This window comes from Haliotis rubra, unplaced genomic scaffold, assembly GCF_003918875.1.
Source record: "Haliotis rubra isolate DU_JTF1 unplaced genomic scaffold, ASM391887v1 Scf602, whole genome shotgun sequence".
NCBI classification, from domain to species: Eukaryota; Metazoa; Mollusca; class Gastropoda; order Lepetellida; family Haliotidae; genus Haliotis; species Haliotis rubra.
The window spans coordinates 411,849-477,725 of NW_025767305.1; the positions used below are offsets into that span (position 1 = coordinate 411,849).

At 41.1% G+C, this 65,877-nt stretch overlaps 2 protein-coding genes across 5 annotated transcripts; both read right to left on the minus strand.

The window, feature by feature from the left end:
- Window positions 1-436: 436 nt before the first annotated feature.
- Window positions 437-11,420, minus strand: LOC124255545 (insulin-like growth factor-binding protein-related protein 1). Its single transcript, XM_046689482.1, has 4 exons — window positions 10,897-11,420; window positions 7,256-7,399; window positions 3,841-4,019; window positions 437-1,394 (listed from the first exon to the last, which is right to left on the minus strand). The coding sequence occupies exons 1-4, from the start codon at window positions 11,285-11,287 to the stop codon at window positions 1,389-1,391; spliced, it is 720 nt and encodes a 239-aa protein (XP_046545438.1). The 5' UTR covers window positions 11,288-11,420; the 3' UTR covers window positions 437-1,388.
- Window positions 11,421-17,539: 6,119 nt separating this feature from the next.
- On the minus strand, window positions 17,540-54,277 carry LOC124255542 (SH3 domain-binding protein 2-like). 4 transcript variants are annotated; one of them, XM_046689478.1, is made up of 14 exons: window positions 53,929-54,277; window positions 37,452-37,556; window positions 35,031-35,156; window positions 32,460-32,562; window positions 30,950-31,061; window positions 29,332-29,390; window positions 26,670-26,770; window positions 26,036-26,134; window positions 22,969-23,111; window positions 22,350-22,390; window positions 22,167-22,319; window positions 21,058-21,124; window positions 20,441-20,497; window positions 17,540-19,200 (listed from the first exon to the last, which is right to left on the minus strand). In XM_046689478.1, the coding sequence occupies exons 2-14, from the start codon at window positions 37,507-37,509 to the stop codon at window positions 19,063-19,065; spliced, it is 1,257 nt and encodes a 418-aa protein (XP_046545434.1). In that variant the 5' UTR covers window positions 37,510-37,556; window positions 53,929-54,277; the 3' UTR covers window positions 17,540-19,062. The 4 variants fall into 4 exon arrangements, with proteins under 4 accessions (XP_046545434.1, XP_046545432.1, XP_046545433.1 ...); XM_046689476.1 differs by having other exon boundaries at window positions 22,167-22,390; XM_046689477.1 differs by lacking the exon at window positions 53,929-54,277 and adding an exon at window positions 45,928-46,017 and having other exon boundaries at window positions 22,167-22,390.
- Window positions 54,278-65,877: the final 11,600 nt, after the last annotated feature.

Sequence of the window (65,877 nt, forward strand, 5' to 3'; positions counted from 1 at the left end):
ACTCACTCACCCATACACACGTCCTCTCACTCATTGCTAAACGCAGTGTAAAACCATACTCACTCACTCACTCACCCATCACCCATACATCCTCTCACTCATTGCTAAACGCAGTGTGAAACCATACTCACTCACTCACTCACTCACCCATACACTCGTCCTCTCACTCATTGCTAAACGCAGTGTAAAACCATACTCACTCACCCATACACACGTCCTCTCACTCATTGCTAAACGCAGTGTAAAACCATACTCACTCACTCACTCACTCACACATACACGTCCTCTCACTCATTGCTAAACGCAGTGTAAAACCATACTCACTCACGCATTCACTCACTAACCCATACACTCATCCTCTCTCACTCACCCAGCGATACACTCACCCTGTCACTCACGATGTTTCCATCTCAACAGTGAGAATCTCAATGACTGATCTGATTAAAGATTTATTGCACGATTTAGAAATATCTTGTGACTAGATTAACAGGAGTCATTTTAATCTCGTTGAATTCCAAATTTGAATTTATATATAAATGATCAAAAGTTTCTTAATTGTACATCATGACAAATCAACAGATACAATGTTCACATTTCAAAGAAAGCTGGAACACCTGGTACAATGGCTGAAGCATGAAGAATAGATGGACAGTCAGTTTGGTTTTGAGCTTATGATTTCACAAAAATAATACTTGGAGGAGTGTACCAAAATAAACAGTATATCACAATTATGCATTCATGGAAATTATGAAAGGCCTAACATCAATGCTATAAGTGCATAGTTTACACATGGATCTGACATTTAATCTCTAGCACCATTTGAAATCAATTAAGTTAAATATCAATATGCATGCTATACAATCACTCAATAGTAATCGGCAACAGGGAATCAAGCAAGTTCAACTTTACATGCATCACCAAACGGAAACCAGTTTCTTCAGAGCCAATTCCAAACTGGAATCAGTATCAATACATTCGGCTTATATCGGCTATGTCCGTAAACAAACTCCGATCAAGTCTGAATGAGAAAACTGTCCGAGGATACTTGGCTTCCCTGATCTATTTTGCAGTTGTTTGCGAGTCTGCCTGGTGAGCCATTACTGGCATGTCACCTTGGAGAATGTCAACTGGTGCAAGAGACGGGATGTTGAAGAACTGGTATTTCTGCTTCAAGACGGAGTGGAGTGTTTTCGCTGCAGCTGTTCGACTGGCACCCCTCGTGCAAGTCGCGCAATCCGGAAATGAACGAAAAGTGACGAATCGTCGAAGGGCTCAACAACGACTTCTTTAAATGGTGCTTATTTCCCTGCTGCAATCATGTGACCGACAGACAAACATACAGACGGAAAAATTGTTTAGAGGTGAGCTTCAGCTAGTAGGTGGTTCTCTCACACCTGAAACAAAAAGAAACAGTATAAATCCATAGATTTTACTCCCGTTAACAAGAATCTATTATTGCAAAACAAAAATGAAATTTAATCGTTTTGTCGTATTAGAAATTAGAGGTTCAAAAGATTATATGGGTAAAAATAGTCCTGTAAAATCTCAAAAGACCTTACTGCAAATTAGTCAACCTTAATCTATTTTAAGCATTACAATTTCACGTAATACAGTACGGTATTGAATTCAGCTGGGATACCAATTATTGAATAAAATTCGAATGCATTAATTTTGTATACTTCACACATATGTAAATTTGCATACTACTTTATAATTCCCCACACAATATGAGAATAATACCCTTTGGGTTTGATTTCGGTAGTACGTGCGCGGACAATATCCAGTGAGTTTAATTGTACAGCAATATTCCAGCTATATGGCGGCGGTCTGTAAATAATCAGGTCTGGACCAGGTAATCCAGTGATCAACAGCATGAGCATCGATCTACGTAATTGGGATACAATGCCATATCAACCAAGTCAGCCAGTCTGACCACCCGTTAGTCGGCTCTTACGACAATCATGGGTTAGGGAAGCTCAATTCTAACCCGGATCTTCACGGGTTGTGAAGGAAATGCTTGTTAATACTCGATTACGATTACCCAGCCTGCAGACTTAGTAAACAAAAACCCCTAAGCATGAGCGAGATCATCTCACAATTTGTCGTAATAGTGAAATTTACATATATATAATTCACTTCAATTATCACAAGATCTCCATAAATACTTATCTATTCATACTGTTGTGCTGTTGTAGCAAAAACTGTAACCAATAATGAAATTACATTTCCAAAACTTGAGCCGTCCCCGATCAGTTGACCATGTGACCCAGGAACTGTATCTAACCGGTGAACCTGAATTTAGTTCCCTCAGTGTCTGCAGTTATTATAAAGTGTTCGAAAAGGCGTGTGTCGAAGAATGTTGAATAAACACGCACCTAGTTAGAAAAAAACTAAGCCTAGCAATTGGCGACTGAATTACAGAAATAGACTGTCTTCGTCTCACTTACTTCAGCTGAAAAGGTCGTTGTCGGTACGGGTACTATACAGATAGTACCCCGGATATGTACACAAGTGAACCCTAAACCAAATCTGGAGTACACATCTGTAGTACCCGCGGAGACAATGACGCCTTGAGCCATACTTCGGTACTTAAATGAACGAATTTTTTTACTGTATCGTGTCCGACCTTTGCACGGTGTCAACACACAAAATGAGCCATGTGCGCGAGTTCTTCTCGGCCAAGAATCGTATACACAACATTAGGACGCAAACACGATTTTTAAATACAAATATAGGGCGTGCTTCATTCAAGGTCGCGTTGTACATATATTATGGGTATTATTAGATTTGATTTTGAAAATTTGTACTGGGGTTACGGTACACAATCTGGATACATTCCCCTTCCCCACCCCACCAGTTTTAGGTCTCAGTGTAAGATCAAATAATTTTCATGACGACAGTGATAACATATCACTGGTAAGTGGTCCTTAGTTCGTGACGTCACTTATCTAGGAAGTTTATCATAATAATAATAATAGGCCTAAGCCCAGAATAATCCAGGATGAATGGTTCTTAGAGGACAGTTCGTTGGGCAGTAGTGTTTACACCCGTTTAGCTATTATCAGTAATCCATTGTAATAATCAACAGGATTTACAGGTTGTTCCCATCTGATGGTCGACCCGCTTAACACCCAGTTGCAGCATCAAATGATTGATTACGTGGGTTTTAGCAACATTCGAGCAAACAATATCCCCGCGAGACAAAGCATGTGTTTCACACTGGTTGCCATAAAGAACTAGAACCAGAGCCTTTCGTGTGAGTGAGTGAGTTTAGTTTTACGCCGCACTCAGCACTATTCCAGCTATATGGCGGCGGTTTGTAAATAATCGAGTCAGGACCAGACAATCCGGTGATCATCAGCATGAGCATCGATCTACGCAATTGGGAACCGATGACATGTGTCAACCAAGTCAGCGAGCATGGCCACCCGATCCCGTTAGTCGCCTATTATGACAAGCATGTGTTACTTAATATCAGTTCTAACCCGGATCTTCACGGGTCCTCTCGTGTGACGAGCGAGCGCTTAACAGGTCTGGCTACTAACATCATTTTGGTCAGTCCATCTTTTAAAAAAAAATCCAGTGAGTACTAGCTGCGATACTCAAACAAATTATACACAAAGCTACCAGTCGCCATTTTACGGTACTGTAATGATACGGAATTCTTTGGTTGTGTTGTGGTGTACTATCCCTATTTGTGATGGTTACACATGAAACTGATGTCACTATAAGCAGACCTTTGCCGTTTTGCAAAACATTCCTTCCTTGCATACAGGTCCCACCTCCTAACCATGCTATTCCACATTCAACGTCATCAAATAAGATGCGACCTTGACCTACCAAAGATCCATCAACGACCTTGATCCTAGCCTTGGCGTAGTCCTTGCTCTCGGTGTTCTTGGCTACGCACGTGTAGTCACCCTCGTGGACTTTCTTCAGACCCTCGATCTGCAGCCAGCCGGTGATCTGGAAGGCACCTGGTCCCCCACGGGTAGCGGTCAGCACGCACTTGTCATCGCCTGGGTTGTCACAGAAACAGATACTAACTGTAAACTTCACGAACGCCATTTACCCTCACTTAAAGGCACTATATCATACCACACTTCTCTAAAAATGAATAATTCATTTCTCTCAATAATACTAACTATCAGCCCTCAGGGCAGCTATCATATAATTTATTCAAAAAGAAAATTACATACTAGTATTTAGATTGCAATATTAAAAAAAAAGTTCGAACGAATGGAATGCAATGTTGCCTTAAATCGACTCCCGCGCCCTCTATCGGCCGAACATTTAATTTCACGCGAACCCCATAGAGTTATGTCCCTTGTAGCGCTGTTTACAAAATCCTACGCACAACTTGTGATTGAAACCAGTTCGGCAAACACCGACAATTCTGCTTGGAAGCTTTTCGCATCGAAGTTTGAATTATTGATTTCAGGCAAGTCGTAAGGGATAATTATAAGTCTTTTATTGTATCAATAGGAAGCTAAAGTGAGTGCATATGTCCCAATATATGTAATATAGGCCAACATATTGTCGAAAATGTGTGAAATTGTGCCTTTACTTTAAATTCCTCTTGACTATAAACTCAACATTAAACAACATGCTGCCACAGTGAACGAACAGTCTGTGTGGTAATGTGGGTGTCAATATTACTGTTAGATAAAATTGTGAGGTGAAATTGGGTTTTACGTCGTTCTTGAGAATATTTCGCTCATATGACGACGTGCATGCGTGTGTATGTGTATGTGCGGCTGCTTGTACTAGCCCAGACTGAAGCTGGTTTTATAGTGCTAGCCCACTGAGATACCATGCCGCAGTGAAGCATGAATATCCCACTCAGACACATTATACTGACTCCGAGCCGACCAGTCCTTGTTGTACCCATTAATGCCGAGCGCCAGGCAGGGACCAACAAGTCCATATTTTAGCGTCTTTTGGTTTGACGCGGTCGGGGATCGAACCCGCGACCTTCCGCTCTCCGGGCGGACGCTCTAACCACTACACCACGGAGGCGGTCAGATAAAATGGTAGAGAAGATAATAGATAACACCATTTATTTCTTACTGTTTCTTTGAATAAAGCTTCAATATCTTAAAACATAATTGTTTCCACATCATAGATCTGTCTGTATTCTCCTGTCCAAATTTATTCAGTCGGTGGCCATTTTAATGATCAAACGAAACCCTGACCTTTTTCATATACATCATAAGTTGGAGGCATATCTCGAGGGTACAACGGTTTCAGTACCCACTGCGTCGTCGTGTACCGAGCCAACATGTGTCGAAATGTTTATTATTTGTAATAATTTGAAAACAAAACAGATGCGAAGAGTTTGTTTAACGCCACATCGCAAGGTATGAGTCAGACATGTCTATATCACAGACTCTGTGCACCATGGGGCATCTGAAGTCAACTTTGTAGTCAAATTACAATGATTACTGATATCAAGTACATTGAAATTTATAAAAACATGACTAACTGTAAATTCAAATAGCTTTCATGTAAGATAAAGATAAGTGCTAATTGACAGATAAATAATTAACACCGTTATTCAGTTTTTCCAGTTGTCCCAGTTCCGACTGCCAGTGCCCCTCTACATATTATACTTATATAGTGTGAACCATAATATATTCTGGTGTTATTCACAGCAAATAAATGTTGTAACTGTAAAACATGGTTTCTGTTAAAATGTTGTAACTGTAAAACATGGTTTCTGTTAAAATGTTGTAACTGTAAAACATGGTTTCTGTTAAAATTACAATGATTCCTGAGATCAAGTACATTGAAATTTATAAAAACACGACTAACTGTAAATTCAAATAGCTTTCATGTAAGATAAAGATTAGTGCTAATTGACAGATAAATAATTAACACCGTTATTCAGTTTTTCCAGTTGTCCCAGTTCCGACTGCCAGTGCCCCTCTACATATTATACTTATATAGTGTGAACCATAATATATTCTGGTGTTATTCACAGCAAATAAATGTTGTAACTGTAAAACATGGTTTCTGTTAAAATGTTGTAACTGTAAAACATGGTTTCTGTTAAAATGTTGTAACTGTAAAACATGGTTTCTGTTAAAATTCCGTAGCGGACAGTGGTATGCTTGTTGCTATAAGTAACTACATGTATATTAATTTCAGTTCGTCATAACCGTAGTTCGGTACATGCATTGCGACTAAAATATGAGTGTCGCGGCTATAAAAACCAAGTAAGGATGTAGTTAAATGTATTTAGATTGGGTTCAATATATATTCATCCAGACATTTCAGAAAGTTTACTAACATATATGAATGTGCGTTTATCATCTCACGTTGCACCAGCGACTGAGTGAAGATCATTTTCACCCTCGATATTCAGCCTATTCCTATTTTGTGAACAGTAGTATTACATAATATTGTCATTATAATTGTACAGTCACTCCATTTTCTACTGTCATTGTAAATATTTTCAATGATTTGTATTGATTTGCGAATACATTTGTTTAGAGTACAAATGTAAATTATACCCCATTTTATTGGTGTCTTTTTGTTTTATACTAAATTCTTTTGCTTTACTGTTTTCTGGGTTAATTTATTGTTTCAACTTGGAAACGGAACAGAATCTTTATAACAGACCTATAGATAACTTTTTGGGTCATTGAGTTATGTACATTTGTACTGGCTTGTGTTCATCTCAATTGGGTATCCTAATTTTCCTTTGAGTAACCAAATAAATTGTACCCACCTCACTCAAACTCATTTGGGTACTTTGCCATTTTCCGTTAATTGTAAAAATATAATAAAGTTAGTTAACGTGTTTATTATTTATATTTGATCTGTAAAATGAGAAACGATAAGAAAGACTGCCAGTTGCCAAGTTTATGTGCTGAAATAGAACCTCTCAATATTACTTAGTTATTTTATCTATCCACCAGTGCGCGCTAAGATTTTATATTTTTGTGTGTACGCATGATCACATTTATTGAGTATTTACAAACAAAATCAAGCGTACTTGTATGCAATAGACTTAATAGGAACTGAGTTTTCACGTAAACATTTGCGTAATGTACGCAGATACGCAGCTTATCTGTACCTCTGTAAATATTAATTGATCCAATACAGTGTTTAACCTAAGGGTACTTCATGAAAAGTACTGTTTCGAGTGATGGATTTCACTATATGTATAATATATCACTACAGCATGATATGGCACAATATGTGTTGATGTTGCCTTGACAACAGCATTATTTGGTACAGCAATACAGACCTGGCACGGAGAAGGACTTGCCGTCCACTCTGGTGAAGAGCCAGGCGATGTTGGGGGTAGGGTTGCCAATAGCCTCGCAGGACAGAATCACAGACCCACCAGTGAAGTTGCGGCTGAACTCGGGGGGTGTCACGATCGTTGCACCTGCAGAATGAATGAATGAATGAATGATCTTTCCAGTGATATTCCTCAGATGAGCAACGCTGTCGGTCTCCATATTAGCGTTGTTACCATGGTGATACAGTAGCCCTGTTGAAACCCTAAGCACGAATAGGTATGAAGCACATTCCTGTCAATTGCCACGTTACAAGAATACGTATGAAGCACATTCCTGATAATTGCCACATTACAAAAAATAGGTATGAAACACATTCCTGCCAATTGCCACGTTACAAGAATACGTATGACACACATTCCTGATAATTGCCACAATTCAAGAATACGTATGAAGCACATTCCTGCCAACTGCCACGTTACAAGAATAGGTATGACACACATTCCTGATAATTGCCACATAACAAGAATAGGTATGAAACACATTCCTGATAATTGCCACGTTACAAGAATAGGTATAAAGCACATTCCTGCCAATTACAACATTACAAGATTCCACTTTGAACGGTCTCGTCCGGATTGGCTAGGTATCCCGTTATATAGCCATCTTGGCACCCCCGGCTCCAGTAGTCTGTCTCCAAGACCGTAGATAATACATTATATAAGAAGTCTACTTCAAGCATAAAATGAAATTATGAATTGTTCCCTTTATGGATTTTCCTTATGTGTTTTGCAGATATAAATGTTTACCTTAACTATATTTCTGGGAATAAGTGTCAATCTTTGGCTCTTGTAAATAGCCTTTGTCCAAGGTTGTACTAAGTGATAAATCCATGGATGTATAGTATTTCTATCCTTATAATACGTCAAAATCAGCGGACAGGCTAATGACGCCAGTCTTTCTTTGGGACAACGTGTTCTTATTTATTCAATCGAGAAATCATGATTTAATCAAATAACCACTTCCTGGGAGACTTGTGCCAGTCTATTTACTATACAACGCAGTCGCCCAGCCTCACCATCTGTGCATGATGTCCGCCGCCTCGCCTACTGTTATAAACTGTTGAGCATCAACCTGAATCACCCTGGCGTCCTAAACAAAACCATATTCCAACAGGCCAGGCCCATTGCTTACAAGCCTCCCACTGATGCCGAGAGGCAGTCAGTGACCCCAGCTTGATGCGCAAATAGCGCCTAGGCTTTCAGTTCCCACAACACGACATGACGTGAAACGTTACACTGAACAAACCACGTAGTTACATAATTTCCAGTTCACGGAGTTTGATGTGGAAGATTTTATATCGCCAGCATCACCATGGTAACAATGGGAACGGATGTTGGGGAACCCGCCTCATATCCAACGTGTTGGCCATCAGACCACGGGGGCTGTCTTGGAGGAATTAGGTCACGTAGTTCCACGGAGGAATGCCCGTAGGTCATACAAATAGGGTATCTTATCTCATGGTAACTCAACAGCGCAGGTTAGTTTCGGAGAGAGGTATTCCCCATTGTCGTAATGGTGCCTGTTTTGTTAAGTTCTATTTAATTTACTTGTAGCCTTTTTGTGATGTTGGTCAGGAGACGTTCGAATATCTGTGTCGTTATGGACAAAAGTAGACCGCGGTTAGAGAGGCAGGAGCAACACAAAAACCTGCTGTTGATCGCCACATTTAGTTACGTTACCACCCGTGAAGGTCCGGGTTAGAATATTGATCTTCAGTAACCCATGCTTGTAAAATGTCGAGCCTGGATCAGACAATCCAGTGATTGACGATGTGAACAGTGATCCACGACGTTGGGGTAAATCTGCCGGAGGCTAGGGGTTTACACAAGTCCTGTTTCCACAATGTACCTGGCCGCAGACTGCCACTTAGTCCCAGAAATAGTATAATTGTATGTGAAAATATATATCCAGATTTTTTTTCACAAAAGTTTCAAATGAACACTGAATAAGATCCAGAATGAGTCCAGAACAACTCTTAATTTTGAACTTAAAACGTCCCTTGCTTTCGAAAGATGACATCAAGCTTAACCAGCACAGGTTGTTGGGGATCTGTTCAAATTGTAGCAGTAGCAAAACTAGTGATAGCCTGATTCTTACTGCTTCCATTAATACTTGTATGTCAGTCATATAATGTCAGGGGCTTCCATACACTGAACCATGTTAGGAATCGAACCCAGGCCACTTGGTCCTGACGAACCCAGCACTAACAACTCAGCTACCCAAATGCCCAGAACAGTATTTATTAATGCAAACTGAGAGTTCCTCTTTCTACTGCGCGGTACGTAAACTCAAACATTCAGATTCACAATATCCTATTACAATATATATTCATATACCGATGCATACTTAACATGTACGGTCAATAACTCATACATGTGTCCAGTATTTTATAATCGCGTCAATCTTCTGACAATGGAAATGGAAGCCTAAACGTTCGTTACCTACAAACACCATAAAGAGCTGACCAGGGTAAACAGTATCCAAGCAAGTGATTCAATGGGACTTGTGTCACGCTGTACCGATGTCCAGTTGAAACGCTTTTTATCCACTTAGTGGAAAAATTCCAACAGCGCAACGCAATTTTAAAGTTTTTCCACCCCTGGGCTTTCACACCTACACGCCTTGTCAACAACGCAACTTAAGTTTACATAAGGCCTTGTGACTCAAGTTGCGTAAATATTCTGTTTGTCACCGCTCACACCCGCGTGTCGTTTTCTTGTCTTACAACAACAGACCAACACTCTTATCTACATGTGGCGATGTCGATGACGTAACCTCATGTGTGGTAGGTTGGCAAGATGGCGGCCATTGCATCAATTTGTTATCCTTCGGAAGATATAACCAAGTGTTTAATTTTTTTAAAAAGGTCATTACGTTTTCATCGTATTTTTTTTTAAAATCATGACATTATCGATAGAAATTTTCTGTATTAATAAAAACTTTAAAATACGACGTTATTACACATCTGCATGTGTTGCCTTTGTCTCATACTGTGACCGTTAGTTCACATATAATATAAATATACATAAAAATATATAATATAAAATAAAAAAACGACGCCTATAAAAAATATGCTGACGAATCAGTTTTGGGCGAGATGTTCCATGTATCTAACGGACTGTATATAATGTGATAGACGTTTTATAGAAACAGTCTACCTTAAACATATTCTTTACGAATATAGATGGAATACTTTGAGTAAAAACTTGAAGAAATGGCTATCGTGTATAAACAAATGTTTACCGGATGAAAGAACTGACCAATCAGAACCGAGGTCAAATGGCAAAAAGACAATGGTGAGAGGTACGGAATCTCATTCTGTTTCGACATTGCGAATTCGTTTGAAATTTCATTATCTATTACAATACTCAAATTTCAGCCATTTGTCTGATACAGATTCACTGATTATGTTGAACGTGAAATAATGAGAATCTCACCAGTTACGTTAATGGGTGCCCATGGTGCTTCGATTCTCCCATATATATAATTGGAGGAACATTTTGGACAATCTTTACGATATACCATCTTAGGATCATACTCTTGTATGGATCAGAATAATAAAAATTGTAAACAAATGCTGTACCTGGTTCGCAGGGTCCTGACTTCTCAATCATAATCTTTTTACCGCTCCTCGCCTCGGCAGCGTACATCTGACAGACGTTGTTGTATGTGACGCCATCTTTTCCGCATATGATTTCCTCAGTTTCGCAAAGGCAGTAGTGTCCGACGTCCACCTTGCTGCACATGAGTCCGGTGCCGCAGTCGCCGTACCCCTCGGGCTTCAACTTGTGGTCGCATTCCTCACCCTCCATCTTCAAACAAATTTCGCAGCATCCGCACTCATCTTGTATCTTCCCAGCCAGACATGAGACAGAGGGGCAAGCACTTCTGTCACACTCTCCACAACCTTTCAGCGTACCTGCATAGCAGACGACAACTAGCCCACACAGGGCGACCAGCCATAGAGTATTCATCTTGAAGATGGACCTCTGTTCCAACTTTCGTCAAAGATGAGCAAAACAAACACCCAGTAAACCTGTGTCTTAAAAATGGTGGCTCCAGAAACTGACGTGGCTGCACTGAAATAGATGTGTAATCCTATACTTCATCCCCCGCCTGTAGCCCTCCCTCTCTCTCGCTGATCCGTGGGCCAAACCATTACAGATGGCCGCCACAGGAAGTGCGGGGTAACAACTCACGCTGGTGGAATTTCCTCAGATGTCAGTAACGCCAACTGGAAATACTTGTTTCAATCATGTCCGATCTGTTTGTGGGAAAGGGTTAATGAATCGGACGTTATGTCACGTATTTCCTCCCGTGATGAAAATATACCTATTGTTCTATCGCCTTCCTCCCTTAGTGGTCATAATGGTACCGCCCGACCAACATATCGTGTGGGTTAATTTCGGTACCCCATTATCTCATGCAGGTAATCGGGTTATTGAGATAAGACGAAGGCAGATAATATACTCGAAGTCAAGAACAATGAAACCAGCTTCGTGAATGTGTTAAAACTTGAGATGGAGATGGGGATCATAATAGTTCCTGAGTCCAAAAGTTATCAAATTGTATATTATCTCATTGGACACTGGGATAATTCTACAGCTTTTTGTCGAATACAAAATAGTAATGTTCACCAGTACACATTTTATTTCTTAAAATAACCCCCATATTATTCAAAATCCCTAACGTTTTCGGTTAACTGAAAAACGGCATTATGTCACATCTAACTCGCTCAACTACATGTACATCCTGCATGTAACAATTCCACACAACAACTTTCGTCATAAATAGATTTGACTTTTACCACTAAATCCAGAGCGATTGTGCGTCATAAATGTTGATTTCTGGTGTCCACCGCCGTGATGTTGCTGGAATATTGCTAAAAGCGGCGTAAAACCAAACTCAGTCAGTCAGTCAGTCATAAATGTTGAACAACTTTTTGGGAGGTCCATTAGCGTCCACCTTGACCAGGCAATAAAACAATTTCAGTTTTCATCTGGAGGCCTGCTGGATAAGCCAGGCGTGACATTGCGAACCCCTCTACGCGTTGCCTGGCAACATGCAGGAACAGACTCATGTTGTGTTCAATGTCGTATAGACTAGTATCTTGTATCAACTGACGCTGACTACCATTTGACTCGTGTGGGGGATCGGATGGTCACAATGAGTGATCCGGTTGAAACCGTTGACATTACTTATTATATACGTCTCTGGTTTGCCTTGCCAAACTCGATTAGTGAGTGAGTGAATTTGGTTTTACGCTTTTAGCAATATTTCAGCAATATCACAGCGGGGGACACCAGAAATGGGCTTCACACATTGTGCCCATGTGGGGAATCGAATCGGGTCTACCCCACCGCCCAGCCAAACTCGATTATGTAAAGGCAGTGGTGGTATCCATACCTCTTCAATTGTTTAAACTCAAATACCCTTCATGTATATATTTCTGTATTTGGATCTACACCGAAACGCATCTATTGCAATAAGGAGTCTGTCCATAAAAGTGTCCCCCTTCATCACACCAATTTCTAAATGCCACTTACAGAAGTTACAGCCTCGATGTTATTGACCACATTCACTCTCTCTCGCAGTATCCTACAGATCAGATGTGGATACAGACTTCAATACCTGAGGATACCTCCATAGGTGATACCAGCTTCTGAAGAGGTATCCGTTACATCTTCAACGCGGAGGAGTTTCTATTTGATTAAGGGGCGGTGGGGTAGCCTAGTGGTTAAGGCGTTCGCTCGTCTCGCTGAAGACCCGGGTTCGATTCTCCAGATGTGTGAAGCTCATTTCTGGTGTTCTCCCGCCTTGATATTACTGGAATATTGCTAAAAGCGGCGTACAGCTAAGCTCACTGACTCACTATTTGATAAGAGATCTGATTTTAATGAGATTGCTCACTGAAGGAATGATTGTTTCCCCCCCGGTGTCTTGTCCTGTCGAAAAGCCGTATACTAGTACTATGTATAATCTTCACTTTAGAAATATACTTATGAAGTATTAACATTTGCAAAATGTTGCAGGGGCGGATGCACTTTTTGAGAAAGGGGGTGCGCAATTAATTTTTACCCGTTTTCACGAGAGTTTCAATGATCAATGGTCAATTGGGGGATGTGGTGCGCACCCCTGCACCCCCTCTGGATCCACATACCTGCACCCCCCCTGGATCCGCCCCTTGTAAATATTATCCCAAGGCTGATAGCATTATTTCCGAACTGATTTCACATCGTATGAGTTCATAAGTTTATGAATCATAATAGAGCGTGAAACTGTATGGATGTTGGAGCTTGTTTTAGGGCAGCATTTCTTTATTTTGTTTTTCTCATCTCCCGACCGACCATACAAGTTTTTTTACCGACAAACCCCCCCACACACACACACACACACACAAACAAGCAAAGAACAAAAGTAACAAAAAAGGAAAAAAAAAAGAGCAAAAGCATTTTTTTTCATTCCAACACCGCCGATTCGATCCTTAAACGTACCGCCTCGTCATATAATATGTTTATCTTATAACCAGTCGCTGCCACAAGTCCATAGAACGCGAGAAATTGTAATTACAATAAATGAAAATCAAGAACATTATTCAGATAATTTGTTTTTATTAAAAACATTTTCCCCGACCGACCGACCCATGTTCAGAATTTGGTGGCTACGTGAAACAGATAAAAAAAATGATGCTCTTGCAGGTTTTTACAGGATTTATTCAAAGACCTTAGGTATGACTTACTGTACTTGAAGAAATGTTGGCAAGGATAGCCATATTGCGTACACAAACTCATTAAAACGATTCTCGGTTCTCGCTACCGTTGAACAAATATCGTCCAATTAAGGCATCCAGTTACACGTCAGGTCAGTGCAACCTTTCTCGAACTTCGACGGACGAATGAAAAAAGTAACAAGAAATCAACATTAGCCAATCAGAAAGCACCTTTCTAGTTTTTAACTGGCTACTTCCATTCGTTTCTAGTGCATGGCAAAACTTCCAAAAATCTCTAGATGATTATCCATTGAAGCAAGAGATCGACGATGATTTTCACAGACTCAGTCGAACTGTACGTAACTGTCGAATACCACGTGTTAACCGTGTCGATACCGCATGATTAGAAAACACTCGAATCTCACTTTTCTGATCTTGCGCCCCTTTCACAAAGCGATCGTAGCCCTACGACTGTCGTAAGTCTGTGTTACAGTATGGGAGTTACGATCATTCTGACGTCATGGGATGACGTAACGATATTTTCCAGATCTTTATTATTATTTATTATTCATTCGGAATGTAGCAGAATAAACCAGACCAGTCAAGCGTATCTAGAGTCCTTCCGGGTCGGTCCGACATTGAGGCTTCTGATCCCAACATGTCGTCTCTCAGGAACTGTGGTAGACTAACGCTTAGTCCCTGAATATAAATAATTTTGATAGTAACAAATAAACCCATTTAAATTGAAAAGGAGCTACATACTTGTTATATTTGGGGCTTTAGCATTACAGGGAGGTCTAGGCAGTGGGGAAAATATTGTGGTTCAGGGAGTGTGAGACAGACTAGCCTGGGCCTAGATTTTCGAAGCTCTCTTAGCGCTAAGATAGTCGTAAGCGCTATACATTACCATTAACTTACGACTATCTTAGCGCTAAGAGAGCTTCGAAAATCTAGGCCCAGGTCGCTTAGAACTGTGGTACCACTGCCAAACTGTCCAACCCGAGGAACTCCGACCATGTGTTCGTCATGAATGTGTCGTTGGTTTGGTGAACACCCCTTTGGCACAATTACGTACATCAATACCTCTTAGAGTAGTGGGCGTGCGCTCTGAATTCTGGTGTCCGTTTCAAGACGATAAGAAAGAAACACACCTGCGATATGTACAGATTTGAAGGTGTTGAGAATGTGACATTTCTTTTATTCACGAGAAATAACATAAACTTGTATATATTTGTTTGGTATCATTTCTCATTCTGTGGATCAAATTGTTTAAGTGAGATCAATGTTTGTCAGCCAGTCATCTGAAAGAAATTCGATGACGTCACTGCCATTCCGCTTTTTGGAGAACTGAAGCGGCCATTCTTTATTACAGAGAAATAACGTTTATAACCTTTTCCAAATATCAACAAAATTTAACACGTATAAGACTTATTATATACCTATGCAGTCGTCCCCAAGGCATGGCCATGTTTCTTATAATGCCTAAAACTAACGACACAAGGATATAATATTAATGAAATGTTGACATTATATGTACGAATGTCTCTCTAATAATACCGTTTCCACATAAACACAAAACCACCCGAATCCATCTATTTGTTCCTTTTAGAGCAGTACATGTGCACTGGAATTTCCGGCGTCCATTTCACTTAAATATTTCAAGTATAAATCCCCACTAGATATCTAATTCTAAATGCCAAAACGTTCAGGGGAATTGCCTGGTGGGAGCTACCGTTAGTAAGCGCAGTAAATCAATGCAATATCCACTAGAGCAGTATCGATAATCGTGATACTTTATCTGACGATAAATATATCGATACTTTTTTTCGTATCGTTATATGTACGTTGACCTTAAACTTGTTAATTGTCACTAGAAATTGATGGTTTTGTCAAAATTTACACTGTATCTTTCTAACAAATGTACTTTTTGAAGAAAATATTATAGGTTGCATATCGCGATATGCATCGAATCGTCTCGTTCCAAGATATCGCGATACGTATCGTATCGTGAAATTTCTGTATCGTCACACCTCTAAATTATCCACTTGCCTAGCGTTGACCAGAAGTATTCATGCTTTGGATGCAAGATGTTTCTGGAAGCGGTAACTAATCTGGCTGCAAATCATTTGGCACAATATCCTTTGATATTTCATCGGGCGATTTACTCATTCATTGTGTTCCTTCAATTTTCTCAAATTATCATCCTAAACTTTGATTATTTTAAGAACTGACATTTTTTTATAAATAGATGATCACGCTCGTGGTCATCCATATTGACAAAATGAGTGTGTATCAGAGGGTTACCAATGTGCAATAAAAAAATCATATTTTGCACCGTCCTCTGACAGAACTACCAGATTACAATATCAATGGGGTTTAATATCTTAATCTTGTGGAGAATCTGTGTCCTACATGAATCAACTGCGAGACTTGCGTGTCACACACATTGTCTGTCAGAGATAATCGCTGTCTAAGATACTCACAGCTTGCAATGGTTTAACATTGGTTTGTACTTGTCTATGAAGTAGTGTTCTTTTAAAATTCGTTTTACTTTGTCCGAATTTTGAACTTGATAAAAAGGAAATATTGTAAATTTAACATCGTTTCCTTTCGCACAGACATCTAAATGTTCACTCAGTGGGATACATCGGGTTTCAGGACACTTTATTTGTTGTTTGTGGACACGAACCCGGGCTCTTAAATTTCTGATTGACCAATATACTGTTCATTACAGCCTGTGCATGTTATGACATATATTATGTTTTTGCAAGAGCAGTCAAAATTCTGTTTTACATAGAATTCTCCGTGTCTCGTGAAAGTTACAGAGCGTCCTTCAACAATATGTCGACACGTTCCACAGTTACCTCTGTTGCATCTAGACACAGTAGGATTTGGTAAATTCTGTTTCTTTAAAATAAATTTGGCTTTTGTTAGTATCTTTTTAAGATTCTGATTTTGTCTTTTGCTATTTATTATTTTTCTAGATTTCAGCATTGATTTCAGTTTTTCATCTTGTTCTAAGATGCACATATTTGTTTTTGTGTTCTGGAACACATTTGGGTTCAACGGATTATAAGTAGATACAAAAGCAATTACTTTTTCCTCATTGGTTTGTTTCATCGTTCCTGTCAAAAGATCGTCTCTATTAAGCTGTAAAGCTTTATATATTCTTGTTGAAGACGGAATATATAAATATAAATCCGAAATATTCCGAAAACGGCATTCTGTTTTTATTTATCTATGCAATATATATATATATATATATATATATATATATGCATATATATATGCATAACATATAGTGAGTGCTTTAAGTGAGTCTAAACCTTTGATGGGAGTATAGTGAACAAGTCTCCTCTCTACGGCTGTACACAAGACACTGCTCACCCATGACAACCTACGAGAAATATCATTCCTTAAAAACAGTCATATAATGTCTATTTTTTAACAACAATGATATTACACGATTCAACACTTTTGCCATCACTAGCATCTTCCTGTAACCAGCAACATTTCCTTTTCTCAGTGGCTGCCAAGCCAATCATAAATACTTTGATCGATACAATCCTGTTTACTTTAATCAGTTTCGATAAAATGAGTTAGTGCATTTCCTTTTTCTCTAAAAAAGAAGATTGCTAGTTCCACTCAGCAATGTCGCTAAAACTGACGTTGTTACTTGTTGGATCATGTAGGGTGTTCCATTCAATGCTCAATGAAATGATAAAATGAGAGCTTCTGTTTTTATATAATACTGTCTACATGCATAACTTTCTCAGACATTACTTTGGTCTTCAAATAAAACGTGTATCCATTGATATCAACTGGCATACACTTTGTGCAATTTGATATGATCCACAAGTATTTTCAAAAGTGTGAGTGACTTCCGAAAATTCAGGTATCGCTTTATTTAAAAGTTACATATCCACTCTCTGAATGCTAATATTTCAGCATATCTGAATATTTATCCAACTAACTTACGTTTGTCTTTTATGAAGCTCTAGCTTTCTGGGACTTTTACAAACAAATATTCAAATATCTGTTATTAAGTCTGCATCAAGTTATCATATAATGAACGTGTCCATATGTACGCACATTACGTGTTTTGACATTGCGAATTAGGTAATTACTTTCATACATTTTCGACTCTTTGCATATCATCAATAGGATATAAAACTGATGACAGTTTTCGAAAGTTCAGTTAGGTACCAAATGAAAGGATATCGCAGTGAAGACAGTCGTTTCCTGAATATAAACAAACCCAATTGAACATATGATTCTATCATCCTACATGGTCCTACAAGGAAAACCATCAATTTATATTATTATAACAAAATTATATATACAATGATACAACATTCACATTGCGGGTGGTATTGGCAATCAACCTTTTACAGCATGTTTTCTAAACACACCTCCATTACAAACATGAATTTAAACATCGAAATTATGTTGATCGAAGTACCAATATCCAGAAGTTTATTCTGATTGGACTGGTTACCATCGAGAGTAGGCCTTCTTGTATGTTACAGACAGATGCTGGTGGTGTCAAATCTTGCCAATATGAAAACCCCCTGAAGGGTACGTGTCTGTATTCGGATAGTCCCGGAATGGCACGAGTTGGTCACGTGGATCGCCCCTAAGAACAAGGGGAGCAACTCTGTCTCCAGCCGCAAACACCGTACATTGCAGCGAATAGGTCTCCCTGTGTCGCACAAGATTGTCATCAAGGCTCTTAAAGCAATAGAACAGGTTTTGTTGACAGTCTGGAGCGTCGTCTTTCCATGAGACAATTGGTAACATACATTGGTTAGATGTTTATGTTGCATACACTACTCAAGACCACAGTTAGGTTGTACCTCCCAGGAGGGGAGACAACCTCTCCCAGGAAGGGAGAGAACCATGTTTCCTGAAGCAAACAATTGCAGTCGACCCCGTAGACGCGTTACAACAACCCACGTCTTCCTTGTCGTAAAGCAAATAAATGTCTATTAAGCTGTAACCATGGCATGTGACCAATATCCGTCCAGCCAAGGAGATCCTTCATATCCGGAGGTCCGTGGAGCTATAGGCTCGCCCTAAACTTGTGGTTCTGTTCGGTAAGGGCTTCCCTTTGTAGGCAACGAGAAGATCCCCCACAGACTTGTAGAAGTCGCGGTTGTTGATGGTGACCTTTTTCTCCTGAAATAATTCAAACATTTCTATTTTAGATCAATGAGTGCATGATCTTGATTTTGAACAGTATTGCATTTATGAAATTAGAAACGACAGAACCCTTTCCACTTTCGTAAGAAATCTCTGATAACAGCAGAGCATATTGTACAGTTTTGACTCTATCGGGAGTATATATTTGTTTGACTTTCAGCAGTATTACAGCTTTACGGTGCGGCTTGCAAACAATGGAGTCTGGACCAGAAATGAAGTGATTGACACCATGAGATGCCAGGACAGAACATGCGTTTGTGAATCACTATGGAATAGTGGTGATACCAGGTGCTTGCGAAAAGGTGAGCGGGGCCTATGCAGGACCTAAGACCTATGACAAGATTCATAGATATTAGGGCTGCGCAATATAACCGGTTTACCGGTATTTACCGGTTCAGACATGAAAACGATACGTATTGCGATACGCTGATCGAAAACAGGTATTTTGACATGCATTCGGAAAACTTCGTAACACTCGGAAATCTTCGGATATTTCCGTTTTTTTAATTGTTCTTTTCCCTGTTACATTAGTGCCAAATGTTACTTACATTTTTATTTTGTCATGATCAAAAGTTTGTATAAAAGGTTAATCAATCATAGTGAGTTTGTTGTGTTTTTGCTTTATAATCAAGCATTAACTCGATTATAAGTAGTTTTTGTTAACAAAATAATCCTTGCAATATATTGCAATACATATCGCAATATATGCTTCCGCATCGCAATATATCTCAATATGAAAATTCTCTGCAATACCCACCCCTATTAGATATGTAATACCTTAAATAACTTTGGATTCCATGTGTTTCTAGGAAGTTCTCGATTTCAACAATCACACAGGTATGAGTGAGTCTCTTTTTACGCCGCACTCAGCAATATTCCAGCTATATGACGACGGTCTGTAAATAATCGAGTCTGGACCAGACAACCCAGAGATCAACAGCATGAGCATCGATCTACGCAATTGGGATACGATGACATGTGTCAACCAAGTCAGCGAGCCTGACCACTTGATCCCGTCAGAGAAGCATGGGTTGCTGAAGACCAATTCTCACCCGGATCTGCACGGGTCACACAGTTATGAAAATTACGTTATATATGTGATACCAGTGTGAAATCAGTCAGTTTATAACATCACTGACTAATCTACATATATATTTGACAAATTGATTGAAATTATGATGACGAATTCCATCTGTTTTTATGCTGAACCTCTCACCTTTTGCATTATTTTATATTCCTTAATGACGTCATTTTCTGTCATCACAGAGAGCACCTGAACAAAGAAACCAAATATTAATAATAATAAGTAATCTTCTGTAGCGCACGTTTCTAAACACCAAGTGATTGCTCGCGGCGCTTAATCAGAATCTGATTCTTATTACCCCGGATAACCCAAGCTGCCTGTTAGGCGCTAGAAGGTTATTGTCACATGACTTTATCCAACCGGATACCCATTTTCTGCTGGGTGAACAGAGGCAATTTGAACAAACTCACTTGCCTAAGGTGAGACCACATGTATCACATGTGCTTCGTTGTGGGGCAGGACTGAAGTCCCAGAAACTCGCAGGAGTCAAGCTGACAAACACGGTCACCCATCCAAGGATTGTCCGAGCACGACGTTGCTTAACTTCAACTGATTCGTGACCTGAGATCTGTGCACAGGACCACGCGCCACCACGCCACCAAATGTTTAAACTCATCGTACTTTTCGACATGTCATCTTCAACAAAATGTATCTAAATCTTCTTTAGGTTTAACCTATAGATACATACTGTTGATGTTGTTAACGTTTATCATATATATATATTACGTATCTGGAAAGAAGAAGCGCACCTTCTGGTCATTTGAACGAGACATCCGCACAAGATACGTCCCTTGGTCTTTCTGCTCACGTAAAATACTAAAAACAAAAATCATTATTGGTGATTAACATATTTACTAGTATATTTCCTTAAACTAAGCCACCGCAGAAAGGTGGAAGTCGCAGTTGCTGAGCGGGTTAGGCGGCTGACTTTGTGTGATGGCGATTAGGTGCCTGACTCTGAGGGTGTGGGTTCGAATCCCGGATGGGACTCAGCCCAACAAAAGTACAAGAATCTGTACTTTACTTAAAAAGTGTATTCCCAAATATAACATATGCTACATTTGACCACTTTCTAACTGGACCCGTGAAGATCCGGGGTAGAATAGGTCTTCAGCAACCCATGCTTGCCACAAAAGGCGTCTATGCTTGTCGTAAGAGGCGACTAACGGGATCGGGTGGTCAGGCTCGCTGACTTGGTTGACACATGTCATCGGTTCCCAGTTGCGCAGATCGATGCTCATGCTGTTGATAACTGGATTGTCTGGTCCAGACTCGATTATTTACAGACCGCCACCATATAGCTGGAATATTGCTGAGTGCGGCGTAAAACTAAACTCACTCACTCACTTTCTAAATGGCATTGTGTAATCATAACATGTGAATGTCATTTGACACAACAGTTAGCCATAGTCCAGCCCTTTCAGTTAGGTACACATTAGTTTTGGTCAGGTATAAGAGCACGAGCAGCAACCGCTTTCGTACGATGACAGACTATAGAGGCTACTGGAGACCAAGGATATGTTGAATCATCTCAAAGGGGCTATAACAGAAATTACTTTTACTCCCCTTTGATACGAACATTTAGCAAATCAGCAATATTCCAGCTACATGGAGGCGGTCTGTAAATAATCGAGTCTAGACCAGACAATCCAGTGATCAACATCATGAACAGGGATCTACACAAGTGGGATACGATGACATGTGTCAACCAAGTCAGAGAGCCTGATCACCCGATCCCGTTAGTCGCCTCTAACGACAAGCATGGGTCACTGAAGACCAACTTCGTGGATCCATTTGTTCTTAGTATAGCCCCTGGATGTCGGTAATATGATGGCCGGTGTTGCAAGGATATACTCACGACAGTGCTTTGTCTCTGTTATTTTCAGGGAAGAAGTACTCCTTTTCGTCTGGCACGGGGGCAGATTCTGGTTTAACCTTCAGTGTTGGTTTAGGCGGTTGTTGTGCTGGTATCGCCGCGGATTTAGGCACCGGCTTCGGGTTCGGCTTCGGGTTCGGGTTCGGCTTCGGGTTCGGCTTCGGGACAGCTGATTTGGCCGCAGAGGAAGTCGCATGAGCCGGAAGCTACACACACGATCACTAGTTAGTTTATTGTCCAGGGCCCCGAAAGCATTCGTAACGTTACGACCTGTCGTAACTCTACAATTTACGATAGGCCTATGAATGTCGTAGCGCTACGAACGCTTTGTGGATTGGGACCCAGGTAATGTGGCTTAGTATGTGGTTTTAGAGCACGATAGATTGTTTCAATACTGATAGGTACAATTGTATTGTGTTTTACTGATTGATAGTTGCTGAGTGGAATACATTGAACATTGTATACATAGTCCACAGCAGTCTTGCACATCAAAATTACAATGAACACTTAACTGATCAAGTATCATAGCAACGACACTCGTTATGAATTTTTCCTTCAGCATGGTGCAGCGCTTATGACATGCACTAATAGCGTAGATCGATGCTCATGCTGTTGATCACTAGATTGTCTGGTCCAGACTCGATTTTTTACATATCGACGCCATATTGCTGGAATATTGCTGAGTGGGCGTTTAACAAAAAACCCAAAAACAATACGAAAAATGGATGATTGTCTTTCAGTTATTAATGTGAATAGATATGACAATAACCGTTCTGAAACGTACACTGTTAGTCTTTGGACCTTTGGGTGAGTTGATATACGTATGCTTCTCCGAATTTGCCTTATGTGGCTTTGGTGGCGGCAGTTTCGCCGGAGCTTTCTGGACTTCTGTTGTGGGGGCCTTATACCCTGGGTCATCGGGGGTTGCTAGGAAACACAAATGAATATTATATCCTCAAACTGAATGTTTGAAGAAATAGTAATACTGACTCTGTAATACGATGATTTGACAACAAACCATCAGGAAGTTGACAGCACGAGTAACTACTTACGGTCGAGGTGCAAAGTCACACGTTGATCCCTATCCGTCGTCACCCACAACAAGGATGGGATACTGGAGACCTAGCCAGCCCGGGTATGCATTGCGTCGACTAGTTTAAGTATATACATATCGTCAAAGGTATTAAATCACCGATATTTTGGCACATCAGATGGCATAAAGAAGACTAAAAGCAATAAAAAGTGTTCCTGAACATCAAACAAACATTTCTTTTGAAGAACAATTAACAAAATGTGCATTTTCACAGAGAAAAGAAACTTTAGTCGCCTGTGACAATGGGGTCTGTATTGAAGAATATATGTTGGAAAGATAGGTATGGTAGCTGTCAGTGATGAGGGTGATCTGGAATGATCTGCCCTTCTTCATTCAAAACTCTGGAACACTGTCTACCTTCCAGTCAAACTTGAAAACTTTTCTCTTCCGATGCCTAGTCTAGCTGTGTTAACAAACAGCGCCGCGTGCAATCACTTGGTGTTTGGAACTATGCCCTATACAAGACGACTTATTATTTATTATTTAATAGAACTACGCAGGAGTGTGTTAGTAACTACATACACGTCAGAGGGACAGTATCACTAATATCTGTCACAATATCTGGAGTAACCTTCTCTTACACAGTTTAGCTTATTCTCCAACTGAGAATGTGTTGCCAGTCCTAACGCAATGCCTGAGTCAGGTCAAGACGATTCTGTGGTGGTGGGTCTCTTGCTCTAAGTCAAGTCCTAACTGATCCAACAGACGCTCTATTGGGTTTAGATCAGGTCCCGATGTCTCGAAACAAACTTAAATCTGCGTTTTGACTTAAGTTAGAGTTTTTACTCAAATTTGAGAAAACACAGGAAAATGCATTTCCCAGAATGGACTGAAATCGATATTAAACTCAAACATAGTAGACAATGTGAGTTTGGTGGATAGATTACTTAAGTTGTTTGGGCTTTTTTAATTTTAAAAATGCAGTTCAGTCACAAATTCAGCTTGAAATTTGAGTATAACTTAAGTTTGTTTCGAGAAATCGGGGCCTGGCCTCCGTGACATTGTTCCGAAGATGACCTGTCACAGGTCGTGCTGGATGTGTCCGAGCGCTGTCGCCCATGAACACAGGATAGGAACGGATATAGTAGATATCCCAGTCACAACGTAGGGCAGTACATGTTGAAGGTGTTAAGGCCCTGTATTCTCTAGAACTGGTCTTTCGTTGACGTTCAGATCTCTACAGTCAACGCTGATCCAATAGCCCTACATGACATCCCACTTTCGAGCATGCCATAGAACCGCCATCTTTGATTTCCAGGTACAGGGCGCTTAGGCATTTCACTTTTACAACAAAGTAAGATCTTTGGATCAAAAGTATTGGCATTAAAGATACCAATACATGTTATGATCAAATTTCTATTTCCACAGTGAGACCCCTGACTTGATAGAAAAGGATCAATTGACAAACGTGCATGTTGTGACATCTAAGGTGTCTTCGATTCTGTATGCAGAGTGTGTGGCAATACATAGAATGACCTATAGGGGACTATACATGCCACACTTCAAATATGGCGGTGCAATACTTTTGACGAGGCAAACATTCAATGTTCTGGGTCCTTATTCTCGAAACGTTCGTAGCCCTAAGAATTCTTAACTTTGATCGTATCCAATATGTTAAGAATGGGCTTAAGAAGTTCGTAGGGCTACGAACGCTTCGAGAATAAGAGCCCTGGTCTACAAAATGAACAACTTGATTAAATGGAGCGATTGCAGCAAAACTGCAAACCTGGCTTCAGTTTTAGAACGACTTGTGATAGACTTCTGAGTAAACATGGTTGCAGCAGGTGCCAAAAGCACCGCAATGAACATTATTGCCCCCCATTGGTGTGCTGGAGAACAATTGGTTCGAAAACTGGTACACCGGAAAACGCTCGCGGGTTTCACAAAACTGGGAAGCTTCAAGAACTGTATTATTTCGGGCTTTCCTCCAACATTAAGGGACCAGTGGAGGTCCGGGTTAGAATATTGATCTCCAGTAACCCATGCTTGGCGTAAGAGGCGACTAACAGGATCGGGTGGTCAGGCTCTCCGACTTTGTTGAAACATGACATCGTATCCCAGAATATATCAACATCACTTCAACATCAAAGTGACACGCTCAGACCCAAACTGAATACTGCTTAAAGCGGTGCTGATCAAAACCCACTCACTTACCATACATAATGTTAAGGCGGGACTAAGGCTTAGTCTCTGAATATATATAATTTTGATAGTAACAAACAAGCCCATTTATATTGAAAAGGAGCCCTAGGGGAGACCAGAGATTCAGAGTTTCACACAATAATCTTATATCAGGAATAAGAAAAATAACCCTTGTTTTAATTACAATTAAATCCCTAACCGCATTAACAATTGGGCTGCTATGTGTGGACCCAAGTCAGACAATGAAACAATACTTTTTTACAACATAACATTCAGGAGGAACCTTTCCCCAAGATTTTGCGTGATTTGTCTCTTCAAGACCAGAAACTGTGCACGAGGCCTCCACTATAGCTTCATGTCACCCAATGTGCTTGTTAATTAAGAGTTGACAGATGAAAATGTGAGGCAAGATTCCAGACCACTGGTGAGGATGTTGGTCCAGCCAGCCATGGTAGGTTTACTTTGTAATCCGACCCCCAAAATGAGTTAGTTTTCTTGCAGATGTTAACAGACCCTGAACCTGAGGAAATCTAGACTTGCTTTATTTAGGGCTTGGCAGTAGGGAAATTAATGTGGTTCAGGGACTGTGAGACAGACTATGTTAAGGCCTACTCACGGGGAAGAGGAATCCGGGGCCGTCTTGCTTTATCCAAATCCAAGTCGTTAATCTGGTCATAGTCGGAGTCATCCTCCGCTTCGTCGTCTTCCTCTGAATCTATTAAACAGATGATGTAAGTGCGAATGCAGCGATACACACCATTTTTACTAAAAAGAAAATTACGAAAACCAAAGAGAAACTTAGAAGTGTTTTAGTTTTCTTGGTCAGGATAAGATCTTCACTGTATAGATACACGGAGAACCACATCCCCGAAACCCATTGTCTCCGACCTATTCCCCTCTGATGCCATACTGTATGTTTATACATGATTTCCCTGGAATATTGCTGCTTGCGGCGTTAAACAACATACAAATAATTGAAGGTCCACTGTCGTGCCTCCGGATTGCTGCCCTTCCCAAAACGACCAAAATGTGTTCACATTTACCAAACCGTGACAGTGGAACGAGTGGTCAAAATGTCGCGTACTCTGTTGTACTTTGGTTATTTTTCACACTTTTTGTAAAAGACCCGAAAATACCTCTTTTGGTATTATTTAGATAAGCGGGCTGATGATGTCGTCACGAATGGCTCCAGTTTATCTAGATAATCTATTATGTCAGCCATAACGGTCCACGTCGATGCTACCACCTACCTTCTTCACTGTCACTCTCCGGCGGTTCAAATATCGGCTTCTGGAGGATGACGTACACATCTTTGGAGGAGCTGTTGGACGCCAGGGACCCTGCACTGAAACTACATGACGCCATTCTTCTATGTAATTCGTCGTCTATCGACTGCCGTATCATCATACAGCGACATGTATATGTTCTATATATGAAGACACGTAGTTGGGTGTCTTCCCATTATGAATGAGTGAGTGAGTTTAGTTTTACGCCACACTAAGCAATATTCCAGCTATTAGCGGCGGTCTGTAAATAATCGAGTCAGGACCAGACAATCCAGTGATCAACAGCATGAGCATCGATCTGCCCCATTGGGAACCGATGACATGTGGCAACCAAGTCAGCGAGCCTGACCACCCGATTCCGTTAGTCGCCTCTTACGACAAGCATGGGTTACTGAAGATCAATATTCTAACCCGCACCTTCACTGGTTCCCCATTATGACTACGTCTCAGCATGACTACTCCTCCAACACACAACTTGAATGGTTGAGTGATGTCTAAGTACTAGCTGTCAACCCTTCCCTGTGACACTCCCAACAGCCCCAGAACCTATGGGGTCTTGCCATTTTGACAATGGCACTTTTGCATTAGGCGTTGAACATAAAAGGAAAATGAACGTATATTTTCTTCTGCTTATTTATTATCTTCTTTCAAAAACAAGATGTGAAATGAAAAACAGTAGAATAACATACATAGTAGAGTTGCAGTAGCACCATAGCCCTGGACTTAGTACGAGGATATATTGAATAGATGCGGAATGAGTGATGTGTTCAGAAATCCATATGCATGTAAATATTCCCCCAAATGGGTTTCATCACAAGTGGAAATCACCTTAAGAGATCATTTCTTTCAATCCTGGCGCAGTTCCGTTATTAGTAGCTCTAAAGGAATTAATTATAAACTAATCCCGTCTTTCGAACTATTTTAACTTCTCGAAAAATCATTGTATCTCCCGCTTTTGAAATTAAAACAAGTAACCACAATTATCCAGGAAAAACAGGCAAATGACGTGGCCTGTCCCGTGAACATGTCCTCTGTGCGATTCTCCAGCCATTGCAGATGAAACACACTATATACTCTTATGTACAGCTATTGAAACAGAACGTCATCTTTATATCAATGAATTTTGTTTTAAATGTCCAAATATGTACAAATACAAAAGTTTACAGATATCATCATTCTTGTCTGTTTGTGTAATATATGTATATTTTTATTGGAGCTGTAGATTACATCCGAGAAAAGGGTACGTGGACAGCGCCATTTAGAGTTGTTTCAGAGTGAGGTAATACAATCAAGGCGAGCAGCTCTTTGTGTATCAGCACTCCAACTTCTACTGCTGCTATTTTCTACTTATCCGGTCTCATCAACCTTCTCCTAATGTCCTCACCTTTCAACATCGGCTACTCTTCCTTCAACTACTACTACTACTACTACTACTACTACTGCTGCTGCTGCTGCTGCTACTACTGTTACTACGACTACGGCTACCACCACCGCCGTAGTGGACACCACCACCACTACTACCACTGCTGCTACTGCTACTACTACTACCACCACCACCAACACTACTACCACTGCTGCTACTGCTACTACTACTACCACCACCACCAACACTACTACCACTGCTGCTACTGCTACTACTACTACTACTACCACCACCACCACTACTACTACTGCTGCTACTACTACCACCACCACCAACACTACTACCACTGCTGCTACTGCTACTACTACTACTACCACCACCAACAACACTACTACCACTGCTGCTACTGCTACTACTACTACTACTACCCACCACCAACACTACTACCACTGCTGCTACTGCTACTACTACTACTACCACCACCAACACTACTACCACTGCTGCTACTGCTACTACTACTACCACCACCAACACTACTACCACTGCTGCTGCTACTACTACTACTACTACTACTACTACTACTACTACCACTACCACTACCACCGCCAACACCACTACAACCACTGCTGCTACTACTACTACTACCACCAGTGCTGCTGCTACTACTACTACCACTACCACCGCCAACATCCACTACTACCACTGCTGTTTCTACTACTACTACTACTACTACTACTACTACTACTATTATTACTACTACTTCTACTACCACTACCATCGCCAACAACACCACTACTACTACAGTCAACACCACTACAACGATCTCTATCCTTGCTTCTGGGTAAGACTGACTGACTGAGTTTGGTTTTACGCCGCTTTTAGCAATATTCCAGCAACATCACGGCGGGGGACACCAGAAATGGGCTTCACACATTGTGCCCATGTGGGGATTCGAACCCGGGTCTTCGGCGTGACGAGCCAACGCTTTAACCACTAGGCTACACCACCGCCCCTTCTGGGTAAGAACATATTTTTGCAACTAGTAGAGGATGAAAATGACGGACGTTGGGGTCGGACACGCTGACTTGGTTGACGCATGTCATTATTACAACCGATGATGCCTATAGTGTCTGTCCTGGTCAGACTGGGTTCTTTACAGACCACGGCCACACAGTTTGACTGTAAAATAACGGACAAATTGCAACTAAATGAAGCTAAGTTCATGTTAGGGAAACTCCTATAAAACAATAAAGTCCTGCTTACCAGTCATCCTTGATGTTGTTGGCTTGCACCATCTCCTCCCGGATTGCCCTCATCCATGTCTTTAACACAATAAAATTAAATCACTTTTACTTTATGTTCTTTCCAATAACATGCAAACTGTTATGAGTGAGTGTGTTTTTTAGACCTTTTTTGGCAATATTCCAGCAATATCACGGCGTGAACACTCGAAATGGGCTTCATATATTGTACCCATGTGGGGAATCGAACCTGGGCCTTCGGCGTGAGGAGCGAACGCTTTAACCACTAGGCTAACCGACCGCCCCAAGACCATTATGAGAGTCCTGATGCCAGACTGTCATGCAAGGTACATTATTGAGAATAAGGCACGTGTTCTCCCCGATACTGACAAACCTGTGATTGATAGTATGAGCACACACTGGTCAGTTCCAACTACCTTTAAATCCACTGGGGTAAAATGTTATCTGGTATTCTGCTTCTGCTTCCTGTAATACAAGTAGTACTAAGTACTATCTTGTACACACAGTTTAGGTCGCCGGGTTTTATTCACTTATTAAATCTGTTTTACAAGGAATATATGCTTTGTGAAGAAGTGAGTGAGTAAGTGAGTTTAGTTTTTCGCCGCACTCAGCAATTTTCCAGCTATGTGACGGCCGTCTGTAAATTATCGGGTCTAACCAGGCAATCCAGCCATCAACAGCACCACGCAATTCTGAACCTGTCAGCGAGCCTAACCACCCGATCCTGTTATTCGCCTCTTACGAAAAGCACGGGTTACTGAAGATCAATTCTAACCCGAATCTTCACGGATCATCGTGGGTTGTAAAGGAAATGCTTACCATTCGATCCACATCGCTGACGCATGCGAAGAAATGAATCTTTGCTGTGGTGTCAGGCGAGGTAATGCTGAATGTCCAGCGATTGGTAGGCTCTTCATCCATTGACAATAACCTACAGTGAGTGAGTGAGTTTAGGTTTAGGCCGCTTTTGACAATATTCCAGCAATATCTCGGCGGGGGACACCAGAAATGGGCTTAACACAATGTACCCATGTGGGGAATCGAACCCTGGTCTTCGACGTGACGAGCGAACGCTTGAACCACTGGGCTAACCCACCGCCCCAAGACCATTATGAGAGTCCTGATGCCAGACTGTCATGCAAGGTACATTATTGAGAATAAGGCACGTGTTCTCCCTGATACTGACAAACCTGTGATTGATATTATGGAGCACACACTGGTCAGTTCCAACCACCTTTAAATCCACTGGGGTAAAATGTTATCGGGTATTCTGCTTCTGCTTCCTGCAATACAAGTAGTACTAAGGACTATCTTGTACACACAGTTTAGGTCGCCGGGTTTTATTTAATCTGTTTTACAAGGAATATATGCTTTGTGAAGAAGTGAGTGAGTAAGTGAGTTTAGTTTTTCGCCGCACTCAGCAATTTTCCAGCTATGTGACCGCCGTCTGTAAATTATCGGGTCTAACCAGGCAATCCAGCCATCAACAGCACTACGCAATTCTGAACCTGTCAGCGAGCCTGACCACCCGATCCTGTTATTCGCCTCTTACGACAAGCACGGGTTACTGAAGATCAATTCTAACCCGGATCTTCACGGGTTGTAAAGGAAATGCTTACCATTCGATCCACATCGCTGACGCATGCGAAGAAATGAATCTTTGCTGTGGGGTCAGGGGAGGTAATGCTGAATGTCCAGCGATTGGTAGGCTCTTCATCCATTGACAATAACCTACAGTGAGTGAGTGAGTTTAGTTTTACGCCGCTTTTGACAATATTCCAGCAATATCACGGTGGGGGACACCAGAAATGGGCTTAACACAATGTACCCATGTGGGGAATCGAACCCTGGTCTTCGGCGTGACGAGCGAACGCTTGAACCACTGGGCTACCCCACCGCCCCTACATTGAGGAGGTAGAGGTATGAGTGAAGAAGCTTGTAACAATATTCGCAGGTTTATATCGATCCATAAGTAATGTCATATTCCATGTAGAAAGCCTATAGACTTGAAGGTGTAAGAGAGGACTTCATATGGCTTCCAACGTTTTCACGTCTGGACGAAGACTAACGCTTATAGTCTGTTTGCGGTGAAAACGTACCGATGAATTTCACTTTAAACAAGAAGTAAATCAAATAAAGTGAAATTAAGATTGCGAATCCTCATTATTTTACCTTGCCATTTGAAAATTAAATCTCAGAATTTATTCAACTTGGGATGAAAGTTGTTTAACAAACGATCATAATTTCAAATCGGTATTATTGGTTTGTATTACAAGGGGGTATGCACATAAAATGAAACAACGAGATCAAGTAGAGTTGGTCTAAGTTAACGCTCATCACGTACCGCACGTGCATTTGTTTCACTGTTCCAACTACTGCGCTTACCCCTTGTAATACAAACCAATATAAGCGATTTGAAACTATGATCGTTTGTTAAACAACTTTTTTCATAAGTTGAATAAAAATCTAAGATTTAAATGTTCAATTGGCAACGTAGATTTATGAGGATTCGCAATCTTAATTTCACTTTATTCGATTTACATTTTTGTTTAAAGTGCAAGTCACCGGTACGTTTTCACTGCAAACAGACTGTATATAGTCTCTGAATATATATAATTTTGATGGCAGCAAATAAACCTATAATTACCCCCAGGGAGGAAATCCTGAACCTGGGAAAATCTAGACTTGTTTCATTTATTGCTTTAGCATTGCAGGGAGGGCTAGGTAGTTGGGGAAAATAATGTAGTTTAGGGACTGGACGCTTGAAACCATCCTCGAAAATCGAATGTGTCTACGTACGTAATGCAGTGCGTTGCATTAGTGGGGACACAGAAATAGCTTTCTAAACGAGGCTGCTGTAACGAATAATTCAAGGATATTCATTAAAACAGAATAATTTATATATAATTGGCTTCCCACATTGTAATGATGTGGAGATTAGAACCGGGAGTTAGATGTGTCGAACGAAAACATGTCCCACTTGGCTACTACACCCGTTCCGTGCTACAGGCAGAATGAATATGTTTAATCTAACACGGCACAAATGATACAAAGTCTAAAACCCTGAGTACCTTTACCTGAATGGTACCCGTAGACACGGTGAGGGGGTGAGTGAGTTTAACTTGTTACCTGTTGTACCCTATCAGTGAGAACGCCTGTAGAGGCTTCGTGGCTGTTTCGCTGACGTAGCAATATATACAACCCTGGGATATCACGACAAATCTCTGACGCCCTGCAACAGACGGACAGGTTAATAGCAAATAGTTGTATTAACAAAGACACATAGACAAAAACACTTCCTGATGATAAACAATATTGTAATTGTATTGCTAGTTGTTTGATCGGCATTCCAGAAGTTGGAAATGCTATCCACCACGAATCAGCACTTCACAAAAGAAAACTTTTTAGAAGCCATCAAAATCTGCCGCTTTGACCACAAAAAACACACTTTTAGAAGCCATCAAAATCTGCCGCTTTGACTATGTGTATATACTTCTCATCATTTGGTTGTAGTCACTTTTATCTTGATAACGGTGTAAGAATCTACATCGAAACGTCGCTCTATGCAATAAACAAGGAGTTGTCATCAATAAAGTTGTATGTTTCATAATTGTATTACGTTTCTAAGACGAGTATATGGATGACAACTTCTTCTATATTGTATAACACGACGTTTCTGGGCTACTTCTTGCCCCTTCTTCAGGTGATATAAGGACAGGAGTACAAAACATACTATATATACCAGAATTTACAGGAAGACAGAGAAGTACATCTATATACCATAAAGAAGATGTCATCCATATATTTGTCTTATATATTCATCAACTTCTAAATGCCTCTCAAGATTCAGTAAACATTCAAAACCTTGTGTTTTGACAATACATTGTTGTCAAGGAAGTATTACTATACTTTGTAGTAGTGCGAAAGGTAAAACAATTTGGTAAATTTGGAGTGTAATTTCTTAAAATCTGTAATCTGTAATCATTTAGAACAGTTAAAGTCTATGAAAGCATATGGTATGGACCTTTCAAAAAGGTATTACGACTATGTGAGTGGGTCAAGCCTTTCATCACACGTGACACCGAAATAAGCGGCTCCGTGTAGACTATGTTTTCTCCACACGGGTTCGAACCACTGTTTGGACAATAATTTATAAAATACAAATCTAAACTTTTGCAAACATATACTGTTTTTATATGTCATGATTAACATATATTTCAAATTGGAACGAAATCGGTGAAGAAATAACGATTTTAGAAAATTTCGTTCAAAATTTGAATTATATGTTAATCATAACAAGCAATAATTTTTAAAATAAAAATCTAGACTTTTTCATAGATTGTTTTCATATACTAAGATTAACATATGTTTCAAATTTGAACAAAATCGGTCAAGAAATAAAGATTTTTTAAAAATTCGTTCAAATTTGAATTATATATATGATTGCAAAAGTCTAGAATTTTATTTTTAAAATTATCGTCCAAACATTGATTCGAACCCCTGTGTTTTTGACCCTCGACGTCCAGCCTAGGGCGAGATAGGCGCATATTAGTATCACTGGCAATTTTTGTTACTACCCGCGAAGGTCCGGGTAATAACCTCACTCACTCACTCATTTTTGTTACTACCCGCGAAGGTCCGGGTAAGAAACTCACTCACTCATTTTTGTTACTACCCGTGAAGGTCCGGGTTAGAAACTCACTCACTCACTCATTTTTGTTACTACCCGCGAAGGTCCGGGTAAGAAACTCACTCACTCATTTTTGTTACTACCCGCGAAGGTCCGGGTAAGAACCTCACTCACTCACTTGCTGAAGACCCGTTCTACCCCGGATCTTCACGGGTCCTTTTGTGTACTGTCATTGTAAATATATTGCAGAAAGTTGTATAGATCGTCAGCAGTGTTAATCTTATAATTCAATTGATCATTGTATACTTTTCTTTCTTTGTTGGTTGGTTTCACACTGTATAGATTTCCGGTTTCAACTTACTGTTTCAGGTGGGACGTCGACATGTAACCATGTAAATAACAAAACTTTGTGACCATCATGCCAGACAAACTGCCTCAACATCTTGCTCATTTAGAGTCCTTGTCGAATTTTAAAAGACAACTGAGGACTATAAATCCACCTCGTATATGCTTTAATCTCAACTATGGAAGCCGTTTTACTCAATTCCCTACTTCATTCCCGCCTGCGACCCGGCTGCAGTGACCTCAATGCTCACAAATATGAAAGATACATTTCAGAGAGTCCGATAAGCCCATGTGGACTTGCAAATGAAGATAGTTTTCACGTTTTCCTTACTTGTCCATTAAATACTGTAACTCGAAATAACATGTACTTTTATCAGAAAGGTTACACATTAGACTCATTATTATTCGGAAATGCCCATTCAACTGCACTTGTAAATATGCAGATTCTTGAATCTGTTCATTTGTATATTGTAAAATCAGGCAGACTTAACGCCCTTTTCCCAGGATAATGATTGTGTACACTCAACTTACGATGTCGACATACCTCATTTCCTATGGACAATGTGCAGCTTAAACATGACTAACAGCTTAAACTGTGTATTATTTTTTGTTCTTGTAAGGGAGAGGTGTTCATATAAGTTTATAGCTTGTTCACCGATCCCTATTCAATTTTAGTTGAATAAATATCTATATATGTTTAAACCATACGGTCAGTATGTACTTACATCGGAGAACTCTCCCAAGCAACGACCTGGTCAGGCGGAAGCTCTCCAGCATTCGTTCCCGCTTTCCTCTCTTCCTCAGAAAGCCTGTGTGACGCGGCGGGTGATGCTGAAGCAGCTGTTGCGCCCCTGGAATTGACAAGAGTGAGTGAGTGAGTGAGTGAGTGAGTGAGTGAGTGAGTGAGTGAGTGAGTGAGTGAGTGAGTGAGTGAGTGAGTGAGTGAGTGAGTGAGTGAGTGAGTGAGGAGGGTTTTACTTTGCTTTCGACAATGATACAATAAACGTTGATTTGTTGTCGCCGCACTCAGCAATATTCCAGCTGTATGGCGGCGGTCTGTAAATAATCGAGTCTGGACCAGATAAACCAGTGATCAGCATCATGAGCACCGATCTGCTCAACTGGGATACGATGACATGTGTCAACCAAGTAGGCGACCCTGACCACCCGATCTCGTTAGTCGCCTCTTACGAAAAGCATGGTTTACCGAAGACCAATTCTAACCCGAATCTTCACGGGTTTACAACAAAAGTCCGCCATATAGCTGGAATATTGCTGAGTGCGGCGTAAAACTAAACTCACTCACTCACTACAACAAACGTACCGAGATCATAAATCGAACCCGATCTTCAATCCAAAGACACCGCAAGACAAACAACGACATGTGGAAGTGTTATTGACAGCTGTTGCCACATTGCTCAGGAACTTTGTTCAAATCATCTCCGAAGCGGTGGGGTAGCCTAGTGGTTAAAGCAATCGCTCGCCACGCTGAAGACCCGGGTTCGATTCCCCACATGGGTACAATGTGTGAAACCCATTCCTGTTGTTCCCCTCCGTGATATTGTTGGAATATTTCTATAAGCAGCGTAAAACTAAACTCACTCACTCACTCTCCAACCACCAGCATCGCATAAAGATTGATATATTGTTGCCTTATGCCGTACGTATGTATGATAAAAGTAATGTACATGTACACCAACCACCCTTCCAGGGGGTAAACCTGTAATGCATAGTCAATTGAAATACGTACAATGCTGGAGCTATAGCACAGCTGGAAAATATGCTTCGTCAAGCCAGCTGTATTTCGTCAAGCCAGACAGGCATTTTAAAGTTATTTACACCGATACAAAGGCACATTGAAAGATGTGTATTTTTTACCAGGAAGTGATATTGATGGTATTTGAATGGAACAGGAAGTCTATACAAACCGTGAACCTAAAACTGTTTGGTTCGTGTGCGTGGATGTGTGTGCGTGCGTGCGTGCGTGCGTGCGTGCGTGCGTGCGTGTATGTGTGTGAGAGAGAGGTGAGGTGAGATGAATTGGGTTTAATGTCGTGCTTGAGAATTTTTCGCTCATATGACGACGTGCATGCGTGTGTATGTGTAGGTGCGCTGCTTGTACTAGCCCAGACTGAAGCTGGTTTTATAGTGCTAGCCCACTGAGATACCATGCCGCAGTGAAGCATGAATACCCCACTCAGACACATTATACTGACTCCGAGCCGACCAGTCCTTGTTGTACCCATTAATGCCGAGCGCCAGGCAGGGACCAACAAGTACATATTTTAACGTCTTTTGGTATGACGCGGTCGGGGATCGAACCTGCGACCCTCCGCTCTCCGGGCGGACGCTCTAACCACTATACCACGGAGGCGGTGTGAGAGAGAGAGAGGAACGATCCACTCCATTGGGTTGCGATGCTGTGATCCATCAAATCAGATCAGCGAGCATTATCATTTAGTCGCCTCGTAAGACCACCACAAGTTCCGAGGTTCCTATTTAACACGGAATCCCCAGAGCTGAGTACATCAAGTATAAACGGATCCATGTCCTCCAACAACAATTGACTACTTCCTATTGATCCAGTCACATAATCAAGTACAGTCCGTTTGAGTCAGAAACGGAACGATGAATTGCAAATTTTATCATTGTACAAAATTGCCACATAAATATAAATAGTACACATGTTTATCATTTACTAATACCCAACAGCTTTATTATATTTGAAAATTTTCCGGACTCCACCAAAAAAGTTCTTTAAGAAACTATCATTAAAATTTTGACACAGTTCACTATTTGTTACGAGGGAGGAGTGCAGAGAAAGGGACAGCCAGGTGTTAGAGAAGCACGTGCACAAGTGCCCACCAAGTTATTGATTCATTAGCCCGTTCTGTGCCGTCTCCATCCTCTCTCGCACACCTGGCTGTCCCTTTCTCTGCACTCCTCCCTCGTAACAAATGGTGAACTGTGTCAAAATTTTAATGATAGTTTCATAAGGAACTTTTTGGGTGGAGTCCGGAAATGATAAACATGTGTACTATTTCTATCTATGTGGCAATTTTGTACAATGATAAAATTTGCAATTAATCGGTCTGTTTCTGACTCAAACGGACTGTAGAACACCAACCGTGTACATTACGACCTACCTAGCCCGGTATAAGGCTCAGGGATGATGTTGGCGTCCATACCGCTGGACGATGTCATCGTAGTCCTCAACAACGCCCGGTCGTCATGGTTGAAGTACTACACCACTGTAAAAACATAAATAATTACTTAAAGGTCACATGCAACCAAAAAATCAAACATAATTAAAACACAATTATCACTTATTCAGGACATATAATATAAATTGCTGATTATGTAAAAACGTATAAACAAAATTATAAGCGTACAATCGCAAATCAAAAGTGCAATATTTTGTATTTGGGTTTACTTCCAAAAAACGAAGCAGCCGGGATACCGAACCCAGTCAGTCAGTCAGAGCGGGTGGGTGTGCACTCAAGTGTACGGCTGGTTCATTTGCAGAACATTTTGCAATCAACAGACATCATAACATGTCGTGTGTACAAGTATCACACCTGCCTGTCTGTGTAATTACATAATAAGACCGAACTCGGGCCATAAATCAATGCGTTTTGTTTATGGTGTATAGCCTGATAGGTGTTAAGTTCAAATTGCATGTGGTCAGTGATCGAAGTTGTGTATTGAATATTGTCATTAACAGACAGGCAGGCAGACACATAGGTGTCAATAAAACAGACATTGAGTTTTGTCTGTGACAACGACGTATCTATATCACAGTTAGAAATTCTGTCAACGTTAAATAATGAATTTGCTTTTAAGTATCGAACTGAGAAAGTGACTCGGTAAGAAGAGCGTGTGGTGAAATAGACAAATGAAATTATATAAACAGTTAAATCGGCAATCTACTGTCATAACATATCAAAAGCTCGCGTCTGTGAAATATCAACAAAACATTAGAAAAATAGCTCACACCAAAGCCTTCACCGAGTATTCACCGGACAACCCGCTTCCAAGCTGCGCGAACCTATTTCACTGCGCACGTGCTATGAGCGCAGCCCAGCTGTTGAAACCACTTAAATTCCCCCAAACGCTGGGGGAAAATTAGTGAATCGTTTGAGCTACGATTTCGCGCGTTATTTTTCATCGCGTTATTTTTCAACTTCATAAGTTGAATTTGCATTTTTGTTGATTTGTTTCGGTAAATCCATACCGAAAGGTATCAGAATCTGCAAAGTTGTGTTTTACGTTGCATGTGACCTTTAATGTTTATTTGTTGGTTAACTCCGTACCTAGCAGTGTTTCAACTATATGATTTCGGTCTGTAAATATTAGGTGGTAGGACAATAGGCCCACAAGGACATAACACCCTCAGACAAAACACCCCTAGGCTAAATGCCCCCATGACAAAAAGCCCTCAATGGGTAGGACAAAAGGTCCTCAATGAAGAGATGTAATAGAATACCAACAAATCTGTTTTCATTCCCACATGAATACAATATAATATAACATTAAATAGCATATGTAACCATGACGTCATATGATTCCGTGGAACTTACGTTTCCGTGGTATTTTCTAATGACATAATTTCTCACGAGCCACTCGCCAAATCGCGCCACCTATCGATTGTTTACGTTCATCAGTTGATCGGCACAGCTCTGAGCAAAATATGTTCAGACTTTCATCAATTTGCGTACGTACAGTCATCTACTATTAAAACCTAATGCAACTTTATGTCTATTTATGCTGAAGAAATGTGACTATTGTGTTAATTCTACAAAATCGTTTACTGTATTACAATTTAACAACTTCGATATTACTGTAAACCTACATTGACACTCCCGGATTGGCTGTTGACAATGTGTAAGATTGTGACATGTGCTGTGCGCTCTAATTTGATCTGAAGGAAATACCACGGAAACATATGACGTCGCCAAGTTGTGCACAATGGCCGCCTGTCGTCCGATACGGACAACAATGAACTTCAGAATGACAAAAAAGTGTTTTTATTGACATTAAATGATACACAGGTATGTCGTCTAACACCATATTATGTTTATATGACTTGGCAATATGAGCGATCATATTCATAGTCGTAAATTTCTTAATACCACGGAAACCCATGACGCGAGGGAATAGCACATACTTCACAAATGTAAATCACCACGCACATAATGCAGTTGATACTTGTACTACAGTTCATACCAGTCTAATATTGTGTCCTATACCAGTCAAAAGCGAATGCTGGGAACGCCGTCACCAATAGCCGGCCGCTGGATTCCAAACTTTAAAGAAGGTAGCAGGAAATCAGCAATTTATTTAAATAATAATAGCGCTGACCATCTTAATAGACCATCTTAATAAACACCATGTTCATTGACATACCACAATGAGTACCTGCCCAACGAAATCAAACATAAGAGGAAGTGACCAATTTAAGCCAGTTCTCTGAAACACCATTTAGCAGACTTCATTCCATTGTTGAAATAACAACATCGTCACCGAGGAGCCAGTAACAACTGGCAGCAGTGGGAGGAATTGCTTAGAAAACATCAATGTTATCACCTGTCAACTCAAAATATACACCGAGGGTGTTTTATCCTATGGGTTGAAATTTGCAAGGGCTTTTTGTCCCGGGGCATTTAGCCTATAGGTTTTTTGTCCGAGGGCTTTTTATCCCAGTGGGCTTATTGTCTGCCCACCAAATATTCGAGTCTGGACCAGACAATCCAGTGATTGACATCATGAGCATCAATCTATCTAAAGGATGCCGATAACATGCACCTACCAAGTCAGGGAGCCTGACCACCCGATCCCGTTAGTCACCCCTTACTACAAGCATGGGTTGCTGAAGACCAAATCTAACTCGGATCTTCACGGATGGAATATTAATCAGAACCGAATCACTTGCTTAAAATTAAAACACATAAAAGTTCTTTTCCCGATTACACGTGATCAGCACTTGAATGTGTACCGTGAGTATGAATACCCCTATATAAGGTTATATACATGCACTCTTTGTAGCACACAATAAAGATTAAATGAATACTGGGTAATATATATATTATTACCCAGATTATTAACAATACAACAACTGTGCAAATATCACTTGCCGTACACCAGTATACTGTGTTACTTCATCTGGACATCACACATGTGTAACACTCGGCCTGACTCGAGAAAACAGTTCTGACTCTCGTTTAGAAAAATCAGTGTGAAAAATATTCTTCTTCACGCACCAAGTACTTGTTATAGATACTTTACAACTGTTACAGAGACACAACATACTTGGCAGAAGGGCAATTGTTGACTAGGAAGTGATATTTATAGCTGTGAATGGTACAGGAAGTTTGAATCTATCAGCTCGTTCGCACAGCTAACAGTGCTTGGAGGATATTTTAGCCCTTAACAACAATAAATGTGTCCAGTGTAGGGAAAGAATTTAATTTTATAGCTGAATAAAGTTTCGATCATTGGGTATCAGGAAGGTATGTTTGATAAAAATATCACTGTGATCATAGAAGTTTATCGTTTAAATAGAATTCACAACTTTCTGACACAAACTCAGAAATATGCATCTATTTTATACTTGGAAATGTTTGGTCGGCATTCTAGAAGTTGGAGACTAAATAACGAAGCATTCGACTTTATGGATAACATTTTCTTGGTATTGTATAGATCGACGTTTCGATGTAGATCTTTACACACCGTTGTCAGGCTAAAAAGGTTGTATTTACACTGAATTAAAAGTAAATTAGCAATAAAATGCCGCAAGGAGGCGCGCACGCACACAAACACACACACACACACACACACATCTCAAGGGGAACACCCTTCTACGATGTTGGCGCAGACAGACCCTTTTTATCCGAACATCAGAGACGCCCTTCTGACTTTTCCTGTTGGACCCACTTTATTTATAAATCACATTACCGTCGTTTAAAAGTTTAACTGGACAAGCGTTAATCCGGATTTCAAGGAATTTCACTTTGAGCTTTAAAGTTATTAATCATGCACCAATTCCTATCTTATAGCAATGTATGTATGTATGTATGTATGTATGTATGTATGTATGTATGTATGTATGTATGTATGTATGTATGTATGTATGTATGTATGTATGTATGTATGTATGTATGTATGTATGTATGTATGTATGTGTGTGTGTGTGTGTGTGTGTGCGTGCGTGCGTGCGTGCGTGCGTGCGTGCATACGTACGTATGTATCAGCTCCCTCCTATGGAAGTGCGCCCAGCTAGTTCATGCCACATGACAGTAGACGCACCACTGACTCGAAAAATCAGGAAGTTGAGAATGAAGTGTTCACGCACGTAGCGGGTGACGTACATATGTTGCTGCTCTGAATTATTTTCTCTTCGTTGGTTGGTTTATATCTAATGCATCATTCAGCTATATTCCAGCTATATGACAGCGGTCTGTAAATTATGGAGTCCTATCTTATACGCTGCAGGGACAAAGTCAACAGCAATGGCAGACAGACAGACGGACGGACGGACAGACAGACAGACAGACAGACAGACAGACAGACAGACATTATATTTCAGTCTCACCTCACATAAAATACATATATAAATATATTTATAAAATATAGCATATAAGTGAGCCACCCTTTAAGGGTTATGAGAGACTAATGTATTAATACATTATAAATACTAAATAATAAATAATTATATAGGTAAATACAGTATAAAATCTATCCGTATAAAATATGTTTTCTTCTTTGCAAGATATAAAAGCAGGTTTTGGCACTGAAATATACATGGTGTTTAAAAAGTAAAACTAATATATCATCATGGCATGTGAACAGCTTGAACAACACAGACCTAGGCCTAGTCGCGAATACATTGCAGTACCGATAATACCTGTCCACGCCTTTCTCAATGCCTACCTACGTGCTGTGTTACTAGTAAGGTTGTAAGGCTGGTACATATACACACAAAGTAAACATAACAGAACAGTAAGCGGTATGCCCACCCTATCGGCTGGTTCAATAGACGCTATAGAAACTGGCCCAGTATATCAAACACATGGTATAAATATTGATCACTTGTGACAGTGCAAACTGTTTTACCGTTACGTTGGTATAGCGAGGAGGTCATGACATAACTATATAACTGAACTGATAACGGATGTTTGTTTATACGGTCGGTGTAAACCTTCAGTGTACATTGTACATAGCTACGTCTGGGATTAGTTCAAGCACCTTAAATACACTTTGGCTGCCTCCATCCTTTCACGCCATGGATAATGCCTAAGACTCGGTCTTCACTGTTATTAGCCATCACCAACTGAGATATTTCGATTTAATTCGCCCTTCCCTTTCTCTATTCTTCAAGACACGTGAAGATCCTGATTAGAATTGGTCTTCAGCAACCCATGCTTTTCGTAAGAGTGAGTGAGTGAGTTTGGTTTTATGCCGCTTTTAGCAATATTCCAGCAATATCACGGCGGGTGACACCAGAAATGAGCTTCACACAATGTACCCATGTGGGGATTCGAACCCGGGTCTTCGGCGTGAATGTACCCCACCGCTTTTCGTAAGAGGCGGTGTTACATTACAATTTACGTCAAGTTTATTACAATTTGCTGCAAGTATTACAATTTGCGTTTTTATTACAATTTACGTCGTAACAGGCAACTAGCGGGATCGGGGGCCAGACACGCTGACTTGGTTGACACATGTCATCCCAATTGCGTAGATCGATGCTCATCCTGTTGATCATTGGATTGTCTGGTCCGATTATCGACTCGATTATCTACAGACCGACGTGATATTCACCTGATGAAGGAGCAAGAATTAGCTCTGAAACGTCGTGTAAAGAATAAAAAAGAAGTTATTATCCATAAAACGTGTCATGTATTCACGACGTGATATAGCTGGAATATAGCAGCAAACAAACTGTCCTACAACTAGACAACGCTCTCAGAGGTGATTGCCTTAACGTATTGCCAGCATAATTACATTTTTTTCCAAACCTCTAGTGAAATAACCCGTGAAGGTCCGGGTTAGAATATTGATCTTCAGTAACCCATGCTTGTCGTAAGAGGCGACTAACGGGATCGGGTGGTCAGGCTCGCTGACTTGGTTGACACATGTCATCGGTTCCCAATTACGCAGATCGATGCTCAATGCTGTTGATCACTGGATTGTCTGGTCCAGAATCGATTATTTACAGACCGCCGCCATACAGCTGGAATATTGCTGAGTGCGGCGTAAAACTCAACTCCCCACTCTCATGAAATATGTAACCGACTGCACTGTTGTGTGAATGTCACAGCTGAAACCTGCTGCGTTCAGCTTGAGTCAGTCTGACACTATTCTCGAGTGCTGATAGTCGCGTCGCTATATACGCAAAGCTCGTTGTTAACATGTGTGTAGCGCCTACACTGACGTGACAGATTGGGCGTGGATAGTCGAGTGAATAGGTGCAACTATTTATGTCCTTGAAATGACACAGGGAACATGCTCCACGGTTATACTGTACCTAGACTTTTAGATTATTCTAGGGACATTATTTCAGCTGCGGTTGCCTACTCTTGAAGGCAACCATATTTATACGTGCAATAAAACGTATGTAAAGCGTCAAAGCGGCAAATAACTTCAGTCATAAACTTGTTGAGGCTTTCTCGTTCCTGATTTCAGTGTCACATGATATGTGATTAGTTAAACCAACATGTTATCATTTCTAAAAATATAGTAATTATCACATGTATGTGTAAGTGTATGTATGTATGTATGTATGTATGTATGTATGTATGTATGTATGTATGTATGTATGTATGTATGTATGTATGTATGTATGTATGTATGTATGTATGTATGTATGTATGTATGTATGTATGTATGTATGTATGTATGTATGTATGTATGTATGTATGTATGTATGTATGTATGTATGCATGTATGTATGTATATGTTTGTATGTATGTATGCATGTGCATGCATGCATGCATGCATGCATGCATGCATGTATGCATGGATGGATGCTGTATGGATGGATGGATGTATGGATGTATGTATGTATGTATGTATGTATGTATGTATGTATGTATGTATGTATGTATGTATGTATGTGTGTGTGTGTGTGTATGTATGTATGTATGTATGTATGTATGTATGTATGTATGTATGCATGTATGTATGTATGTATGTATGTATGTGTTGTGTGTGTGTGTGTGTATGTATGTATGTATGTATGTATGTATGTATGTATGTATGCATGCATGTATGTATGCCCAACACTATGTATGTATGTATGTATGTATGTATGTATGTATGTGTGTGTGCGTGCGTGCGTGCGTGCGTGCGTGCGTGCGTGCGTGCGTGCGTGCGTGCGTGCGTGTGTGTATGTGTGCGTGCGTGCGTGCATGTATGTTTGTATGTATCTATGTATTCATGCATGCATAAGCTCAAGAAGCCTTCACAAGGTCTGCATGACTAACGCCCGTATGTCAGCTACCTGCTATGGATGAGCGCCCAGCTTGTTAATGCCATATGACAGTAGAGACGCACCACTGACTCGACGAAGCAGGAAGTTGATGATGAAGTGTTCACGCACGTAGCGGGTTACGGACATGTATTACTTATACGATATAACCTACAATGGTATTTACAATACCAGCGACGTGTTTAGAATCGCGAGTCTAGTTTAGCCCCAGTCTGACGATATCAGCTGGGTGGAGATTCTTATCTATGAACACGAAGACATAGTCAGCGTTTCTAGCCTTGGTACCATGGCTGCGAAATCATGTGTTTACATGCCTGGTACCAAGGAGCACAAGATCCATTTCCTAATTTAAAAAATATTTGTTATGCATCATCTTTTGAATGATGTCGGTTCAGATAAACCTGATAATAGAATGGAGACGATTCAAACAGCAACCTTAACGCTGAAGCACAAATATAATTCAGATGCAAGAAAAAATTCTATATGTATATAAAGTACCACACGAAAGAAATATAACACTATATTTCACCCAAACACAATATGAAAACAACATGGGCAACATGCCGAACATGGGCAGACCCAGGAATTTTGAAGGGTGGGGTGGGGTTGGGGGGTTGGTCAGGGGTTCGAACCTCCTTGCCCCCATTGGCTCCGCAAACGCAAATAAAATCTTCAATGTGGTCTTAAGTCATCCTCCTCCCCCCCCCTCTCTCTCTTCTTTGGTTCTTCTCTCCTCCCCCTACCCCTCCCTCCTTCCGATCCGCCAATGGCCGAAACACATAAATAGGTTGAGTCGGAGTAAGAGCTTCGATATTTGCATCAGATATATTCACCTGTTACGACCCGTGAAGATCCGGGGTAGAATTGATCTTCAGTAACCAATGCTTAAAAGCTTGTTGTAAGAGGTGACTAACGGGATCGGGTGGTCAGGCTCGCTGACTTGGTTGACACATGTCATCGTATCACAGTTACATAGATCGATGCTCATGCTGTTGATCACTGGATTGTCTGGTCCAAACCTGTCATATAGCTGGAATAATGCTGAGTGCGGCGTAAAACTAAACTCACTCACTCACCCACTTGCCTGTTATGCTGGGGTAATGACATATAAAATCAACTAAAAACACACTTACTGCAAATAATGTCAAAAGGCCTTCACAAAGTCTGAATGACTAACGCTGCCGTATATCAGTTCCCTCCTATGGATGCGCGCCCAGCGTGTTAAATGCCACATGACAGTAGAGACGCACCACTGACTCGACAAATCAGGAAGTTGAGGATGAAGTGTTCACGGGTTGCTGCTCTGAATTATTTTCTCTTCGTTGGTTGGTTTATATCAATTTATATTATATTTATAAAGCATTCAGCTATATGGAGGCGGTCTGTAAATAATGAAGTTTGGGCCAGATAATCCAGCGATCAACAGCATAAGCATCGATCTATGTAACTGTGATGCGATGACATGTGTCAACCAAATCAGCGAGCCTGACCACCCAATCCTGTTTTGTCGCCTCTTACAACAAGCATGGGTTACTGAAGACCAATTCTAACACGGATCATAGCTTTTATGTTTAACTTTTCGGGATTCTACATGTGGAATTGCTTTGGATGTCTTAAATATAATTGTTTATGTCTGTATGTCTGTTTGTATTGTGCTCTCTGTTTTAACATGTCATATACCTCTGGTGTACACAAAATTCCCTCTAGGGTAATAACGTACTATATTATCTTTTCTTATCTTAATGGATGTGATACAGCGTCACATATTGGTATCCTGTGTTAGAAGGCTATGGTCGTTGAACTATGTACAGTGCACCCTGGTTAAACTGCTCCTGGTTATAACGCCACCCTGGATATAATGCCAAGTCTTTGCCAGAACGGATATCCTGTCTATATAATACCCTGGTTATACTGCCCCTGGTTATAACGCCACCCTGGATATAATGCCAAGTCTTTGCCAGAACGGATTTCCTGTTTATATAATACCCTGGTTATACTGCCCCTGGTTATAACGCCACCCTGGATATAATGCCAAGTCTTTGCCAGAACGGATTTCCTGTCTATATAATACCCTGGTTATACTGCCCCTGGTTATAACGCCACCCTGATATAATGCCAAGTTGTTCCAGAACGGATTTCCTGTCTATATAATACCCTGGTTATACTGCCCCTGGTTATAACGCCACCCTGGATATAATGCCAAGTCTTTGCCAGAACGGATTTCCTGTCTATATAATACCCTGGTTATACTGCCCCTGGTTATAACGCCACCCTGGATATAATGCCAAGTCTTTGCCAGAACGGATTTCCTGTCTATATAATACCCTGGTTATACCCTGGTTATACCACCCTGCCCTTTGTTATAAATACGCCACCCTGGATATAATGCCAAGTCTTTGCCAGAACGGATTTCCTGTCTATATAATACCCTGGTTATAATGCCCCTGGTTATAACGCCACCCTGGATATAATGCCAAGTCTTTGCCAGAACGGATTTCCTGTCTATATAATACCCTGGTTATAATGCCAAACTGGATATAATGCCATATACCATTGGTTTTTGGAACAATACACTTTATTACTCAAACAAACCACCAACGGTGGTACATGAGTTATATTTTGCACATAGTTATATAGAAATTACAGCAAGATGGCAGACACAACATTCAGAAATCGTGACAGTTTTTTCAGGACATGTATCTTATTATTCCCAACAAGTTGCTTATATAACAAAAAGTCATTTCCCCCTGGTTATAATGCCAATTACACTGGCTGCATGTGTAATTGATATGGATCAAATAAATTGACTAAACTCATCCATGCTTTAGGTAGTCTTGTAATCCCAGATAGGATGACACATGTGACAATACACTTCCTGTAGTTACCTGCAGCCCCTAGACGCTGGGATTTCCCAGTCATTCAAGCCTCATTACAGGAGACATCAGCTCAATCACCTTGTTGACTGCATAGGGCCGCTAACTGTCCTACCTGGTTATAATGCCACCCTGGACATAATGCCATATTTTCTCTGGACAAACGGTGACATTATAACCAGGGTATATATACTGTATTGTGGATAGAAATGCCAAAATTATGTTTGGACTATTATAGTAGGTGATCGGAAAAAAAGTCATGGAAAAGAAGTCATGGGAAAAAGTCATAGTAAAATAAATCATGGGAAAAACGTCATGGGAAAATAACTATTATAAAGCACCCTGTTCTCCAGTTATTTACTTCTATTTACAAACTTATTTAAAAATAATTCAACAAGAACTGTTATAAAAACGTCCTGTCCTCCATTTACTTTGTTTATAATGTAGTTTATATATACTATTTCACTTTCATCTTCAAATAATGTTCAGTAATAAACATCCTGTTCTTCAGTTATTTGTAAAGACTATTTCACTTTCAAGTTAATTATTCTTTTCAGTGAGAAGCTGTAAGCAATTGGATCTTATCGATACGGGAGAAATGAACATATTATATTATGCCAGAGTGGCTGGCCAAAGACTGTGACTCTGTAGTGATCTGTTCATTTCATGTCAGTACAGTATGGCATGGTAAGTTTATTTAATTTTGACAGAAAATGAACACAAAATACGCAAAATGTAACGGACACCGACAACCATGTAGATTTACAACCCCGGAAGAGCAAAAGCATATATTCCATAACTTTGAAAAGCGTATATCGCCTCCTCATATGATTTGGTTCTAAACCAAGAGGGCAGTGCGCTAGTCTAGTGGATACAGCGTTTGCCCATCACACACAGGTCCTAGGTTCGATTTCCCATATGGTTGCAATACAAAAAGGCCATTTCAGGTATTCCTTTTGAAGTATTGCTAACTGACTGACTGACTGAGTTTGGTTTTACGCCGCTTTTAGCAATATTCCAGCAATATCACTGCGGGGGGACACCAGAAAAGGGCTTCACACATTGTGCCCATGTGGGGATTCGAACCCGGGTCTTCGGCGTGGCGAGCCAACGCTTTAACCATTAGGCTACCCCACCGCTCCAAGTATTGGTGAAATGGGTCATAAAGCTATACTCACTTGAAAGCCGAGGTTTTCGATGAATCCGTTGTCGTTTTAAAAAAGATATATTATACTGATTGCATGATGGGTTTTGTGTTTCGAGGGGCGGTGGGGTAGCCTAATGGTTAAAGCGTTGGCTCGTCACACCGAAGACCCGGGTTCGAATCCCCACATGGGTAAAATGTGTGAAGCCCATTTCTGGTGTCCCCCGCCGTGATGTTGCTGGAATATTGCTAAAAGCGGCGTAAAACAAAACTCAGTCAGTCAGTCAGTTGTGTTTCGATGACTGCAAACAGCCTTTATAAGCTATTGTCTCTACAGCTGGCTCTTATAAGCTTATATGTGATTTATGAAACGCCCAGGTAGCCCAGTGGTTAAAGCTTCTTTTACGTCGAGGACCTGGTCGTACGCCCGTTCTCAGAAAAAAATGTCTGAGGCACATGCTTAGTGTCACTTGTGTATTGTCCTAGCAGGACTGACAAGACAAACTCCCCCACTACCTACCCAAGTTTGGGGTGGCATAGCTTAGCCTCGTTCATCACACCTGGTCGATTCCTATCTTGGTACGACAGCACATCCTTAATCCTAAATATCTTCTGTCATAAGCTTGGAACAAGTATGCTTAAAACGTCGTGAACTTACTATTAATTCGTGGCAGAAGTGTACAATATTATAAAACGGTGAGTGGGTTTGATTTAAAGATGCCTTGACAAGATTAATATAGTATTACGCCATTTCTGCTTTCTGGTATTCAAAGCATGAGGGCGCGGTGGGGTAGCCTAGTGGTTAAAGCGTTCGTTCCTCACGCCGAAGACCCGGGTTCAAATCCCCACATGACTACAAGGTGTGAAGCCCATTTCTGGTGTTCCCCGCCGTGATATTGCACTATTTATAAAATCAGCTAAACTAAACTCACACACTCGAAGCATGAGCGTAGGATTCTGGTACCTTAAAGGCCCGCAACTTGGCATTGACCGCAGTGGTACCTTTAACGACTGGGACCACCCTGTCCGTCCTAAGTCCACGAACACAACACTATAAGCAAATTATCCCATACACGTCAACACCTCAAATGACACTGTCAACAAACGTTAAAAGAGATGTGAAGAGGATAGGAAGCCCTTATCTACCAAATAAGTACAGCACAATATACTGATGATATAAAAAACATGGGTATTCAATATTTTTTAAATAGTGAGAGCCGGGTGAATGATATACCCTAAGCGATAGTATGTTCGAGAGTTGCGGTTCAAAGAGGGTATTGTGCCAACTGTGTGTATAGAGGAAGAAGGAAGGTTCCTCCATACAGCTGAGGCCATTGGTGTTGTATTGATATAATGCTCTGTATTACTATTTATACTATACACAGTTTGACCATCAAAGGTAGGGTTTAAATACACAGTGAATATTGCGAACGAGTCTCCATGTATTCTTTTCAGTGAAGTAGTGTTGATGACTTGTAAACTGTTATCAGTTTGTATGTTTTGTCATCAAAATGTGGACATTTAACCACAAATGACACAAGGAGCAGAGGTTCAACACTATGCTGAAACTAAAATCAAATCAGAATTATAATCTGTGATTTGACTTGTAATACAATCTACAATACAACCCGCAATACAACCTTAAACACAAACAATATAGAACAAACTTTATGGATAACAACTTCTTGTTATCCATAAAGTTTGTTCTATATTGTACTTCCCAACCTCTAAAATGCCACTCAAAGAAGTTAAACACAAACGACGAAATAACCGACAAGAAAACCTACATATCTGCAATGCAGCCTACAACCAACCTACGATACAGCCTACTATAAAACCTACGACACAACCTACAACGTGTCCTGCAATACAACCTACAGCACGACTTGCACTACAACCTACAACACAGCCTGCAACACAGCCTGCAGTACATTTTCCAATACAACGTAAATAAATCTCCAATACAATTTCCAATACAGCGTACAATAAATCTCCAATACAACCTGCAACACAATTTCCAATAGAACGTAAAATAAATCCCCATACAATCTCCAATAGAACCTGCAATACAATCTCCGATAGAACGTAAAATAAATAGCCAATACAACCTGCAATACAATCTCCAATACAACGTAAAATGCATCTCCAGTACAGCCTGCAAATCAATCTCCAATACAGCGTAAAATGCATCTCCAATACAACCTGCATTGCAATCTCCAATCGACCAACAACCTCCATAACTAATCACACAACCTTCAATAAAACCTGCAACCCAACCCGCAATACAACCCCGAGTACAACGTGTATTAAACACAACACAACCTACATCACAGCGTACAACACAACCCGCAATCCAGCCTACAACATATCTCTGTAACACAACACGCAATACATTTCACACAACCTGCAATCTGCAATACAACTTGCACAACAGTCTGTAACAGACTGTAGTCTACAGTATCACCCACACAGAACCAACAAGATAATGTACAGTACAACCCACGAGTCTACTTACAACCAGGTGAGTAATGTTCACTAACAAGAACATCTATGGTGCGATAAAAGCTGTTTGATATGCAAGGTGGCCAGAATGAATACAACTAAATACATGAGAAAGTATGACTCAAAATCTTCAGCATTAAGACATGTTTACTAAAGTCCTCCAAGTCGACTTCTCTTGTTAGCCTTATGGCCCAAGTACAACTCTGGAGCAAGTACAACTCTGGAGCAAGTACAACTCTTTTTGTCTAAAAACACCGAACTATCTTTATTGCTTCCTCCACTCACGTACAGGGATTTCCCGTATTTAAGCCATGGGCTTAATAACGGAAAATGACCCTTCTCGTTCACAAATAAAAATTTTTTTAAATAATTAAGCCCGGGGCTTAAATTCGGGAAATGCTTGTAACTGAAGAAAATGATTCTAAGACACGATAAAATGGAATGAACTTTAATATAACCGGAATAATGCAGAAACCTGAACTTTAGACAATCATCCAAGAATTGTCTTAGACCTGAACTTGAATGACACCCCCTCTTTTATATTTACATACTTTACTGTTCTTAGCGAACGTGTCCTATGTTATCATCATATTTTATTGCGACTGCGTGTGAGTCATATAGATTGAGGTTGTCTATATGGGTATAGAGTACCTGAATGGCTTCTCTTGGGACTCCATGTAAACATGAAAACTCAGTAACTAACGGGCACTACAAACGTTATACAGTACAACCAGAAATTATTGAGAATTTAAAGATTGTAATTTAAAAAATAAATTCACTCATTACTCACGTATTAAATGTGAATATTAGCAGAACATAACTCCAGATTCAAAGACAGGTGAACAGTTAGTATTTTGTCAAGTCACCATGGGCAGCAATGCAGGCTTCAATGCGGCGGGGCATACTACTGATCAAAGAAGTTAGTAAGTTGTGGTCCATGCTGTCCCAATATCGGACCACCTCTTCTTTCATTTCAGCAATATTTGTCAGATTTTTCTTATTGACACTTTCCTGCATAAGTCCCCAAACATTTTCTATTGGATTTAGGTCAGGGGTATAGCTTGGCCAATCTAATAATGTCATATTTTGGGTCCGAAACCAGGCCTGTGAATGCTTTGAACGATGTTTTGGGTCGTTGTCCTGCTGAAAAATCCAAAATTTCCACAGAACACGTGAGCAGATGGAAGTAAATGTCCCTCGAGAATATCCGTGTACCGCTCACTGTTCATATTCACTTCAAACACACAGAGGGGCGTTGCCCCTAACACAGATATGCCACCCCACACGTTAAATTTCGGACTGTACTTTGGGCGCTGATACAATGGTTTTTCAGTTTGTTTGGTCCAGAATTTCAGTGTATTAGGAAACAGCCACACAGAACTTTCATCTGAGAAAATCACATTGTCCCAGTTACAATTTCTATGCTGTAAGCACTAGTTCAACCTTCGCTCCTTCTGTTCAGGTTTCATGATCGGTGATGGAATTCCTCGACTTTTCTGCCAACCCATTCATTGCAGCTCAGTTCTAATTGTCTCCTTACAGACAGCCACAGTTCCTCTATCAATTATATTCAGCCTTAAGTTTTCTAAACTCCTTCGTTTGTTTTTAGAAACAAGAATACCAAGCCGCCTCCTGTCACTGACAGTCAATTTTCTGGGCCTACCTGCGCCTCCCTGGTGCTCAATGCTGTATCCATTTGCAATGTTTTTCAAAACACGATAAACAGTGGACAAAGGGATGCCTGTTCTACTTGAAATCACTTTAGCTGATCTGATGTCCTTGTTATAATACTCTAAAATCAACTTCCTCTTCTCCAAATCATCCATACTGAGGATCACTGAAAATGTCGTCTGCTAGCAAGTAAATAAAGGGGATAACTCTTCACAAACTAATGAAAAATGATTAACGGAGTTGTCTCTCTTGAATGAAACCAAGCACTTGATAGCTGGTCAAAGTTGTTTATACTAGAAATCCAATTAAACATATTCCTAAAATTCTCAATAATTTCTGGTCATACTATATATGCCATGTGCCATGCGCTGTTGCAATAGGACGTGACTCTAAACAATAACATCAGTAATCGTATTTTAGGCGATGGGCTTAATAACGGGAAAATATCCCTTTATTAAGCCCATGGGCGTAATTATGAGTGAGCTAAAATACGGGAAATCCCGGTACTTAATTGTCTCTTGGCAGTACACACATACACGTTAGCTGACCCTACATATTCATTCACCCAAACCCTCGCGATTGCCTGTATTTCAGCGGAGCAGTAATGCTAATGCAAACGCGAAAAGACACACTTCTATGCGCGCTAGGTATGCGACAGGGCGATATGCTTGATTCCTCCTTATCTCTGCTTAACGCTGAAAATTTCAAATATTGTGATAACACTAATTTTCCATCTAATGTCATACCCCTGGGGTATAGAATATACGGGTATGTTCGTTACCTGACACTGGAAGTGTTGCATTTATACAGCCATACCTATATCTGGAGTAGGGGCCTCGTCGGTTTCATATGACCTACATAGAAGCTCGTGACTAAACACACGTATTTTATTTTATGCAAGGCTATGTTTCCGTCAGAGGTCAGGTATACAAAGGATTCCTTACCTTTTTGATGGTTGATAGTTAGTTTGTTCCCTCGTGTTCTAACGATGATTCGACTGTTTTAACAAACAGTAGTCACAAGCAGCTTGTTACCTACAGTCGGTTTTACCGTGTCACTATTCTACTTCCTGGTTGTGAGTTGACATCGATACACACCTCGACGTCAGTGCGCTATACATTGTATCACTGATCAGCTAGTACCAGCAAGGTAGTAAAAGCATTATTTGACGGTCACCATAATTTGGCAGTGATGATCAAACCAATTAGATAACCTCGACATAATTATAACAGCATAACAACGCCTAGTTGTTCATCGATCATATCTCGTTGCTGCGTTTCAGTAGTCTTTGTCTGTCTCCCAGACCGTAAAGGTTCAATTAAATAGAGCTCAACTAAAGTCTAGAATTGCCTCTGCTCCATACTGACTTTGAAGGTGTATGTTTATATTTAGGATAAATATATTTCTGGCACTAAATGCCGGCCTATTTAGTTCTCTAACTTTATTTAATTACATATCGGGGTAGGGGCGTGACGGAACGCAGTAGTGTAAGCGTTTTCTCGCCGATGGTCCTTCGATTTATAACATAGGTACGATGTGTGAAACCTATTCTTGGTGATTCTCTTCGTGAAAGCGTTGGAACATTTCTAAATGCGTCGCAAAACCTGATTCGAATTTATTTTTTTGAATATTGCGATATCATAATATTAAATATTGTGCGTAATACAGTCTTTCCCATCCGGAGAAGAAGTGCAAACCCCCTACAAACCACCCAGACAACTGCGATCTGAAAGCAAATTCTTATTGAAAACTCCTTCTTATAGACTGGCCTCTTATGGAAAGCGCTCTTTCAGTGTGGAATGAACTGCCCCTCGCCTAAAAACTGTCACCATCTTTTCCTGCGTTCAAATCACATCTTAAAACGTATCTCTTTTCACTGCACTATCAACTAGTACCACATACCAATGATAACGGTGTAATTGTTTCGTTGACACGCTGACTCGTTTGTGGATTATCATTACGTGGTCAGCGTGTCAGTCACTACTACTACTACTACTACTACTACTACTACTACTGCTACAGCTACTACTACTGCTACTGCTACTGCTGCTGCTACTACCACCACTGCTACTACTTACTACTTCTACTACTACTATTACTACCACCATACTACTACCACTACTACTGCTACTACCGCACCACCGCTACTACTACTGTTACTACTACTACTGCTACTAACACCACTACTACTACACTACTACCACCACCACTACCACCTACTCACTACCATCATACCACCACTACTACTACACTACCACTGCTACTACTACTACTACTATTACTACTACTATATACCCCGCCAGTATTATAACCGTTACAAGAACAGGAGCTGTTACTACACACACTACTTTTGGAAACCTCAACACAGTAGAAAATAAATGGATTTCCACTGTGAACCAACAACACAGTTCGTATTTGTGTACCCAAGCACCATCGTCACGGCTGCTAAACAAGGGCCGTCAGAAATGTACATGTATGCATTCCAAAAAATTCAAAGTCTACTTTGAAAATAAAGGTTTTGGTCAGTGAAACAAAAGTTTCCATGCCTTAGAAAGTCCTGCATCATTTCTGGTATCATAAGTACGTACAATGCACCCTGGATATAATGCCGCCCCTGATATAATGCCACCCTGGATATAATGCCGCCCTGATATAATGCAGCCCTGGATATAATGCCGCCATGCTTATAATGCCGCCCTGCTTATAATGCCACCCTTCTTACCATGCCGCCCTGCTTATAATGCCACCCTACTTACCATGCCGCTCTGGATATAATGCCACCCTGCTTATAATATCACCCTGGATATAATGCCACCCTGGATATAATGCCACCCTGGATATAATGCCGCCCTGGATATAATGCCACCATGGATATAATGCCACCCTGCTTATAATGCCACCCTGGATATAATGTCACCCTGGATATAATGCAGCCCTGGATATAATGTCACCATGGATATAATGCCACCCTGGATATAATGCCACCCTGGATATAATGCCACCCTGGATATAATGCCACCATGGATATAATGCCGCCATGCTTATAATGCCGCCCTGCTTATAATGCCACCCTTCTTACCATGCCGCCCTGCTTATAATGCCACCCTACTTACCATGCCGCCCACTTACTACTGCCGCCACTGCTACTACTACTACTATTACTAATTACTGCCACTACCACTACTACTGCCACTACTTACTACTACTACCACTACTACTACTACTACCACTGCTACTACTACTACTATTACTATTACTACTACTATATACTGCCAGTATTATAACCGTTACAAGAACAGGAGCTGTTACTACACACACTACTTTTGAAACCAACACAGTAGAAAATAAATGGATTTCCACTGTGAACCAACAACACAGTTCGTATTTGTGTACCCAAGCACCATCGTCACGGCTGCTAAACAAGGGCCGTCAGAAATGTACATGTATGCATTCCAAAATTCAAAGTCTACTTTGAAAATAAAGGTTTTGGTCAGTGAAACAAAAGTTTCCATGCCTTAGAAAGTCCTGTATCATTTCGGGTATCAAGGGTACGTACATTGCACCCTGGATATAATGCCACTGCCCTGATATAATGCCGCAATGGATATAATACCAACCTGCTTATAGTGTCACCCTGCTTATAATGCCACCCTGCTTATAATGCCACCCTGGATATAATGCCGCCCTGCTTATAATATCACCCTGCTTATAATGCCACCCTAGTTATAATATCACCCTGGATATAATGCCCCCTACATATAATGCCCCCCCTGCTTATATTAATGCCGCCCTGGATATAATGCCATCCTGCTTATAATATCACCCTGCTTATAATGCCACCCTGGATATAATGCCACCCTGGATATAATGCCACCCTGCTAATGCCACCCTGTTTATAATGCCACCCTGGATATAATGCCACCCTGGATATAATGTCACCCTGGATATAATGCCGCCCTGCTATAATGCCACCCTGTATATAATGCCACCCTGGATATAATGCCACCATGGATATAATGCCGCCATGTTTATAATGCCGCCCTGCTTATAATGCCACCCTACTTACCATGCCACCCTGCTTATAATGCCACCCTACTTACCATGCCGCCCTGGATATAATGCCACCCTGCTTATAATGTCACCCTGGATATAATGCCACCCTGGATATAATGCCACCATGGATATAATGCCACCCTGGATATAATGCCGCCCTGGATATAATGCCACCATGGATATAATGCCACCCTGGATATAATGTCACCCTGGATATAATGCCACCCTGGATATAATGCCACCCTGGATATAATGCCACCCTGGATATAATGCCGCCATGGATATAATGTCACCCTGGATATAATGCCACCATGGATATAATGCCACCCTGGATATAATGCCACCCTGGATATAATGCCACCCTGGATATAATGCCGCCCTGGATATAATGCCACCATGGATATAATGCCGCCCTGGATATAATGCCACCCTGGATATAATGCCACCCTGGATATAATGCCGCCCTGGATATAATGCCGCCCTGGATATAATGCCGCCCTGGATATAATGCCACCCTGGATATAATGCCATATAATGCCGCCCTGGATATAATGCCACCCTGGATATAATGCCACCCTGGATATAATGCCACCCTGGATATAATGCCACCCTGGATATAATGCCACCCTGGATATAATGCCGCCCTGGATATAATGCCACCCTGGATATAATGCCGCCCTGGATATAATGCCACCCTGGATATAATGCCGCCCTGGATATAATGCCACCCTGCTTATAATGCCATGCCCCCTGGATATAATGCCACCCTGCTTATAATGCCACCCTGCACCGCCCTGGATATAATGCCACCCTGCTTATAATGCCACCCTGGATATAATGCCACCCTGGATATAATGCCGCCCTGGATATAATGCCGCCCTGGATATAATGCCGCCCTGGATATAATGCCACCCTGCTTATAATGTCACCCTGGATATAATGCCACCCTGCTGATAATGCCACCATAGATTACATGCCGCCCTGGATATAATGCCACCCTGGATATAATGCCGCCCTGCTTATAATGCCACCCTGGATATAATGCCACCCTGCTTACCATGCCGCCCTGGATATAATGCCACCCTGCTCTGGATATAATGCCACCCTGGATATAATGCCACCCTGGATATAATGCCGCCCTGGATATAATGCCGCCATGGATATAATGCCACCCTGGATATAATGCCACCCTGGATATAATGCCACCCTGCTTATAATGTCACCCTGCTTATAATGCCACCCTGGATATAATGCCAACCTGGTTATAATGCCTCCCTGGTTATAATGCCACCCTGGATATAATGCCACCCTGCTTATAATGTCACCCTGCTTATAATGCCACCCTGAATATAATACCACCCTGGATATAATGCCACCCTGGATATAATGCCACCCTGCTTATAATGCCACCCTGGATATAATGTCACCCTGCTTATAATGCCACCCTGGATATAATGCCACCCTACTTATAATGCCGCCATGGATATAATGCCACCCTGCTTATAATGTTACCCTGTTGCTTATATGTCACCCTGCTCAAATGCCACCCTGAATATAATACCACCCTGGATATAATGCCGCCCTTGTTATAATGCCACCCTGCTTATAATGCCACCCTGGATACAATGTCACCCTGCTTATAATGTCACCCTGGATATAATGTCACCCTGCTTATAATGCCACCCTGGATATAATGCCAACCTGCTTATAATGCCACCCTGGATATAATGCCAACCTGGTTATAATGCCCCCCTGCTTATAATGCCACCCTGGATATAATGCCACCCTGCTTATAATGTCACCCTGCTTATAATGCCACCCTGAATATAATGCCACCCTGAATATAATGCCACCCTGGTTATAATGCCACCCTGGATATAATGCCACCCTGGATATAATGCCACCCTGGATATAATGCCACCCTGGATATAATGCCACCCTGGATATAATGCCGCCCTGGATATAATGCCACCCTGGATATAATGCCGCCCTTATAAATGCCACCCTGCCACCCTGGATATAATGTCACCCTGGATATTATGTCCACCCTACTTATAATGTCACCCTGGATATAATGTCTCCATGGATATAATACCACCCTGCTTATAATGCCAGCCTGGATATAATGCCGCCCTGCTTTTAATGCCACCCTGGATATAATGTCACCCTGCTTATAATGCCACCCTGCTTATAATGCCGCCCTGCTTATAATGCCACCCTACTTACCATGCCGCCCTGGATATAATGCCACCCTGGATATAATGTCACCCTGCTGATAATGCCACCCTGGATATAATGCCACCCTGGATATAATGCCGCCCTGCTTATAATGCCACCCTGCTTATAATGCCACCCTGCTTATAATGCCACCCTGCTTATATTGCCACCCTGCCCCTTGATATAATGTCATGTTTTTGCCAGAATTGATTTCCTGTTCTTATAATACCCTGGTTATAATGTCAAACTGGATATAATGCCATTTGTCAATGATTCAGCTGACACCATAATACAGTATGGCTCGTATGTATAGTCCTGGCTAAACACTGTATATGTGATACTTTTGATAAACCAATGCCACAGTACAAACGGTAAAACAGAGTCACACATATTTATTTTCAAGTCGAAACATTGATTACACAACAGTCTCGTTTCCTGCTGACTGGGTGCCATCCTATTGCGCAACTTAGTACAATAACCAGTCCCGAATTTTGAGACCAGTGAGTGATTGAGTGAGTGAGTATGGTTTTACGCCGCTTTGAGCAATATTCCAGCAATATCACGGCGGGGGACACCAGAAATGGGCTTCACACAATGTGCCCATGTGGGGATTCGAACCCGGGTCTTCGGCGTGATGAGCCAACGCTTTAACCACTAGGCTACCCCACCGCCCCATTTTGAGACCAATTCATGTCACTGGATACATAATTATTAATCAGTTTCTTAAACAACTTTTTTATTTTTAGGACATAAATTCTGCAATAAAACTCACAGTGGTCTGATATTTTGATTATGATCAGCGTTTCATTGAGTTCTATGCGTTTATTAGTTTTCGAGTTAGATTGCAGTTCATCGGTCCGCTTTTGAGCCAAACGGACTATAGGACAAAACTACACGAAGCTGGGTACTACACGAAGCAACGGACGTAAAATATAACAGATACAACAGTGAGTGTGCTTGTCTGCACGACAGCTGAAACGATGAGAGAGTGAGTGAGTGAGTGAGTATGGTTTTACGCCGCTTTAAGCAATATCCCAGCAATACACCAGAAATGGGCTCCACACATTGTACCCGTGTGGGGAATAGAACACGAGGCTTCGGCTTGAAGAGCGGACGGTATAACCATTAGGCTAACTCACTCACTCACTGAAACGATGAAGTGTTCATGGGTCGTGGAGTCGTGTGGGTGGAATTGTCGTGTTGTTGGTCATTAATAATCTGATACCACGTGGGGAGTTTTACACGTTTGTCTCTGCGGACCTGTGACATGAAGCTCTTGGACAACAATGTCTTGTGTCACCTCCGTCCCACGCCCTTGTGTCGTTCCTTAAATATTTCCAGATCAGTTGTACTGAAATTAACAGAAATGCACTATCCTATATATGTGTAATTATATAAAGGTCAGTGCATTTCAGACATTCGTGAAATTAGATTAAATGTATTTGGAAATATTCACTTGAAACGACTCAAGGGCCAATGCACTCAACGTTGGGGTGAGTGAGTATGGTTTTACCCGTTTTTAGTAACATTCCAGCAATATCACGACGGGAAACACCAGAAATGGGCCCCATACATTGTACCCATGTGGGGAATCGAACCCGTGTCTTCGGCGTGACGAGCGGACGCTTTAACCACTAGGCTACCCCATCGCTCCTCAGCGTTGGGGACTCGGCGCCTTACGTTAGTAACCACTTACAACTACACACAAGTCTCTCCTAATCGGCCAGAGACTACTATCTGAAGAAAATCTTTTCGTGCTTTTTTTAATTCTTTTTTTTTTTAATAAATAAAATTGGAGCGTTGTTATCTCATATCGTTTTATAGACAGTAGGTGGCGTGACGCCTTAACAGTGACGCGAAGTTGGAGCAAGAAAAACCCCATAGAATTCATCATCACTTGTTAGACACTGAAGGGTAGAATGCTTACAATGAAACGCCGAAGACCAGGAAACGCTGTGGCAAGTTCTCATATCTTACTAATACCGGGAATCTTCGTATTTAAGCGCTGTCGTTATTAAACCCATGGGCTTAATAACGAGTTTTGATTTTCGAATTTAAGCCCATGGGCCTAAATTTGAAATTACTTTTAGAGTGATCTCACTCCTGAGAAGGGCTCAATACTGGACACGATAAGAACAGATTTACCGTGGTCTTGGGCATTTGCATGGATGGTCACATTCTGAGTTATGGTGATCTTAAAAAATCTTGTGAATGTTCCAAAATGGGAAGTCCCCAAAAATATTGAACCCTTTAATTTGTTTCCAAAGGCGGATCAATATGCAACAGTTTGAATTTTAAAAGAGTTCTCTCAAATTATAATAGGTATCTGGAAAAGATGATTGAATTTGTTCATAGAATAAGATTCGTTCAATTAAAAGTTAAAAAGAACAACGTTTTGTTGTATTTGACCTCCTCTCGAATTTAAGCCAGGCTTAATTTCAGAAAAAATGTTTCTTAGATGAAATGGGTCAAATTCGAAATTAAGCACAGGGCTAAATACGAGGATTCCCGATACGATGTCTGACGAGACAAACCATAATATGATCGGAGTTACTTCCCTTTGACTAGACATTCCGATATAGTCGGTATCAAATTTTCCATGGACGCCATTAAAGCTTTGATAATTTGTTCCGTTACAGTTTGAAAGAAAATTGTCACTGTTAAGGTAACTGCATTAAAAACAAAAACGCTGGAACTGGTTTGAACCCAAGCAGAAAACACTCGCCGAAAGGCAACATCGCCCCGATAACAAGGCAGCAATCCGAAAACTTCGTACGAATCGTGCATTTTTCAAAACGTGGAAAACGCAATTGTGGGTCATTTTCCAAATGCACGTGCGTAAATGTGTCATATATACCGAAGTTGACGGAGCAAGCATGCAGTAACAAAACCACCACCACGAATATGCCAAGATTTAAGCAAGCGCAAGGAGACAGGGCGGTCGGTATGGCAAATACTAGTAAGGGGACTTCACAACGTCAGCTGGCAAGAACCTTCAACTACAGCCAGGCCACAATTGATAACCCGCTACCAGCAAACAGGACAGACCCAAGACCGCCCAAGACCGGGAAAACCAAGAGGCACGACACCGGCAGATCCACCTCTGGAACAGATTCGGTTTAGTCGGTTCAGAAACAATGGCACAGTTCGAGTTGTTTTACGTAGAGAAGAACGACGGGCGACAGACTGCGTGCAAGAAGTTCATCCGCCATCCGTGACGATGGAGAAGGCGTCATGGTATAGGGCGGCATTTGTGGCCCGATAACAAGACTGAAATCTGAATGCCCAGCGATACATAGATGGAGTGAGTGTTAGGGACCTTTTGTGGTGCCCTGTATTCGACATCGGCAAAGAGGAGTCATTTTACAGCACGACAACTCAAGGCCTCAGACCACCGGAATTGTTCAAGAATACCTGCACAACATTAACGTGAACGTATTGCCGTGGCTAGCGCGACTTCAGACATAAACATAAACCCCATTGAACATCTCTGGGACCATCTTGATCGTCGGCTGAGACAGCGTGCACCACCTCCAGCGAACCGTTAAACCACACTCATTCACCCACTCATTACAAAATGTAACACTTTACCTCTCTGAGATCATGCTAAAGGTTGTTTTGTGACTATTATAGGTATATTCTCTTGTACCACATCATTAAGATTGAGTGAGTTTAGTTTTATGCCACTTTTAGCACTATTTTAGAAATTTCAGGGCGGGAACAACAGAAATGGGCTTCACGCGGTGTACTCATGTGGGAATCGAATCCGGGTCTTCGCCCTAACCACTGGGCTACCTCGGTCTTTTCGCCGTGACATGCGTAAGCACGCACCTAACCACTGGGCTACCACACTGCCCCTCGTGCTTTCATAACTCAAAAGATGTAGACTAGTTGTGGGTGACGTACAGCTGTATGGCATCAAGCATGTGTAATTGGTTGGTTTGTTGTTTAAAGCCACACTCAGCAATATTCAGGCTGTAAATAATCTAGTCTGGACCAGACAATCCAGTGAGCAAAAGCAAGAGCATCGATCTTCGCAGTTGGGATACGATGACATGTGTCAACTAAGTCAGCGAGCCTGACCACCCGATCCCGTGAGTCGGCTCTTACGACAAGCATGGGTTGCTGAAGACCCGAATCTTCACGGGTAGCAGGAGTACAATAACCTCAAGTTTCAATATATATCCTCTCTTTCGAAACATATCTTTTCTTTCGACACACAGCCGACCGTTGTTTGAGTTATAGCCCTTAATGATAGAGTCATGGAGGTGGATTGGAAAGACCTATTCAAATGATACAAATGTGTCTTTGCATGTATGTTTCTTGATACTTTACAGTCAACCAACCTTGACCAAGCACCGGTTAATTATACAATTACACAGATATTAGTCTACATAAGTTACGTGTTTACAGGATTCCAGTCTATTTGGGAGATAGGTCGTGGAGGATTTGTCGCGGGCTGCAACAGGACGGCGGTAGATACAACATTCAGGGGTACCCTAACGTACAAAAGAAAGTACACATTTAGTGCTTTGGGATTTTTTTGACAAAGTAGCGGATCGCGACGCGTGCTGCATGTGAATAGAGTTGTTGTCATGCTGGAACAACACCCTCTATTGGTCCATAATCGGCAGCATGTAACGTGCAAGGACGTCGTTGATGTACCGGTTTGCTGTCAAATTTCCTGAACTACCACTAAATGAGTTCTTTGTGTGCGGGACTTTTCATCATGACTCTTCCTCCACCGAATCTGTGGACCTGTCGAATGCAATTAGGGGAAAAATGTTCATTTCTCCGACTGTAAGCACGCTGTCTTCCATATCGCTGGTGAAGAAGAAATCGTGATTCATCACTGAACCAGACTCGAATCCAGTTTCTAAGGTTCCAGTTCCGAACTCTACGACACCACCGCAAGCCATTGCGCTTGGAAGTCTCTCAGAACAGGGGCGACAACTGACCTACTTGGTAGAATCCCCATTTCACGCAATCGATTCCTGACAGTTTGATAGGAAACTCTTTTCAAACCAGGGATGCGTTGTGCAGTCTCCACGACTGTGGCAAGACGATGACGCAATTAAGCAACCCGACCGTAGCGGTCCTGGGCTTGGGCGGAATTGGTCTGCTAAATGTCCTAAATATTTACAGTGTAGAAAGTTATATATTCAAAGCACTTATTGGGTTAGACCAAGCGTTCATAAGTTTATGTTTCTGTTTAGATAATCCAATAAATTTGCCTTGAGAAACTTAGCTAACTACATGTACATTAAACTCTCTAATGATGTAAGAACTCAAACACAATACATTGTCCAGCCTCAATAAATTGACTGTAAATATATCCTATGTCCTTTACAGGTCTGTACACCATGTGTTTTTGGGACGAGGAACATATTTGTTTAAGTCTAAAACCATTTCTTCTTCATTCTTCTCCTGCTATGGTGCTCTGCTGAACGTTGAAATGTCGGGCAACTGCAGACTGCGACTCCCCAGCTTCAAGGCGGCCTATGTCGATGTTTCGGTTGGCGGCACCCAGTCGTGGCAAGACGATTTCCTCTTTTCCAGGCAAAAACAAATGACAAAATTAAACACAACGTTTGCCTTTTTATCGATACAGCATGCTTTTCGGCTTACTTGCACGTGCATTTTGCTATGCACGGTTTCTTGGTGACGTTTTAGCGAATATTTCTTCAAACGCTTCCAAAACAAGGGAAACAAATTTGGCGCTGAGGCTGTTTACAATCACACAAAGTTGACGTTGTGGAAAGAAATGGTATATTTGTATTGTTTTTGTCGCAGCTACATGAGTCCAATATTCTCAAAAATCACATATGCGTTTCTTTTTTTGAAGAGTGTATTTCAAACTATTTACTTTGTCATTTGGAAAATATTCCAATTTGAGTCCATATGGTCAAGCGAGGAGGGTCACATATTTGGTAACACTGCAGACTGGTCGCTACGGACTTCGACTTACAATCCATTTTAAAAGTCAGTGGGTATGTAGGGTTACATGCACAGTTATTTATGTCAACAGCTTTCTTGCTTAGAAAAATGATTTTAGAAACCTGGTGTTTTCAATAAATTTAGCAAAATGACGTTCTGTCATGTCGAATCCCCGTTTTACACAGGAGCTGAGTGCAACAATTTGGTTGCCCACTACAGTCAAACATACATCGTCTATCAAGGATACCGCGTGATGCATAGTTTGAAATCAGTGACACGCTGTTGTGAGATAATATTTTAAGCTGGTAACTGGTCCCTCGAGGCCCGTGGGTTGAAGTACCCTTTATGTCCCCCGAGCCCGAAGGATGGGTTGCCGTACCCTCTATGTTCCCCGAGCCCGAAGGATGGGTTGACGTACCCTTTATGTCCCCCCGAGCCCGAAGGATGGGTTGACGTACCCTTTATGTTCTCCGAGCCCGAAGGCTGGGTTGACGTACCCTTTATGTTCCCCGAGCCCGAAGGATGGGTTGACGTACCCTCTATGTTCCCCGAGCCCGAAGGCTGGGTTGACGTACCCTTTATGTTCCCCGAGCCCGAAGGATGGGTTGACGTACCCTTTATGTTCTCCGAGCCCGAAGGATGGGTTGACGTACACTCTATGTTCCCCGAGCCCGAAGGCTGGGTTG

What these genes read in the sequence shown, in the direction of transcription:
- LOC124255545 (XM_046689482.1), bottom strand. Translation starts at nt 11,287, where the DNA reads ATGAATACTCTATGGCTGGTCGCCCTGTGTGGGCTAGTTGTCGTCTGC. An exon ending in GTCAGGACCCTGCGAACCAG is followed by an intron (nt 7,400 to 10,896) that starts GTACAGCATTTG and finishes TTCATTCTGCAG; the next exon opens with GTGCAACGATCGTGACACCC. An exon ending in CAAGTCCTTCTCCGTGCCAG is followed by an intron (nt 4,020 to 7,255) that starts GTCTGTATTGCT and finishes GTGACAACCCAG; the next exon opens with GCGATGACAAGTGCGTGCTG.
- LOC124255542 (XM_046689476.1), bottom strand. Translation starts at nt 37,509, where the DNA reads ATGACATCGTCCAGCGGTATGGACGCCAACATCATCCCTGAGCCTTAT. An exon ending in TCAGCGATGTGGATCGAATG is followed by an intron (nt 29,391 to 30,949) that starts GTAAGCATTTCC and finishes ATTGTGTTAAAG; the next exon opens with ACATGGATGAGGGCAATCCG. An exon ending in CTCGTTCAAATGACCAGAAG is followed by an intron (nt 20,498 to 21,057) that starts GTGCGCTTCTTC and finishes TTCTTTGTTCAG; the next exon opens with GTGCTCTCTGTGATGACAGA.